The sequence below is a fragment of the Coloeus monedula genome (assembly GCF_965178545.1).
Source record: "Coloeus monedula genome assembly, chromosome: 32".
Taxonomy (NCBI): domain Eukaryota; kingdom Metazoa; phylum Chordata; class Aves; order Passeriformes; family Corvidae; genus Coloeus; species Coloeus monedula.
The window spans coordinates 2,030,713-2,100,643 of record NC_138812.1 but is presented as its reverse complement, the minus strand read 5'-3'; the positions used below and the strand labels follow the sequence as shown (position 1 = coordinate 2,100,643).

General features: G+C 55.7%; 1 protein-coding gene and 1 pseudogene across 2 annotated transcripts; both read left to right on the top strand.

Annotated features, from left to right (window-relative positions):
• The first annotated feature begins 34,025 nt into the window (after nucleotides 1-34,025).
• LOC309583702 (olfactory receptor 14J1-like) lies at nucleotides 34,026-34,996 on the top strand (annotated as a pseudogene). The gene has a single exon. The product of its transcript is annotated as an olfactory receptor 14J1-like (transcript).
• A 32,226-nt stretch (nucleotides 34,997-67,222) lies between these two features.
• LOC309583726 (olfactory receptor 14J1-like) lies at nucleotides 67,223-68,071 on the top strand (the record flags this gene model as incomplete). Its single annotated transcript, XM_082299507.1, has 1 exon — nucleotides 67,223-68,071. The coding sequence occupies one exon, from the start codon at nucleotides 67,223-67,225 to the stop codon at nucleotides 68,069-68,071; it is 849 nt and encodes a 282-aa protein (XP_082155633.1).
• Between the last annotated feature and the right edge of the window lie 1,860 nt (nucleotides 68,072-69,931).

The following is a 69,931-nucleotide window of genomic DNA, read 5'->3' as shown; positions in this document are numbered from 1 at the left end:
AGTCTTTTGTAACTCTAAATTAAGAGGTAACTGATCTTTTCAAAAAGACAACTCAGGTATTTGTAAATATGCTGAGGGCATTGATCCATCTTACTGACCTCAGCAGTCCTTTGTTAAAGATTTTGGGCTTTGTTTCCAACATTGTTATTTTAAATTGTGGTTGAAGCAATAGGAAATTGCTTGTGCCCTGCCAGCTCCGAGCAGGAGTGGCAATCTAAACTCTGTCCCACCCCAACTCATGGAGAAGATGCCCTTCCTTCTCACCCTGCAATGAGCTGCACATTCCCTTGGAAATTGTCAGGGGGTTCTTAAAGACACCAAGTCCCACTCAGGGCTTTTTGCTCTGCTTTGGTCGTGGAGAAGGGCGATTCTTCATCCATCAGCTCCAGACTGCACTGCCTCAGGAACACGGCCCACTCGCCAGGTTGGGCCCACTCGTGGCACTTCCAGAGGAGGAAGAAAGTGCAATGGCACAATTCCAGCCCAAAAGGAAGGAAGAGTGGGACAGACAGAACACCCTGTGCAGATCCAGGCGTTCAGCTGGGACTGTGCAGAGTTTGGGTTCTTGCCAGTGGGATGTGTGTCCCTGACTGCAATCTCTTGGCCTGCACCAGAGTCTCACTCACCTGCAAAAGCAGAAAGCTCCGTCGCTGTGCTCGCAAGGGGCTCATCTGATGCAAAGCTGTCAGAGCCCTGTGAGGGGAGAGCGGGCCCAGCCGTGCCCGGGGCTGAGCCCCAGCAGAGCCCTGGCAGAGCCCGGAGCAGCCTCAGCATCGGCAGAGCCCAGCTGTGAGGAGAGAAAGCAGAACCCGCCCGTCAGCTGAAGCCTCCTGTCCCCTTGTCCCAGCCGCCCGCAGTGCCCAGGCCGTGCTGGCCGTGCTCAGAGCTGGGCCCAAAGCTGCCCAGCATTGCTGCCTTTGGGAGCAGAGCAGCAGGGCAGGACATGTGCCCAGCCTGCAGCCAGCCATGGCACAGCCACCTCCTCAGCAGCTGCCCAGAGCCCAAAAGCAGCTTGGCAGCCACTGAAGAATTCCCTGCAGCCGCCCCAGCAAAGGGGGAACCTTTGGTGCCCGGCCAGGCCGTGCCATGCCCAGCTCTGGCAGCATCCCCCTGGCTCTGGACTCACCTGCACACTGGCCGTGGAGCGTGTCTTTGGAGAAGGTGCCACAATCAAAGGCCATCATCTTCAGCTGCCGCTGGCCAGCTCCAGGAAGAGGTTGTCGGCCTTGAGCTCAGCCTTGGTGGCTCCAGCAGCAGCAGCCCCACCTGCTACAGCTTCTCCAGGGGCTCCTTCTCCTTCCCCGGGGCCACACCAGGCTCTCAGCGTTCTGCCCAGGGCCCCAGCAGACAATCAATGAACCAGACAAGCAAAACCAGAGGGGATGGTGGCCACCAGGGCTTGCCAGAGCAGGCCTCCAGCTCAGCTGCAGCCCAAGAGCTGCATGTTCCCTTCTGATGCTCCCTGCTCAGAGCTACAGGCAGGACAAAAGAGTCTGCTTTGCTTTGCCACTGATTGCCAAGAGATGGGTGGGGCTGTTCCCTGCCAGGCCCCTGGATCACACTGTGCCCGTGGCTCTCTGCCATCCTCTAGGGCACATGAACACCCTGCAGCCAAGGGTCACGGAAGAGCTCTTCCAAGGACGGCCTGGCCAAGGGCTGCATGGACAAGCACCTCTTCAGAACATCCTGGCACTCTGGGCACAGAAAGCAGAAACCACCAGTCAGCTGCAGAAGGATCCCGCCCGCTTTGCCCCCTGTTCCCGTGCCCAGGCCATGCTGGCTGTGCCCAGAGCTGTGCCTAAACTTGCCCATGCATTCTGTGCTTTGGAGGGCAGCAGGAGAGCAGGACATGTGCCACCTGCTCAGAGCTGCCAGAGCGGGATGCTCCTGAGCCCGCTGCTGCCTCCCAGCACTGCTATTCCCCCCGTGCCGCAGAGATGAGGTAGCCACCTGGAGAGAGCCGTCGTGGGAACAGGATCCGCCCCCAGATGATCTCCTGGCCCCTCCTGAACGGGTGCTTCCCCACCACCAGGTGGTACAGCAGGAGGCCCAGGGACCAGATCGTCGCTGCCTCGCCGTGGTAGCGTTGGTGGTGGATCCACTCGGGTGGGCTGTACAACAGGGTTCCTGTGGAACACAGACCGAGTCCATCAGGGGATGCTGCTGCTCCCAGAGCCTCGCCCCAGCATCCCTGGGCACGCAGGGGCTGCACCAGTGGCACATGGGGTGACCCGCTGCCCTCCTGCCAGCACCTGTGACTTGTGTACAAACTTGGGGTTGGAAAAGAGGCCGCTGGTGTTGGAAAAGGGCAGTGGAAGCCCTGGGGAGGCCCAACCATGACATGCAAATGAAAAACCCACCCAGTGGTGGCGAAACCCCACTCTCCTCCCTGCCTCCAGCGCCCCAAGAAACATCAAGAAGCCAAGGCAAACCAGGGCAGCAGAATAGTCCAGGCCCTTCCTCACCTGCACACCAAACCGGCCGGTGCACGGGGTCTGACCCCCCTCTCTGCTACCCCCACGGGAGATTTTGTTGGGCTGGCTGCCCCCGCTCCAGCCCCAGCCCAGGGCAGAGTGGGTGCTGAAGGCTGGCAGCAGGGCTGGGAACTGCCCCCTCCCAGCCCCACCCCAAAGCAACTTGGCTTAAGAATTAATCCCATCCCGGCAACAATGAGGGGAAGCCCCGGTGCCACACCCAGGCTGGGCCATGAGATGCCCAGGAGCATCCCCTGGGAGGGCTCACCTGCAAACTGAGTGTAGGCTGTGTCCTGGAGGAAGGCGCCGCAGCCAAAGTCGATCAGTTTCACCAGCCCGGTGGCCAGGTCGAGCACGATGTTCTCGGGCTTGATGTCCCGGTGCAGGACCCCGCAGCTGGTGCAGTGCCGCACGGCCTCCAGCACCTGGCCGAACAGCCCCCGCGCCTCCTCCTCGGGCAGGAACCTCCGCTCCGCCAGCAAACCCGACAGGTCCTGACACCGCTCCGGACGCTCCAGCACCAGCAAGAAGCTGCTGGGCAGCTCAACCCACTCCAGGAGCCGGATGACACCACGGAACCCAGTGGACACCTTGTCCAGCAGCACGATCTCCAGGGGCGCACGGGCGCCGTCGGGCTGCGGGAGGAGCACGGTGCCGTCAGCGGGGCTGAGGCCGTGCCAGGGCTCTGGGACCCCTCACCCAGCCCGGGACGCTCTGCGCCCCCCGCTCAGCCCCCGCCCGCTCTCCCTCCGGGGCTCCCGGCGGCTCCCACCCCGCCGGGCCCCGGCTCCTCGCCGCCTGGCACGCCCTGGCTCTGCCGCTGGCCCCGCTCACTCACCAGCTCGCCCCAGTGCCGGACGCGGTCCCGCGGCACGCATTTGATGGCCACCTGCGAGCAAGGGGCAGCAGCGGGCTGAGCTCACCGCCCGCCCCGCTGCGCCCCGGCCTTCTCCTCCTCCGCCCTCCTCCTGCACCCTCCTTCTCCTCCTCCTCCGCCCTTCTCCTCCTGCACCCTCCTCCTCCTCCTGCACCCTCCTTCTCCTCCTGCACCCTCCTCCTCCTCCGCCGGCCCCGCCACTCACCGGGGCGCCGTCCGCGAGCCGCGTGCCCGAGAAGACGCTGCCGAAGCCGCCGCTGCCCAGCAGCGAACCCACCCGGTACCGCTCCTGCAGGGCCTCCTGCGCCTTCCCTGCGGGCGACACGCGGCCGTCAGCGCTCGGCCCGGGGCCAGACACGGCTCCCGACCGCCCCCCGACCGCCCCGGCCCGGGCATCCCCATCCGAACGGAACACCGGCGGCTCGGGGCCGGCGGCCGCGCTGCCGAGCGGCGGAGCTCGGGCCGGGGAAGCCGCAGCGGAGGCGGCGGGAGCGGCCGCGCCCCGTGTGTCCTCCGCGGGCCCCGGGAGGAGCCGGGGCCGGCGCCGAGGGCGGAGCCGAGGGCGGAGCCGGACTCCGCGTCGGGGCCGGGGCCGGGGCCGGGCTCGGGACAGGCGGAGCCAAAGGGTGGCGATGCCGCCCCAGCCCCGGGCACCGATGCCCGCCCGGCAGCGCCACAGCCACAGCGAGAGCCGGGCGGAGGCGAGACCGCGGCGGGACGCCCGGGGCCGGGGAGGGGGCGGCCCCGCCCGGGGCCTGGGGCGGGCCTGGGGCATGGCCCGGCCCGGCAGGGGGAGGGGGAGAGACCGGGAGAGGAGGGGGACACCGGGAAAGGGACACCGAGAGAGGAGGGGGACAGCGGGAACGGGAGGCGCGGGGAAGGTGCGGAACAGAGGGAGAGGAGGAGCAAGAGCAAGAAACGGAGAGAGTGTAGAGTCGCTTGTGATCGCTGCTGCCGCTGCTGCCGCTGCTGCCGCTGCAACTGAAGCGCCGGGGCCGTTTGTCCGAGTGTCCGCGTGTCCGAGTGTCCGCGTGTCCGAGTGTCCGCGTGTCCGTTCCCCGCTCGCCCCACGCTCCCCACGGCCGAGCCCCGCTCGCCCCGGGGGCAGCCCCTGAGTCTGTGCAAACACGGGAACTTTGCCGTGTCCAGCCCGGATCCAGAGTCCTGGCTCCTGCACGGTGGCAGAGGAATCCCCTCGGCTGCTGCTGTGCCTTGTCCCTGCTGAGGGTCAGACACTGCCGGGCCACATTCCCTGCCTGTAGAATTCGTGCCCCACCCAAGCTCTGCACTTTTGTCTCCAGCATTGCTTTCCAATAAAAACAGGGGAAGGCAAACTGTGTGCAGCTCACGGTACTTCAGAGTGTCTAAAACTTGCTAAGGCACAGATCTTAGAGGTGAGATCCATTTGGAATGCATGGGATGGAGAAGCAGTGCAACATGAAAAAGGGGAGCACAGAAATAGAGAGGAAAACACCTCGGATTGTTTCTTTCCATTTTCATTTCACTTCTGGAAAGCTGTTTCAGTTTTCTGGGAATCTTCTCTGCAGTCCTGTCTGCTCTTTTCAAGAATCTTTCTGGGAGAATGAGGTGCAGCTCCTGTCACAAGATGTGCCACCAACTGCAGCTTCTCTTGGCTTCCCACACTGTGAGTGCAGCACGAGTGCTGCAGCAAAGCAGGACAAATTTTGGGAGAAGTTTACAAATTGTCCTTTCTTTTCCCTGTGGGCTGAGCAGTTGTGCCATTGGTGAGGTTTTCATTGTGGCTGTTCTAACCTAAGAAATCAGGAGGTGGAACCAGGAATTGTTAGGCACTGCAACCCTGGCTGAACTCAGAGAAAGAATCCCCAGAGCCTGCAGCCAGAAATGGAGAGCTGTGTGATAATCATTCCCACATCTCCGTGGACATCTGGAAAGTGATCTAGAACATGAAAATGGGCTGACAGATGTACTTTGTTTCTGTGTTCAGTTTAGATCAGTCTACCTCTCTTGCACTGGTATAAATCAAGAGCACAATCAGTTCATGCAAGCTGGACCTCTCAGACACTGAAATAATCTGAAATGGAGAAATGCAGGGAATGATTTTGTGAACTTTGTCTGGAAGAAGGGTGATTTTTTCTAATAATTTCTAATCCATTTCCTCTGCTTTTATCCTTCCTAACAAGGCCATTTGCATCCCAGATCAAATGAGAACCCTGAGCTTGTGGAAGTGCCTGAAAGATGCCCTGTTCTTCTGCAGGGACACTCAGGCTGTAACAGGAGCCGAGCCCTTTCTTGGGAAGCCTCCTCCCAGCTGGAATTTGTGCCGTGCTGGGAGAGCAGGAGGGGGAGAGCGATGGGATGGGCGCTGTGTGGGAGGAGCAGGAGGTTTGGGCCGCAGGACGTTCCCTCTGCGCCGCTGCCCCGCAATTGGCGGCCGTGCCCAGGGCTCCAGGCTTCTGAGCATTTCAATCTCTGCTAATCATGATGCCTGTGACAAAAATACTGAGTTCACTGTCACGAAAGCACCGTGGGTAGCGCTGATCGAAAGAGGCAATTGCGGTTTTCTGATAAAATTCAGGTGGCAACCAGAAGAGGGGCAAGAGCAGCCGCGATCTCCAGTTCCCAAGGCAAAGGCAACAACAGCCCCGTGCTGTCAGCTCAGGGGGAGTAAAACCGTGCTGAGAGCAGCGCTGGAAGCCGATCCTTCCTTTTTTCTCTGAAGGCTGGCTCAGGGCAGCACAGCCGGGCCCTGAGGAATCGGGGCTGTTTGGGGGTGATGGTTGCTCTGCTCCAGAACTCCCCTGGAAAAAGCCCTTGGGAAGCCGAGGCGGGAGCGGGCGGGAAGGGCCGGCGCTGCTGCTGCTCGTGCCCGGCAGCCCCGGCCGGGCCGGGCCGGCGCCCGCTGCGCTGCGGCTCCTGCTGCTGCCAGAGCCGGGCGGGACTCGGGGACAGGGAACGGGCCCGGGGGACAGCAAAGGCTCGGGGGCTGCAGGGATGTTCGCGCTCGGGCCAGCGCCGGCACAGAGCTTCGGCCTCGGCATTAACCCCGAGGGAAACGCTGGGGAAAGGCTCCGGTTCAGCCTTTCTGTGCTCGTTGCTGTGAAGTGCCCGAAATAAAAGGAGAACAAGCAGGGCCTGACCCCTTCTCCTTGGGAGGAGCCCCGTGCCTGGGGCTGTGAGGGGCTGAGAGGGGCCGTGAGGGGCTGAGAGGGGCCGTGAGGAGCGTCAGCCCTGGCAGGAGGATGTCCTGCCATGTCCCTCCCTTCCTCCCTCCTTTTCTCTTGTTGCCTTTTTTTTTTTTTCTTTTCTCTTTCTCTCTCTTTTTCTCTTGTTGGAGAGGATGAAAGTTTGGTAAGAAAGTTTCACAGGTATGTAGGCTTGGCAGAAAGATCTCTGAATGTAGAAACTGAGGATGAGATAGAAATGAAAGCAAGTTTTGATATAGAGTAAAAGATGTTTTGCTGAACCAGTGATCACTGAATAGCTGAGAAGGCAAAGGTTGGAGATGAGTTGGAAGGAGATTTTTAGAAATAGGACAAAGGTATGTGACTACAAACAAAGACATGTTTTTCACCAAGTAAATGAGTCTCAAGAAGAGCATAAGTAAATAGAAAACAGGTTTTTACCAAAAAGAAAGATATGGCAGGCAAACAAGAAATGTTGATGTAGCAAGAAGAAGAGAGGTCTGAGAATTTTCCACTGTAAGCTTAAATTGTAACTTACTTATTCTTGTGATTGGATAATAATGACTATAATATGGTGATGGTAGTAGCTATGATAGGCTATAGGCAAATGTAAAGGTATTGTGTGTGGTGCTTATGGGTTGTTATGTATTAAGATACTCAGCAAAGAAAAGTATCTGATGCTTTGTAACTTGAGCAGCAAGCGGCTTCAGGTATGCCTACAGCTGGAGCTGGCAGCTGTAGGGCTGGCTCTGGATACCCACTCCCTGAGCTGCTGTAACTTCACCTAGGCAATAAACAGCTTTCAAGAGAGCTGCCTGAAGTCCAGACATCCTTTGTGAACCCTTCTCCTATAGGACAGATTTATTGTAGCACTGTGATTAAGCCTGCAAGCTGTAGCTAAAATTAGCCTTTAGGTTTAGAGGTATATACACTGAGTGCTTCCGAATAAAATCCTAGATTAACCCGCATTTTTGTTGGTGGTGTCCCTGATCTCTTCATGTGTCACAACGAGCAGCCAGCCTGAACAGGTCAGCTGGAGGACAGAATGACAAAGATGAAGATAATGAAGAAGTGAAGAGACTCCCTACACAGAATTACCTGAAAAGGACAGCCCTGCTCCATGAAAGAGTAGCGCTGTGAAGCAAGATATTGACTTCAGAGATGTGACATGTAGGACAGGCTGTTGGGGGGATATGAGAAATTTCTGGATGTTGAAGTGTATATAAACTGTTCCGGTTTGGCCAAATTTAGAAATATATCCTCTGAGAGAAGGCACAACCACTCCTCCCCCACCAGGTTCGGGAAAAAAATAAATTTTCCTTGAAGAAAAGTGAAGAAGATAAAACTATTTATTTAACAAACACACGGGAAAGGAAAACAATGTTAACTGGTAAAATCTTTCCCTGTAGAGGAAAAACCTGGGAAAGTGTTTGAGTCCTCCCTTTGGTCTCCTCGGAGCTGGGGCTTGGGCCGGGGCCAGGCCCTCTGTGCTCGGTGGAAAGTCCTCCTGATGTGCTCTGATGTTAAAGCAATCAAGCAGTCCAGTAGAAAAGGGAGAAAATCCAAAATTCCAGGGAAGGAAAAATTCAACTCTCAGTCTCTCTCCGGAGAACAAAGCAGCTGAACCACTGGCCAAAAAAAACTGTCCTGGGAGCAGCAAGCCGGGTGCTTCCTCCCTCCCCTGCCACAGTGGGGAAAACCAATTGCTGTCTGTGTGTGACCTTGAACAAGCAAAAACTGCTTTGAGAAAGTTTTGCTCAGTTTTTCCTTCCCCCTCTCAGGCTCAGTTTAGAGGCACAGAAAAGCACAAAAATTAATTTCTGGGCATAGGCAGCGATATGGGATACACATCATAAGGTCACCCCAAGACATTCCACCCCTTATCCCATATCATTGGCTCAATGCCCAAACTAAGATATTCTAACTCTACACACACACATCAACACATATACATATACATATATATATACAGCTATGTACGAACAGTGACAGTGGCCCTCAGCAAGCAGGGGTACCCAGGCATTCCACATTACAGATGGTTTTCACCCAACAATCAGATCTCCCTGTGGTACACAACGTGTTCTTCCATCTTTCTGCATTACCCACCATGTGCAACCAGGTCCCTGAGCAAAGACAACCCCACGGATGGGTTGGTCTGTACTCGAGGCAGAATTCATCCCCACAGTCTTTCCTAACAGACCTCTGACATGCACTACTGGGGCCTTATCTCCATCTGCTGTATGCAGGGATTCAGACTGGGCTGGACCAGCTCTATTGGTGGAACCTCAGGTTTTAACTAACCAGGTGGCCTTTGCCAGATTCTGTTCCCAGTTTTTGAAAGTTCCCCCACCCAGTGCCTTCAAGGTGGTTTTCAACAATCCATGGCACCGTTCCACTTTGCCTGCAGCTGGTGCATGGTAAGGGATGTGGTACACCCACTCAGTGCCATGTTCTCTAGCCCAGGTGTTTATAAGGCTGTTCTTAAAATGAGTCCCATTGTCAGACTCGATTCTCTCAGGGGTGCCATGCCTCCAAAGGACTTGCTTTTCCAGGCCCAGGATGGTGTTCTGGGCAGTAGCATGAGGCACAGGGTAGGTCTCCAGCCATCCTGTGGTGCCTTCTACCATTGTGAGCACACAGCGCTTGCCTTGGCGGGTTTGAGGCAGTGTGATGTAATCAATCTGCCAGGCCTCCCCATACTTGTATTTGGACCATCGCCCACCGTACCACAGAGGCTTCACCCGCCTGGCCTGCTTGATCGCAGCGCATGTCTCACAGTCATGGATCACCTGGGAGATACTGTCCATGGTCAGATCCACCCCTCGGTCTCGTGCCCACTTATAGGTGGCATCTCTGCCCTGATGGCCTGAGGCATCATGGGCCCATCGAGCTAGGAACAACTCTCCCTTGTGTTTCCAGTCCAAGTCTACCTGTGACACTTCTATCTTTGCAGCCTGATCTACCTGCTTGTTGTTTTGGTGTTCTTCATTAGCCCTCCTCTTGGGGACATGGGCATCTACATGGCAGACTTTCACAACCAGCTTTCTGACTCGGGCAGCGATGTTTTTCCACTCTTCAGCAGCCCAGATTGGTTTTCCCCTATGCTGCCAATTAGCTTTTTCCCACTTTTCTAACCATCCCCACAGAGCATTGGCTACCATCCATGAATCAGTGTAGAGGTAGAGCTTTGGCCACTTCTCTCTTTCAGCAATGTCCAGGGCTAGTTGAACAGCTTTGAGTTCAGCGAGTTGGCTTGATCCACCTTCTCCTTCAGTAGCTTCTGCAACCCATCGTGTGGGACTCCATATGGCTGCTTTCCACTTTCGTTTCATCCCTACGATGCGACAAGAGCCGTCGGTGAAAAGAGCGTAGCGTGTGTCTTCTGATGGCAGTTGGTTGTACGGTGGAGCTTCTTCAGCATGTATCACTTGTTCTTCTTCATCAGTGAGACCAAAGTTTTCACCTTCAGGCCAGTTTGTAATTATTTCCAAAATCCCAGGGCGATTCAGTTTTCCGATACGGGCACGCTGTGTGATGAGAGCGATCCATTTGCTCCATGTGGCATTGGTGGTGTGGTGGGTAGAGGGAACCTCTGCTTTGAACATCCACCCCAGCACTGGTAGTCGGGGTGCCAGGAGGAGTTGTGCCTCAGTGCCAATTACCTCTGAGACGGCTTGGATTCCTTCATAGGCTGCCAAGATTTCCTTCTCTGTTGGGGTGTAGTTGGCTTCAGACCCTCTGTAGCTTCAGCTCCAAAATCCCAGTGGTCGACCTCGAGTCTCACCAGACATCTTCTGCCAAAGGTTCCAGGACAGGCCATGGCTCCCGGCTGCAGAGTAGAGCACGTTCTTCACTTCGGGTCCTGTCCTAACTGGGCCAAGGGCTACGGCGTGAGCGATTTCCTGCTTGATTTGGGCTAAGGCTTGTTGCTGTTCAGGGCCCCAGTGGAAATCGTTCTTCTTGTGGGTAACCAGGTAGAGAGGACTCACGATCTGGCTGTACTCAGGAATATGCATCCTCCAAAAGCCTATGGTGCCTAGGAAAGCTTGTGTTTCCTTCTTGTTGGTTGGTGGAGACATTGCTGTGATCTTATTGATGACCTCAGTGGGAATCTGACACCGTCCATCTTGCCATTTCACTCCCAGGAACTGGATCTCTCGGGCAGGTCCCTTGACTTTGCTCTTCTTGATGGCGAAACCAGCTTCCAGGAGAATCCGGATAACTTTCTCTCCTTTCTCAAACACTTCTGTTGCCGTGTTCCCCCACACAATGATGTCATCAATGTACTGCAAATGTTCTGGAGCCTCACCCTTTTCTAGTGCAGTCTGGATCAGTCCATGACAGATGGTGGGACTGTGCTTCCACCCCTGGGGCAGTCGGTTCCAGGTGTACTGCACGCCCCTCCAGGTGAAAGCAAACTGGGGCCTGCACTCTGCTGCCAGAGGGATGGAGAAAAATGCATTGGCAATGTCAATAGTGGCGTAGCACTTCGCTGCTTTGGACTCCAGCTCGTACTGGAGCTCCAACATGTCTGGCACGGCAGCGCTCAGTGGTGGAGTCACTTCATTCAGGGCACGATAGTCCACAGTCAATCTCCATTCTCCTTCAGATTTGCGCACTGGCCAGATGGGGCTGTTGAAGGGTGAGTGGGTCTTGCTGACCACCCCTTGGCTCTCCAGCTCACGGATCATCTTGTGGATGGGAATCACAGCATCTCGAGTTGTCCGGTACTGTCGGCGATGCACTGTCGAGGTGGCAATTGGTCCTCTTTGTTCTTCCACCTTCAGAAGGCCGACTGCAGACGGGTTCTCTGATAGCCCAGGCAAAGTGTTCAATTGCTTAATGCCCTCTGTCCCCACGGCAGCTATTCCAAAAGCCCACCTGAATCCCTTTGGGTCTCTAAAATACCCTTTCTGGAGGAAGTCTATGACCAAAATGCACGGGGCCTCTGGGCCAGTCACAATGAGATGTCTCTTCCACTCATTTCCAGTCAGGCTCACCTCAGCTTCCACCAAGGTCAAATTTTGTGATCCACCTATTACACCAGAAATAGAAACAGATTCTACCCCCACATGCTGCGATGGGATTATTGTACACTGTGCACCAGTGTCAACCAAGGCATCATACTTTTGTGGTTCTGATGTACCAGGCCAACGAATCCACACAGTCCAAAAAACACGGTTTTCCCTGACCTCTATCTGGTTAGAGGCAGGGCCCCTCTATGCCTGGTTATCCTTCTTTCCCTGGGCCTGTATCTTAGAGGTTCCTTCATGGGAATTGGACATGCCATCGTCTTTTCCATCATTTCCGGCAGTTTGGCTACAGGCAACTGGAGCTACTTCCTTTTTGGTAGATCCTCCTTTCTGAGACTTGCGCTCCTTCAATTCACTCACTCGTGCTGCCAGAGCAGAAGTGGGTTGTCCACCCCACTTCCTCATGTTTTCCCCACTGTCACACAGGAAATTCCACAGCTCACTTCGTGGGATGTACCTTCTCTCTGGGGAACGTCCGCAGAGAAGGGACTCTTTAATCTCCTGGTGATTCCTTTCCATCTTATCTTCCATTTTCTGCATATGTGTTTCCACAGCTGCGATTCTTGCATGTGTTGGGCCATGCACAGAGTCTGCATATGCTCGGAGCTTCACTGCCATATCCTGCACGGTCTCATTTGCACCGTAGTCCGGTTTCATTATTGCTAAAGCAGAAGCGTATTCTGGTGGCCCAAGCTGTATGAGTTTTCGCCACATGTATGGAATAACTCTGGCCCGGTCTGGACTTCTCAATCCTGGGTCATTTGTGAAGACAACCTCTACCACCCCTAGTTCTCTCAGGCGCTGGATCCCTTGTTCTATGGTCTTCCACTGGGTTTGCTGCATGTAGAGATCATCTCCGCACATATATCTTTCAGTTACGCCTGTCCAAAGACTGGTAGAGTCAGCCCCCCTTTTCATCACTTGGTCGATCACTGGATCATGTGACAGGGATCCCAAATGCCTCACTTCAGCACCGTCCAGCATCACATCATCACCTGCAGCATCCCAAATACGGACCATCCAACTGATTATGGATTCATCGGACCGTTGGGTGTAATCCTTTCTTAGGCTGTGAAGGTCCTTTATGGACATGGACTCAGTAATGGTTTCTGTGCCTGAGTCCATTGGTGGTTTTGAGGTTCCTTCCCCTGCATCTTTTGAGGTCCCTTCCCCTGCATCATCATCATCTTTCACTGGGCGATCAGTTTTGGTTGTGTGCTTTTTCCTTGTGACAGGAGCCACTGTCATTGGCTTTGACTCTCCATCTAGTTTGGGCTTGCTGTCTGGTTTATCTGCAGCCTGAGTGACTGGGTGTCATAGGTTAGCAAGCATAGTCCCGGAAGGGACGTCCTTGCTAAGGGGTGCTTACAGTTTCCTCTGGGAACTGACAGAACCTATCAGCGGCCAGTTTGAATATGGACAATTCTCTAAGCCACTTAAAGTTGTGAACACCTCTGTGATCCACATTTAAGAATAGGCAAACTCCCCCTCCAAGCTCTCTCTTGTTTCCGGCGCTGGGACAGGTGGCTGCGGGCCCCGTGTGGGGGCCAGCGGGCCCAGCCAGGCCCTGCTTGGGCCAGGCTGGGCCGGGCCACGGCCATCCTGAAGCCATGGACCTGTTCCAGCTGTGGAACCCCCCCCACTGCCTTGCCGTGGGCAGCCTGAGCGGCTCGGCTCTCCCCCCTCTCCACTGCGATAAGAAAAATTCAACATTCCAGCTGCAAAGCTGCAAGGCCGAGGTGAGATTAACCCTTTTATTGCTGTGAAGAGCTGAAAACCTGAGGGAAGAGAGAGAGGAGATGCTTAAAGCTGAAATTCTGTTGTGAAGCTATGATATATAAGAGTATCCTGTTGTAATTTCATGAAGATATGGGGGGTGGAGTGTTCAGCTCATAAGCAAAAGCACCTGCGCCGAGATAGGCAGATGCTGACGCAGCTGTAATTTCATGAGAAGTTTGCACAGGGAGAGATGGACCAGATGAGGACTTTTGCTCCAAACGGGAAAGGAGAAAACCTCAGTTCCTAGAAATGCTCCCAGAGACAGTCCTAACGATGAAGATGAGGAAGACCCTTTGCTCCCAGGGAAGGAGAAGGGCCTCTGTTTTTTGTTTCTGAATGGCTCAACCTTAAAATTGTACCCCAAAAACTTCAAGAGTGGACCCTTGAAAGCAGTTGCAGGAAAAGCTGCAAGTCAGGGGAAGGGACTCACATGCGAGCAGAGAGACTCCTCTTCCTAAATGGACTGAACAATATTTGGAAGTGGGTGGCTGGCTCGTTGTGATAATGTTTTCATAGCACGAGCAAGAAGAGACTTCTCTTTGTAAATGGACTGAACAAGGTTATTATGGAAGTGGTAACAGACTGAACATCTCAAGGGTTGTCTTTTTACATTGTCAGTGGGAGAAGGGAGGAAGGTGGGGGGAGGAGGAGAGTTCTGAAGGTATGGTGTAATTTTTTTTCCCTCTTTTAGGTCTGTTAATAAACTTCTTTATATTCTTTCAAGTTTGGGGCCTGCTTTGCGTTTCCCCTAATTCTTATGTCACAGCAGATAAACAGTAATGAGTATTTTGGACCAAACCACTACACTAAATTGGTGTTTCCGCCCGGTTACAAACCCAACCAGCGACACCAGGGCTCTGCCAAACGTGGCTCCTCTGATGGGAGATGGAGTTGGAGCAGAGGACAAAGCTCTTGCCACAGTCGGGGCACTCACAGGGCTTCCCTTAGCGGTGCCTCCGTTGGTGTTGGGTCAAGTGAGAGCTCCTAGAGAAGCTCTTCCCACACTGGGGACACTCGTAGGGCCTCTCCCCAGTGTGGATGCGCTGGTGGGTGATGAGGTGGGAGTTTTGTTTGAAGCCCTCCCTGCAGTCGGGGCAGCGGAAGGGCCTCTCATCCGTGTGAATCCGCTGGTGCAGGAGGAGATGGGAGCTGGTGTGAAACCTCTTCCCACACTGGGGACACTCATAGGGCCTCTCCCCTGTGTGGATGCGCAGGTGGCGGATCAGGTCAGAGTTGTACCTGAAGCTCTTCCCACATTCCCCACACTTGTGGGGCTTCTCCCCATTGTGAAGCTGCTCATGAGCCACCAGCTCTGACCTCTGGCTGCATCTCCGGTCGCCTTCCCCGCACAGGGTGGGTCCTTCCTCCTCAGAGCACCCTGGGCTGCGTTTGCAGCCCCTCCTCCTGCGGGATCTCCGGGGCTTTTCCTCCCCGTTGGATTCCTGCGCCGTGGAGCCGCTCAAAACGGCCTCTTCCACCAGGTTCTGCCACGGGGATTTGTCCTCCCTGGGCTCCGTCCTCAGCTCCTTGTCTGGGGAGGAAGGACAAGGAGAGGATGGGATTTGCCTCCGTGCCACAGGGAAGGGCAAGGAGATCCCCCCAGTCCGTCCCCGGCAGGACGGCATCGGCAGCGGGGTTGTCCTGCAGCCGGGGGCGATGCTGAGCTGGGAGATGGAGCAGGAGAGAGGGGAAAGGGGCACTGACTTCCTCCTCACCTGCCTGGGGCTCCCGGGGCATCTTCCTCTTCCTCACAGCCTCCTCCTCCATCTGGCCAAGGGTTGGGAGTGGGAAATCCTGGTTTGGGGAGAAACTAGGGATGAGCACTTTGACTTTACAGGTCCTTCTGCCAAGCCCATCTCTAGAAGTCACTGGGCACAGTGTGTCCATAAAAATCTGCTCTGAAAAAGCCTCTCAGGAGTTCCCTGTCTCTGGTCTCTCCCCTTTGGTGTTTGCGGGTTCCCCCCTGTCCCAGCTGCTGGGGTCCCTCTTTTATTGGGGTCCCCCTCTCTACTTGGTCTCCACCCTCCCCAGGCTGCTGGGAGTCCAGGAATCCAAAAGCTCCCCTCTTTGGTCTTCCCACTTAGGGACGCTGGGGGTTATGGGGTCCCCAGGTCCCTTCTCCCCTTATTCTCTGCTTCGGGGTGCAGGGGGTCCAAGGAGTCCCCCCTGCCCCTCTCCAGGCTGTTGAGGGTCCCGCGAATGGCGGCGCTCCCCCCTCTCTGGGCTCCCCACTTTGGGGCCCTGGGGGTCACAGGGGTTCGCTCCTCCAGACTGCCGGGGCTCCCCTGCTCCCGGTACTGCCCCTCTCTGCTCGTCCCACTCTGGGGCTCCCGAGGTTCCCCCTCCGGCTCTCCCAAGGGGTCCCGCAGCCCCCTGGCTCCGGGCTGGAGGTGGCCGTGCCTGACCCGGGCAGACCCAACCCCCACCACGGGGCGTACCCCACATCCCCCTGCCCGCTGCCAGGGCTCTGCTGGCACCGCCACCGGGACCCCCAGAAACACCTCCTGGGGACCCCCAATATCCTCACAAGGGGCATTTTCTGCTCAGCTTTGGAGTTCTTCATTCTCCAAACATCCCCCCAAAAAACCCAACCCAGGGAACCCCCCGGGATATCTGGGCCGAGCTCCCCCTCCCCGGGCACCTGCGGGATGGGGGGCGATGATCCCACGGGTGGGGGGCTGTGAATTCAGGGAGCGCTCAACCTCATGTGGGGAGTGACTGGGTCTGAACTGGGGGCAACTGGGTTCAACTGGAACCACACTGGAAGATAATGGGAGCAGCTGTGCCCATGCTGGGGTCATACTGGGATCCTACTGGAACTGACTGGGATGATACTGGGAGTATCTGAGAGGGACTGTGATCATACTGGAATCAGACTGCGAGGGACTGGAAAGGTGCTGGACATGACTGGAACCATACTGGAGGTGACTGGGAGCAACAGAGACCATGCTGGGAGCAAATGGGATCGTATTTGGAGGAACTTGGAGTGACTGGATTCATACTGGGAGCAACTGGGCCCACACTGGGAGTGACAGGGAGGCACTCTGGGCATGACTGGAATAATACTGGGAGTTATCTGGGAGTGACTGGGTGCAGCTGGGATCATACTGGGAATGACTGGAAGCAACTCGGAATCATACTGGCATTGAGAGGGAGCAGTTGGGATCACATTTGGGGACACTGGGACCATACAGGAAGTGACTGGAACCATACTGGCAGTGACTATGGGTCCTACTGGGATCATCCTGGGAGCCACTGGGATTACAGTGGGTGTGAATGGAACCTGACTGGGGGTTACTGGGAGCTGCTGGGCCCATGCTGGGAGGAAAATGTGGACACATTGGGAGCAACTGGGATCAACTGGAAGGTACTGGAACCATGCTGAGGGGACTGAGACTACAACTGGCATCATACTGGGAGCAACTGGGACCACACTTTGGGAAACTGACAGAAATTGGGATCATGCTGGAAGACCCTGGAAGTAACTGGGAAAGACTGGGATCATTCTGCGGTAACTGGAACCTTACTGGAGCAACTGGGAGTGCCTGGGTATGACTACAAGCATGCTGAGGGCAACTGGGATATACTGGGAATGTCTGTAACCATACTGGGGGTGACTGGAACCACACTGGGAACAGCTGGGATCATGCTGGGGGGAAATGAGACCACGCTGGGGGCACCTGGGAGCAACTGGATCTATGCTGGGGGCAACTGGGCGTGACTGGGACTATTCAAGGGGCAACTGGGATCATACTGGGAGGAACTGGGAACAACTGGAACTATGCTGGGGGCAACTGGGATCATACCGGAATCACAGTGGGTCCATGCTGGTTGAGACTGGCATCATACTGAGGGTGACTGGAATCATACTGGGATTGACTGGGAGTGGCTGTGAGCAACTGGAATCGTGCTGAAAGCAGCTGGGAAGAAGTGGGAAGGAGTGGGAGCATGCTGGGGGTGACTGGGATATACTGGGAGAGACAGGGAGTCACGAGGATCATACTGGAGGCTACTGGGCTCATGCTGGCATTGACGGGGAGCAACTGGGATCACACTGGGGGCCACTGGCATCATACTGGGGGTGACTGGGATCATCCTGGGATTATAGTGGGTGTCAATGGGGGTTACTGGGAGCGACCAGGCCCATGCTGAGAGCCTACTGGGGATGCACTGGGAGGAACTGGGAATGATAGGATGCATGCTGGTGACAACTGGGATGTACTGGCAGTGACTGGGATAAATCTGGGGGCAACTGATCCATGCTGAGGTAACTGGGAGTGCCTGGGAATGACCACAAGAATATTCAGGGCAACTGGGATATACTGGGAGTGCCTGAGACCATGTGGGTGGTCACTGGGACCACACTGGGTGTGACTGGGAATGTGCTGGGGAGAACTGGGACCATGCTGGGGGAAACTGGGGGCAATTGTGAGTGACTGGGGCCCTGCTGGGAGAGACTGGCATCATACTGGGAGTGACTGGGACTATCCTGGGGCAACTGCGAGAACTGAGAACACACTGGACAAAAGTGGGAGGAACTGGGAGCAACTGAGACTGTGCTGGGGGCAAATTGCATCATAATGGGGAGTGACTGGGAGTGACTGGGTTCATACTGGGTGCAACAGGGAATCTGCAGGGAGTGAGGGGAAGTGACCAGGATCATACTGGGACTGACTGGGCTCATACTGGGACTGAGGAGGAAACTGGAACCACTCGGGGAGGGAACTGCGCTCATACTGGGAGCAGCCATTTCCCAGCCCCGGGACCCCCGAGCCCCTTTCCCGGCCCCGGGACCCCCGAGCCCCTTTCCCAGCCCCGGGACCCCCGAGCCCCTTTCCCAGCCCCGGGACCCCCGAGCCCCTTTCCCGGCCGTGCCGCCCCTGCAGCCCCCAGACCCCCCCGCCGGGGTCCCGCCAATCCCAGGGGTCCCCCCTCTCGGGCTCCCCGCTTTGGCCTTCTGGGGCTCTCCTCTCTCCGGGGTCCCGCTTAGGGAAGCCGCGGCTCTCCCGGGGCTCCCCAAAACCGGTGTCCCCCCGCCCCCGCCGGCCCCGCGCCGTCCCCACGGGGCCCCGGCAGAGCTCGGAGGGCCCGGCCCGGGAAGCCCAACCCCCACCGCGGGGGGACCCGCATCCCCCCGCCCCCGCCGGGGCTCTGCCGCCACCGCCACCCCCAAAAACATCTCCCGGGACCCCCCGATATCCGCCCCCGCCGGGGCATCTGCGGCTCGCCTTTGGAGTCCCGCAAGCTCCAAACATCGCGCCGCCCGCCCCGACAGACAGCATGAAACAGCGAGCCCCAAATCGATTCCCTGCGAGCTCCAAATATCCCTCCCCCCTCCAAAAACACCGCCCGGCATGTTTGGGCCGAGCTCCCCCTCCCCGGGCACCTGCGGGATGCGGGGCGGGCGATGCTCCCGGCCCGAGCGGCTGCGGATCCAGAGAGCGCTGCCCGCACCTGGAGCCTCCTCCGCCTGCTCCGGCTCCTCCTTCTTCCCCCCGTGCCTCCTCTTCCTCCTCCTCTGGCCCGCCTCCTCCTCCTCCTGCCCTTCCTCCGTGCCTGCGGCCGCGGCCCGGGAGCTCTCGGGGCAGCGGGGCCGGGCCGGGCCACGATGGGAAAGGGCTGGGTCACCCCAGAGCGAGCTGGGGCAGCGGAGCTTTGGGGCAACAGCGGCAAAGGGGTGCGAGAGGGGGGATCCGGGCAGCTGGGACAGCGGCAAAGGGCTTCCAGTGGGGTCCCCCAGTTAAGCCCAGCACCCCAAAGCCCGTCCCAGCCCTCCCCGTTCCCTCCCCAGCCCCGGCTGAGTGCGGGGCTCAGCCCAGGAGCCGTCGCCGTTCGGGGCTCCCCCGAGTGCAGCAAACGGGAGAGTGCCCCCCGGGTGAAATGTTGGGGTTCGCTCTACCATCGGCGCTTTAAGATGCCCCGGTAAAGTCGGTGCCCACTGTAACTCCCGTTAAAAGGGCAACACCACTCCCGTTGATTCCGGCAGCGGAGCCCCGGGGGGGTTTGGGGGTCCCGGCAGGGTTTGGGGATCCCGGGAGGGTTTGAGGCTCCTGGGAGGGTTTGGGGGTCCCGGCAGGTTTTGGGGGTCCCGGGAGGGTTTGTGGGTCCCGGCAGGGTTTGGGGGTCCCGGCAGGGTTTGGGGGTCCCGGGAGGGTTTGTGGGTCCCGGCAGGGTTTGGGGGTACCTGGGTGGTGCCGATGATGGCGATGGGGACCCCGTGCTGGGTGTGAACATTCGCGAGGGGCTCCTGGGGGGGTTTTGTGGGTCCCGGGGGTTTTTGGCGTCCCGGTGGTTTTTGGGGTTCCCGAGGGGAGTTTTCAGGGGTCTCAAAGTGGGGGTTTGGGCGATCACAAGGGGAATATTTGGGTGTCCCAAGGCTGTTTTGGGTTCCCTGCCGGTGATGGAGATGGGGACCCCGTGCCAGGTATAAACTTTCTCAAGAGGGTCCGGGGGGTGTTGGGAGGTCCCGTGGGAATTTTGGTGTCCTGAGAGGGTTTTGGGGGGTCTGTATGGGGCTTTGCGGTCCTGGGGAGTTTTTGGAGAGTCCCGGGGATATTTTCGGGGTCCCAGGAGAGGTTGGGGTTCCCCGGGGGGTGTTGGGGATTCCCGGGAGGTTTTGGGGTACCTGGGCGATGCCAGTGACAGAGCTGGGGACCCCGTGCCGGGTATGAACCTTCTCGCTGCGCACGGGCAGCGTCAGCGTGTTCAGGGAGATCCTGGGGGGCCCGGGGGGTTCACCCCAAATCCCAGGGGACCCCAAGTGCTGAGGGACCCCTGAACTCCCCTCACCGCTGGATCTGCTGCAGGCAGGGGGGCACCAGCACTCGGCCCCCACCCCCCACTCTGACGGGGGGGCTGCAGAAGAAATCTGGGGGGCACAGACGGGTGAATGGGAACACCTGGGACCATGGTGGGATCATAGTGGGATCATCCTGGGAGTGACTGGGATCATACTGAGTGTAACTGAAAGTGACTGGGATCATACTGGGGGTGACTGGGAGCCCCAGGGCCCATGCTGGGAGTGACCTGGGCCCCACCCCGGGTGGAACTGGTGGAACTGGCCCAGCCGGGGCTCAGGGTTGTTCTCCCCCAGGGCTGCTGCCACCCCCGGCCCCAGAGAGCCGAGGGACAGGGGACAGCCGAGGGACAGGGGACAGCCCGGGAACACGGCCTGGCGCAGGGACACTGTGCTCCAGCACTCTGGGCTGTTGTGCCCGGGGCGTTGCCCTTGGGCTCCCAGGACAGGCAGAGGGGGCAGAATCCCCTCCAGGAGCTGCTGTTGGCTCGAAGCTTTGGTGTTGGACATTCTCAACCACTCAGTGATTTCATAGTCTCCTCTATGATGTCAGACCACTGCCCAGTGATATCACAGCCTTATCTGCGATGTCACAGCTCACTCTATGATGTCACATAGCAACCCTGTGATGTCATAGCCACTCTGTGATGTCACACCACCTGTGATGTCACAGTCCTCTCTGTGATATCACACAGCTGCTCTGTGATGTCACAGCTGACTCTATGATGTCATACAGCCACCCTGTGATGTCACAGCCTGTTCTGGGATGTCACACCAGCACCCTGTGATGTCACAACCTGCTTTGTGATGTCACAAGTGCTCTGTGATGTCAGTCTGCTAGATGATATCTGACCTCTGCCCTGTGATGTCATAGCCCAATCTGTGATGCCACAGCACCACTCTGTGATGCCACAGCACCACTCTGTGATGTCACAAAGGTGCTCCATGATGTCACAGTAGACTCTATGATGTCATACAGCCACCCTGTGATGTCACAACCCACTCTGTGATGTCGCAGCCAACTCTGTGATGTCACACAGCCCCTTTCTGACATCACAGCTGCTCTGGGGGTCTGTGACACAGGCACAGAGGTGTTCCCAAAACTTCAGTGAAACAAAACCTCCTCAGCACCAGCGCAGCACGAAGCAGCAGCATTCTTTATTGGGCCGGATGCATGAGGGGAGAGCCCCTCCCAAAGCCGTGGGTGCCGAGTTCAGGAATGTTCCTGTTTGCAGACTGTGCTTCACAGACACATTCCCAGATTGTCCCACCAGAAACACACACACGATCATCATTGCCCCAAAATCATTGCAGATTTCCCCCACCCCTTTGCACATCCCTTCTTCTGCCCTGGGGGTCTCCTTGGGGGTCCCTGGTGGTCGCTGACCCCAAAGCCAGCCCTGACTGCCCGGTGAACTGGTGAAAGTTGGCACACCTGGGCTGGTTGCTGCCCACAGAATCAGCCTTGGGCGGGTCCATGGCCAGTGGCTTTTGGAGAAGAAGCATTGTATGAACCCACCAGGTGCAAACGGTTTTTCATCTGGCAAATCTCCCCCCCTTGGAGGGCTGTGAAGCTTCTCTTCCCTTCAAGCCTTCAGAAGCCTCACTCTGCTCCTTTACTCACATCCCACGAGTTCCTCAGCTGCTTTCACAACCATGTTCTTTACACAGCTCAAAGCAAGTGTCATAAGCACAAGTAGTGCCGTGATCCCAGTTAGACTTTGCAAAAGTGAGGCCAACCATCAGTCAGGGAAAATCCAAGTCCTTTAAATATTTTATCCAAACAGTTACAGTCTAACCTTCCACTTAATTCCCTGCTGGATGCAGCAACCGATTTTATCCTCTCTACCTGATCATCCAATCCAGCATCACATTTGGAATGTGCACACAACAAGTGTTGCTGTTTGTCCTGGGTTGCAGTGTATTCTATTACCATCCCCATCAGCCGTTGAAATCAGGTGGGGCAGTGTTTCCTTGCCTCCTCCCCCCAGACTATCTTGCTGTTAATGGCCCATCATTGTCCTGCCGCATGACTCATAGATAACTCCCTCTGGACTATCATCTGTTAATGGGCCCAATCAACACCTGGCCTCATGACTTATTACCCCATTGTGAGATGCTCCACCCAGAGGGAGGAACCAAGCATCCCAGCGTGGATATAAGCTGAGGCTGAACACCAGAGAGGGAACCTTTCCACTGGATTTTCAGAGGACAGGAGCTACACAGTCACCACTGGACCTTCTGAGGAGGAGCAGACCCTTCTTTTTTTCTACAGGATTGCCACTTCAGGAGGACTGCAGCCACCATTCTACCAGACCACCACCACCACCCTGACTAACAGGGTGCCAGGTTGTATCTTAACTCTGTCAGTTTAACCCAGTGTTATCTGCTTTTATTGTTTTTTTGTTTTTCTTTCCCCCTCCTTTTATTTCCCTATTAAATTGTTATTCTGACTTGGTGTCTCCCACTAGTTTGTTTTCAAACTAGTACACTGTTTCAGTTCAAGAATCCACACACTCCCTGTCCATGTAGCAGCAATAGGGCTAAAGCCAATCTGCTCTGGAAGGTCATTTTAGCTGGGGCTGGCAATTGTTCCTTTATTTCAGCAAACCCCAAAGGAGCTGCATTCACTGAAGTTTCCATTTGCAGAGCCCAATGGTGTGGGGCTGGTCTGTTCCTAAAGGCAGATCTTTGCGGAGCAGGGATGGATTCTAAAATCCATCCCGCTGGAGTTCCCGCACTGGGATGTTTCCCAGTTCCATCCCCTTTAACCTTTCCCCACAGTCGGGTTCCCAGTGGTGACTCCTTGCACGAGGGACGGAACGTTCATATCCCCAGTGTCCATGGTGCTCCTGATTCTCCCAGGGCAAACGTGTGCTCCAAATTCCATCCCTTCCCACCCATCCTGGGGCTCCTAAGGATCTGACCGTGTCCTGCTGACACTCTGTGCCTCTGCAAGGCTCCTTGTTTGTTGGCTCAGCCCAGGTGTCCCTGAGAAAGGCAGAATCATTTCTACAAACACAGCCCAGCCTCAGAGCCTGGGCCACAGCCAGGAGCCGCTGGACCTCAGCATTCCAAACAGCTCAAGTGTCTGTCCCAGGGCAATCCCACTTTTCCTTGGTCCTGGGATCCTTTGGCCTTGACCTTGTTAAATCTGGATATTTTATACCCACCTCTAAGGGGTCCTGTGGGAGGCCTGGGCTCCCTGCCCAGCCCAGACACCCCTGAACTGGCTGCAAACATTCCCAGTGTCCTGTCTGAGGGCCATTCCATACTGCTGGAATTTGACAGCCCCAGGGGGTATCAGTGCAATCTGTCAGCTGATCAATATTTCCTGAGGTAATTTCCAGATCCGCTTTGGAAATGTTACAATTCTCAGCACTATTGTTCTGATGTGTCCATGGTAAGGAATATTCTCCTTCCATCCCTGTCCAGGTGCCCTGGGTGCTCTTTCCTTCCCACACGTGTTCCCAGATTTTTGTCAAATTGCTGACTGAAGCTCCCCATGGCACTGGATTTTCTGCAGAGGTTGGTGTTGGCACACAAGCTGTTACAGGGGTTACATTCTGTCATCTGCCAACATCTTGCAGTGACTTTGAAAACCGCATTTCCCTTCCCAGAAGTCAGGAACATCGTTTCTATTATTATTATAGATACACAATTATTGATCATCTCCATCTAGATCCAATAAATAGTATCCCCTTAGAAAATCAGATTCAATACCTAAAACAATAGGATTTATGTAAAACCCCAAACTCCATGGTGTCAGTCAGTCTTGTTTCTGCTGTGTTTAATGTGGGCTCGCTGGTTTTACCCACATGTGATGAACCCCAAGTTGGATTCCTTCTACCTTGAGTGCAGGGTAGGTTACCAGGAGGACTTGAGATGGTCCCTTCCACTTTGGCTGGATTGTTCCAAAATTCCAGGTTCTGATGCACACCGCATCTCCTGGTTGGAAAGGATGTACAGGCGAGTCCAGCCCCAATGATCTGTTGAGAACCATGCACCTTTTAAGGCTTACAAGAGTTAGTCCCAGTGCTATTAAATATTCATTTCTGCAAAACTTCTGAGCCTTCCCTTGTCTTGTTGGTGCCACATGGGAAAGCTTCTGGCCATCCAGAAAAAGGATCCACCAATGCCAAAATGTGCCAGTGCCCTTCTGCCTGGGCACTTCTGCAAAATCAGTTGGCCAAAATCACCTGGTGATTCCCATTTAACCAGCCCTGCAGGCAGCCTTCTTCCTTCAAAACCAATCCCATCTTTCTCAACAACTGATCTATCATTTTTTGCCATTTTGGTGCTTACTAGATGCCTTTGTAAACTGGCCACCAGATTCTCCACTTCCTCCTGTGTTTGCTGATGTTTTAGTTCCGTTCTACATTAATTGTGGAGCTACAATTACCTGCCCACACGGGGTTACCAATCACCTGCTGGGATTTTCCGTAGCTGCTGCTGCTGCTGGGGCTGACTGCCTGTCCTGATCACTGGAATCTGGTTGTTGTTGCAGAACATTCCAGTTTTTGCTAGGTATTAGTGCAAGGAGAGCTTTTGCAGCACCCTCTTGAGCTGCTTGGTCAGCCAATGGATTCCCTGGATTACCTGGGGAGTCTCCAAACCCATGGGCTTTACAAGGGCATCAGGGCCACTTCTTTTGGCTTTGGCACACTCTGCAGTAGGTGACTGATTTCTTTTTGTGCTCACTGGAGACCTCTGCGCCCTTTCCTTCCATGTGGCTCCCTGGGCGTGTATTATTGCAAACCCAGAGTTCAAATCAGTCCATATGGTCACCCTTTGTCCTTCAGGGATTTCTAGGCAAGGTCATTCATTCTGCTTTTTGTGCTGCTCTGTTCAAAGCTAAAGCCTGGCCTTCTAGGACCTGGCTCGAGGTTCCCACTGCACACCCAGCTGCCCGTTTCCCATCCGCACCACGCTGCTCCCACCAGGGTGCAGGGCCAGTGCTGGCTCCTGCATGGGATTGCTCTCGAGGTCCCAGAGTCTGCCAGAACACACTTGTTCCATGCATCCCAGGCAGTCATGGCACAAAGACTCCAAGCCTTCTCTTAGAAGGGACTCGAACACTTCCCTGTTCCCACCTTGGGGACCTTGAACCAAACCCTGCAAAGCTTTTGCTGCACCTTACAGGCAGGTCAACAGTTTACACCAGGAAAGGGAAAGGAAATGGGAAAGGAAAAGGAAACGGAAAAGGAAAAGGTGCCTTGATCTGAGCAGGGCTCTTTCTCTGATGTCCTTTGGAGCAGGGATCAAAGGCTCTCCCCAGAATCCTTCCGTGCTGCCTGCAGGTGCTGCCATCCCTCAGATGTGTTGGAATTCCAGAGGATGAGGCCACGGGGTGTCCCAATGGTGCCTTGGTTCCATGGCCCCGCAGTGTAACCATGGTGTCCTTGGCTCTGCAGTGGCACAATGGACCCTTCATTCCATGAGGCCCCACAGTGTGGCAATGGTCCCTTGAGTCCAGGAGGCCCCACAAGGTCCCAATGGTCCCTTGGTTCCATGGCCCCGCACTCTCACAATGCTCTCCTTGGCTGCACAAGGTCCCGCAGTGGCACAAGGGTTTCATTTTCTCCTGGATTTCTTTTAGCTTGCTTTCTTTCTTCATTCTTTCCTCTTTTTTCTTTCTTTTTCCTACTTTTTTGTTACTTTCTTCTTTCTTCTTTTATTTTTTCTTGTGTCTTTCTTTTTTTCCTTTTCTCTTTCTTTTTTGCTTCTTTCCTCTTTTTTCTAAAGTTTTTTTGTTTCACATTACTTAGTCTTCCTTTCTTCTTTTTTTCTTCACTTTTTAAATTTTCTTCTTGATTTCTTTTTGTTTTCTTTCCTTCTTTTTTCTTTCCTTCATTTTTTTACCTTTTTTCTTTTTCTTTTTTTTTCTTGTTGCTTTTTGTTTTTCATCTTTCTTTCTTTTTTTTCTTTCTTTGGTTCTCTTGTACTTTTATTTTTTCTCGTGTCTTTCTGTCATTTTCTTTCTTCCTTGTTTTGTTCTTTCTTCTTTTTTCTGACTTTTCTTAACATTTATTTTCTTGTTGGTTTCATGTTTTCAGTCTTCCTTTTTTTTCTTCCTTTCCTTCTTTCATTTTTATTACCTTTTTGCTTTTTTCTTTCTTTCTTCATTTTTCAATATTTTTCTTGATTTTTTTATTGCTTCTTGCTGCTTTCTTCTTCATTTCTTTTTTTTTTTTCATTATTCTTCCTGGTCTCACATTATTGAGTCTTTCTTTCTTTTATCTATTACTTTCCTTTGCTTTTTAAATTTTCGTGTTGATTTCTTTTAGCTTGCTTTCTTCATTCTTCACTCTTTTATCTTTTTTTCTTTCTTTTAAATTTTTTTTATTACTTTGTGTCTTTCCTCTTTCTCTTTTTGCTTTCTTTCTGTTCTTTTGTTTTTTTTCTTGTGTCTTTCTGTTCTTTTTTTCTTTCTTCCTTGCTTCTTTCTTCTTTTTTTTCTTTTTCTTTTATTTTCCTGTTGGCTTCAGGTTATGTACTCTTGCTTTCTCTGTTTATTTCTTTGTTTCTTTCTTCTTTTCTTTTTTTCTTCACTTTTTTCATTTTCTTGTTAGTTTTCTTTTCTTTCTCTTCCTTCCTTCCTTCCTTCCTTCCTTCCTTCCTTCCTTCCTTCCTTCCTTTCTTCCTTTCTTCCTTTCTTCCTTTCTTCCTTTCTTCCTTTCTTCCTTTCTTCCTTTCTTCCTTTCTTCCTTTCTTCCTTTCTTCCTTTCTTCCTTTCTTCCTTTCTTCCTTTCTTCCTTTCTTCCTTTCTTCCTTTCTTCCTTTCTTCCTTTCTTCCATTTTTATTATTTTTTGCTTTCTTGCTTCATTTTTTAATGATTTTTAATTCTTTTTTAATAATTTTTTCTTGTTGGTTTCCTGTCATTTAGTCTTGCTTTCTTTCTTTTTCTTTTCTTTTTTCACCACTTTCATTTTCTTTTTATATCTGTCTTTTGATTTTCTTCCTTTCTTCTTTTCTTTCTTTCATTTTTATTATATTTTTCTTGCTTCCTTTCTTAATTTTTAATGTTTTTTCTTTCTTTTTTTACTTTTTTATTATTTCTTGTTGATTTCTTTTTTCTTTCTTTTTTTTCTTCTATTTTACTTTCCTTCCTTCCTTCCTTCCTTCCTTCCTTCCTTCCTTCCTTCCTTCCTTCCTTCCTTCCTTCCTTCCTTCCTCCCTTCCTCCCTTCCTCCCTTCCTCCCTTCCTCCCTTCCTCCCTTCCTCCCTTCCTCCCTTCCTCCCTTCCTCCCTTCCTCCCTTCCTCCCTTCCTCCCTTCCTCCCTTCCTCCCTTCCTCCCTTCCTCCCTTCCTCCCTTCCTCCCTTCCTCCCTTCCTCCCTCCCTCCCTCCCTCCCTCCCTCCCTCCCTCCCTCCCTCCCTCCCTCCCTTCCGAATTCCTCCCTTCCGAATTCCTCCCTTCCGAATTCCTCCCTTCCGAATTCCTCCCTTCCGAATTCCTTCCTTCCTTCCTTCCGAATTCCTTCTGAGTTCCTTCCTTCCTTCCAAATTCCTTCCTTCCTTCCTTCCCACACAAGCCACTTCTCACCACATTAAACAGGTGCAAAGCAGCAGGATTCCCTCCTAACTGGGGTCCTCTCACCCACCCAAAATGTGGGGACTTCACCTCAGCCCCCCAAATTGCAGGGGGTTTACGGCACCTTCCCCAAATTCACTGCAACTTCCCAGAAGCCACCTAGAGGCCCCAAAATTGTCAAAAAGCAGCAGGAGTCTCCCCAAAAGCAGCTCCTGGTTTTCCTCCCTGGAGTGCCCCACTCCAAGTGCCCAAACCACCCCATCCCTCCCAAACTTCAGCCCACCCCAATGATGCCACCCCCATCCCATCCCATCCCATCCCATCCCCATCCCACCCCATCCCATGCCATCCCATCCCACCCCTCCTGGACACCAATTCCCCTTCTGTGCTTCCTGACTCCCCACAGCCGGGCCTTGGGGCTGACGGATCGAGCCATTTGGGGCTGCCATCAACACATTGGGGCTGGCATTGAGTTGATTGCAGGCACCCGCTCAATCCCTCCATCCCAAATGGGAGCTTGGAACCTCTCCTCAGGCCTTGCTGTGTCCATGGGCTCACCTCAAGTCCCAAAATGAGAGCCAGGGCCCCACCGGCCATTCAGAACCTCTCAACATTGCCAGAAACAGCAGCATCCTTCCCAAAATGGGCTCCCCACATCCCTGACAATAGGTCCCCCTTCCAAGCACCAGAGACCCCCTCTCACAACCCCTCCCGAAGCACTGGGGGCACCCCAAAACTGCCTCAGGAACGGGACATACCCTGACATCCCTTCAGGAATGTGGGACACCCCAGAACCCACTGAGGAACGGGGTCCCCCCGGCCTCATCATGCGCAGCCTTCAGCTGTCTCAGGCAGAGCCCATCCCACCCTCAGCAGCCCCAGCCCAGCCCAGCCCAGCCCTCCTGGGCAGGAAGCCCCAATGGCCGAGCCGGCCTGGGACACTTGCAGGGATGCGGGGGCAGCCGCAGCTTCTGGGGCCAGCCTGGGCCAGGCCCTGAGCGCCCTGCCAGGGAACCATTGCTGCCCCACATCCCGTCTCAGCCTGCCCTCGGGCAGCGGGAAGCCGTTCCCTGGGGCCCGGCCCCGCAGGCCCTTGGCAAGAGTCTCTCTCAGCCAGCAATTGCTGCTCCTCCCTGCTGCGGGGCCCAAGCTGCAAGTTGATTTTCTGCCGCTGGCCCCGGCCCAGCCCCGAGCCAGGGCCAGGACCTTGCCCTGGAGCTCTGCGGGCGCTGCCTTTGTGCGGCCGCAGCGCAGCGGCCGCAGCTCGGAGCTGCCCTTTGTGTCCCCGCCGGCAGCTGCCAGAGCTGGCGGGGCCGGGCCAGGGCCGGGCCAGCCCCGGCCTTCCCGGCTCTGGGACACAGCGGCGGCAGCCCCAGCCTTCCAGCCCTGCACACGCTCCCACACAAGCCTCCAGAGCCGCGGCCACGCAACGCAACTGACCGGCCGCTGACCCCCCAGCCTGGCCTGATGGCCATTCCTCTGCCCACACCTCGGCCAAGCTCCCCTTGGCCACCTCCTGAGCCACAGTGCCACACACAAGTGGCACATACAGCTACACAGCTCTGCCCACAGCTGGCAGGGAACGTTCCTTCAACAGAAAAACCACCAAGAAAAAGAGAACTGCCCCCAGCAGAGCTGTTCCCTCCTGCAGTAGTTACACCTGCACACCCACAGCGCCTGAGACTGCAAGCAATGAGCATTCCCTGGGCACATGTGCAGCCCAAGCAGCTCGAGGACAGCCTTGCAGCAGGACTGCTCTCAGCTGAGCCAAAAAGGCCCCTCTGGCAGCTGCAGGGCCATTGCAAAGGGCAAGGGCCAGAGCCTGGGCCCACGGCGGAGGAAAGGGCTCTCAATTCCCCTGCCCTGCCACCTCAACCCTGTTCCCAGGCTGCTTCCCACACAGGATTCCTCTGCAGGACTGCGGAAAGCTGAGAGGCAGCTCTGGCTTCTCCACTTTTCCTGTGCTAAAGCTGCCTGGCAGAAGAAATGGAGGGACAGCTGTGGTGGCACAATCCCTCCCGGCCCAGGGCCCAGCGCTGGGAAGGTCTTTCCGTGCCGAGGCTTTGCTGCGGCCAAGGAAAGCTCCTGGCTCAGGGTCACCTTTCCTGCTGGGCCAGAGCCCCCGAGTGGCCCAGCAGCAGCAGAGAATTCCAGCACAGCCCCGGCACGGGCAGGGCGGCCCTGGGCGGGCTGCGGGAGCCGGCAGCGCCTGAGCTCAGAGCAGCTGAGCCCGGGGGCTCTTGGCCAAGGCCGAGGCCCAGCGAGCATTTCTCAGCTCGCAGGGCGGCCTGGAAAGGTGCTGGGGGGGATCATTCACCCCCCAGGGCGGTCCCAGTGGCTCCCAGGATTTCCATGTCCGTGCTCCCAGCGCTGCTCCCAGCCCTGATCCGTGGGGATGGCAATGTCCCGCTCCCTTCCCGGGGCAGGCTCACACCTGAGCCAGGTGTGCAGGGCAGGACCTTGCCCTGAGCCCAAGCCCTGTCCCCCCTGCAGGATCTGCTTCCCATCGGCCTCTTCCTCCTGCGGCCCCAAGCCCAGCTCGGTGCTGAACGAAGGGCGCTGGGCCGGGGTCATCCCCCGGCGGGGGCTGCGCACCCCCTCTGCCCCCTCCCCAAATTCCCTCCCGGGGCAGCAGGGGCTGCCTCAGGAGCCCTGGGGCTCCTGGGGCTCCGTGCTTTCCTTCCTAAAGAAGAGAACCATCCTTCCCATCCAGGCTCCCATGGCCAAAACTGAGATTCTACCTCCCAAATTCTGTCTATCCAAGGATTGCTCCCAGACAAAAGCTGCCATGAGAGACAGGTCTGGCTGCCCTCGCCCATGGTGGCCACCTCTCATCTTCTTTCCAAACTCTTGGACTTTGTGCTTTTCTTTCATGTGGAATAAACCCATCCTTCTCAACAAGGTGTCCATGGCCAAAATTGGGATTCCACCTCCCAAATTCCCAATATCCAAGGGCTGCTCCCAGACAAACCTGCCAGGACAGACAGATGTGGCTGGCCTTGGCCTCTGGTGGCTGTGTCTCATCTGCCCCTGAAACCCTGGGGCTCGGTGCTGCCCTTCCTCTGGAGACCACTGTGACCCTGCGTGGCCTCGTGGAACCCAGGGGCCGTTGTGACCCTGCAGGGCTGGTGGCACCAAGGGGACCATTGTGACCCTGTGGCGTTCCATGGAACCAAGAGGCCACTGTGGCACTGCTGGCCCCAAAGAACCAAGGGGCCTTTGTGACAGGGCAGCTGGGGAGGCCCAGAGTGGACACCAGGAGAAAGGAATTTCCCTCCCAGGCAGGGCTGGGGTGCAACACGTCCCCCAGAAGGAGTCTGGAGCAGCCCAAGGCTTTGTGTGCCCAGGCAGAGGCAGGCAGGACGCAGAGCTGCCAGCAAAGGAAGGGGCCAGCCAGGTGGGGCAGCCGGGGGGATGAGGACAGCCTGCAGGGACAGAGGCGCAGGGCAGGGACACCGTGGGACAGCCTGGGCTGCAGAGGGCAGAGGGATGGGCAGCAGCTGCAAGGCCCTGACAGAGCCAACTTGTGCAGCCCTTTGGCCACGGCTGCTGGCCCTGGCCCTGAGGCCAGGAGGGGACAAGTGACCCCTGCAGCCCTGGGGCCTCAGGGCCTCCTTGTCCCTGCCCAGCAGCCTGGCAGGGGCTGCCCCATGGTGCTGCCCTGGGCACTGCACATGCCCACATCCCAGTGCCCCGGCAAGAGCCCTGAGCACTGAGGGAGGGACAGGATCTGCCTTGCCAGGGGCTGGGGCTCAGGCCTTGGCCCTTTGCACTCATGGAACACAGCCAGCTTTGCTCAGCACCAGAGACACCTTTCCCTTGCTTGTCCCCCCCTGCCATCGCTGCCTCCAGAGTTCTGCTCTCACTGGAACCTGGGGACACTTTCACGTGAGTCGTGTCCCTCACTGGGACCCATTAAAAGTTAAAGAAACTTTGGACTTCGAATCTGACTTTGAGTTCTTGGGAAGTTTTTTGAAGACACTCTGAGGGACTGAGTCTGATGTGAACAACACCAAAGCCCCGAGAGGGTCATTAAAATCCTTGTGCTGCTGCTGTGCTGCTGAGCTGGGCTGGGCTCCTGGCACAGAGGGAACTCTCAAGCTCCTGGCAACCAAGGAGAGCTTCAAAGAGGCAGCTCTGCTGAGGAGCAGCTCCTCTGCCAGCCCAGCAGGGCTGAGGGCACTGCCTGCAGGTACCTGGCAGGAGTGAGCAGAGAGCTGGCTAAAGCAGCTGGGAGGGCAGCTCTGAACTCATTCCTGGAGAAACCTTCCCAGCGTGGGACACAGTGAGTCTCTGGCTGCAGGGATCCTCTAGAGCTGGCCCATGGCACGGCTGCCATGGCTGTGAGGATGGCTCTGCTGCCGTTCCTGCCTTGGGGGAGGATGTGCTGCAGAGCGGGGCTGCCCTGGGCACCGTCAGAGGGACAGGGCAGGACGGCTCCTGCTGCCAGGGCCGGCTGCAGGCTGTGAAGGTGGGCAGCAGCCAGGGGTGCCCAGGGCTGTCCTGCAGAGCAGCTCCTGCAGCCCTGAGGGCTCTTTGCCAGGCCAGGGCATCTGCCACCTGCCAGGGGCAGCTCTCAGCCTGCCTGGCAGCTCCCCATGGGCGGTGCAGGGGAGCTGTGGCTGCAAGGAGTGACTCCTGCAGGGCAGGTCCTGCTGCTGTGGAGAGGCTGCTGTGGGGGCCAGGGCTGCTCAGAGCTCCAGCTCATGCCTAGCTCATTCCTGAGGGGATTTTCATGAGCACATTCAGGGCAGGAGATTCCTGCTTGAGTCTCTGCTTTCCTCAGTTTGTGCTCCCACTTTTCCCAGGCTCAGCTTGGTGGGAATGGAAACTCAGCTGTGCAGGTGGAGCAGGGGCTGAGGCTCTTAAACCATCCCACTGAGGATTCCTGGGAGCCTCAGCAAGTGCCTGCACCTCCGCGGCCTCCAGATCCAGCCAGCATCACCTTTCCATGGTGCCCAGGCCCGGGGGAGCTGCTCTTTAATCCCCGCAGCCCCGAGCGGCTGCCGGGCAGGGCTGGCCCAGGGGCTGGGCCGGGCTCCGGCAGCAGCGGCAGGGACGGAGCCCGGGCCGCAGGAGCAGCTCCCGGCTGGGACAGCTCCAGCAGCAGAGCCGTGGGCAGGGAGGGAGGGAGGCAGCGCTGAGGGCAGCCCTGCTGAGGGGAGCTGTGGCAGCTGCCGGGCCTGCCCTGCAGTGCAGACACCGCCCTGAGCAGCGCAGCCCCGGTGTCCCCTCGCAGCCAGCACAGCCCTCAGCCCGGGGGCTCGGGGCCCTCAGCCCGGGGGCTCGGGGCCCTCGGTGCCCTCCTGGGCCGGCAGAGCAGCACCAGAGATGAAGGGCATCTCTGCGGCCGCGGGCCCGTTCCTGCTGCCCGGGGCCTGAGGGCGACTGTCCTGCCCTGGTGCTGCCCGGGAGGGGCTGGGCAGCGCTGCGCAGGGAAAGGCTTTTCCTCAGGGCCCGGCTCTCTCTCCTTGCCCTGCTCAGCTGCTCCTGGCGCTGCTCAGGGGCTCTCTGGGAATGGCAGCTCCAGCTGCAGGCTCAGGCCCAGCCCTGGGGCTCCTCCTGTGCAGGCTGAGCACAGCAATGGGGTGTCCCAGCTCCCTGTGCCCCGGGAGCTCTGGGCACGCCGGGCTGGGAGGCTGGCAATGAGCCGGCTCTCCTCCAGCAGGGCCATGGACAGGACCCTCGCTGTGCCCTCGGGATGCCATCCCAGCTGTGAGCTGCCTTCCAGGGGACACTGGGGCCGGGAGTGTCCTTGGCCAGCAGTGGGGCTGAGACTCTGAGAAAGGCTGAGCCACTTTGCTCTGCTGTGGGTCCCTCTGCTCTCAGCTGTGCCAGGCTGATTTTCAGGGGAACACAGTGACTGCCCTCGATCTCAGGAGGGGCAGCTGGGGACAGATGGAGGGACAGAGCAGCTCCCCTCACCCTTCTCTGAGTTACAGCCAATGCTCTTGCCTTGCACAGCTCTCTCTGCTCTCCCTGGGCACGGCAGGAAACCCTCTCAAAGTGCCTTTGGCCGTCACCGTTCCTTAGCCCTGGCACAGGAGATGCTGCCCAGCTCCTCTGCCTCAGGAGCACTTTGGGCTGATGGAGTCCAGCCCCAGGACCGGCCCCTGTCCCCATTCCCATGTCCCCGCTGAAGCAGAGCAGAGCTGACTCCTCGCTGTCCATGGGCACAGCCCCTGCTCGTCACAGCAACGGGGCCAGATCCCAGCAGAGCTCCAGGCACGGGGCTGAGGGAAGGGCTCTGAGAAAAGGAAAACTGGGGGGCAGGGCCAGGAGAAAGGGCTTGGACATTGCTCAGCAAAGTCTCCCCTGACTCCTCACTGTCTCCTCCTTCAACAGCACTCCATGGCCAGAGGCTCAAAATGTGCAACAGCAGCTCCATCAGCCCCTTCCTCCTGCTGGCATTGGCAGACACGCGGCAGCTGCAGCTCCTGCACTTCTGCCTCTTCCTGGGCATCTCCCTGGCTGCCCTCCTGGGCAGCGGCCTCATCATCAGCGCCGGAGCCTGCGGCCAGCACCTGCACAGCCCCATGTTCTTCTTCCTGCTCAGCCTGGCCCTCACCGACCTGGGCTCCATCTGCACCACTGTCCCCAAGGCCATGCACAATTCCCTCTGGGGCACCAGCCACATCTCCTACTCAGCATGTGCTGCTCACGTGTTTTTCTTTCTCTTCTTCCTCTCAGCAGAGGATTTCCTCCTCACCATCATGTGCTACGAGCGCTACGTGTCCATCTGCAAAGCCCTGCACTACGGGACCCTCCTGGGCAGCAGAGCTTGTGCCCACATGGCAGCAGCTGCCTGGGCCAGTGCCTTTCTCTACGCTCTCCTGCACATGGCCAATACATTTTCCCTGCCCCTGGGCCAGGGCAATGCCCTGGGCCAGTTCTTCTGTGAAATCCCACACATCCTCAAGCTCTCCTGCTCACACTGCCACCTCAGGGAACTTGGGCTCATCACTGTCAGTGCCTGTTTGGTGTTTGGCTGTTTTGTGTTCATTGTTTTCTCCTATGTGCAGTTCTTCAGGGCCGTGCTGAGGATCCCCTCTGAGCAGGGCCGGCACAAAGCCTTTTCCACGTGCCTCCCTCACCTGGCCGTGCTCTCTCTGTTCCTCAGCACTGTTATGTTTGCCCACCTGAAGCCCCCCTCCATCTCCTCCCATCCCTGGATGTGGCACTGTCAGTTCTGTACTCGGTGGTGCCTCCAGCCCTGAACCCCCTCATCTACAGCCTGAGGAACCAGGAGCTCAGGGATGCCCTGAGGAAAGTGAGGACTGGATACTTTTCACAAGTTAAAATCTTTCTATTTCCTTCTGCCATGCGGGGAAAATTATGACTAGGATGCTTCTCAGAAGCATCTCTCTTTTCTGCTCCAGAACCTTCAGAATGTAACTCTTTACAATCTCGGCCTCTTTTTCCTCTTTGTCCATATTTTCATTGGTGCTTTTTCTTATTCTTTTTCTGGTGTTATTCTGCTTTTTATAAAGTACTGTAGTACTACTCCTTGCATTTCTGCATGAACATCTACCTTTCTTTTGAAACACAAAGACTTTCAGGAGGCTTCTTCTCTGTGCTTTTGAATCAAAACAAGGGGCTGTCCTGACCTTTGTGTCCAAGGTTTGTTCCTCAGCCCTTCTCTGGCTCTGCAGGGGCAGTGCCTGTGGGCAGAGCTGGAGGGAAGAGACTCCCAGCACAGCAGCATGGCCAGGGACAATGGCCCAGCCTCTTCCCACCTCTGCTCTTCCCAGCTCCACACTCCCTTTCCCAGCCCTTCTGAGGGTGCAAGGCCGGAGTGCTCGGGCAGCTCGGTCACTGTCCTGCTGCGTGTCCGTGCTGTGAGCACAGGCAGGGACAGGCCACGGGCACTGCTGGGACACAGCCGGGCTCCAGCACAGCAGCTCCATCAGCAAAGGGCATCTCCTGGGGCCAGGGCAGGAAGGCTTCGCTCTCCTCCAGAGCTGCTGCCAGGAATGTGCCCCAGGAATGCCCTGGCAAAGCAAACCCCAGTGCCCAGGGGCAGGGGGGAGTGTGCAGGGGGGGCAGGCAGCAGTGTCCTGGCACTGCCAGAGCTCCTGGGATGGACCTGAGGGAGCAGCAGAGCAGGGCCTGGGCTGTGCCTTTGTTCCGGGCACAGCCTGGGAAGGTGCCCAGGGCAAGTGTCCCACACCAGCCCCTGCCACCAGCAATCCCAGCACTGGCCTCTGCCCTCCCCTGCAGGAGGTTGTTTGTCCCTGCACGGAGGGACACCAAGTGACCAGGCCAGCAGTCCGTGTTTGCTGTGTCCTGAGGAGCCTTCAGCAGTGCATCGAGTGGGTGTGGGGAGATGAACCCGAGTGAGCACAAACACCATCAGCAGCACTCGGGGCTGGCACAATTCCAGGGGCACAAACAGTGCCCTGAGGCCACTTCACTGCCAGAGTAATGTCCTCTGGGAAAGCACCTGAATTCTTTGCTGGGCTGTGCTGAGAACTGCATGGAGACAAACGTCCAGGGCAGGGAGCCTCCAGGGAAAGTGCTCAGGACAGCCAAGGGCTGCACAGAGAGACACCGGAGTGGTGGGTCTGTGGGGAGAAATCACAGCTGCCTCCCTTGGGAATCGCCCCCAGGACCTGGACAGGCCTGTGCTGTGTTCTGGGCACTGACCTGGAACCGAGGGATGTGGAAAAGGCCTTTGGTGTCAGGGACATTGGGAAGGCTGCGCAGGCACTGGCATTTGTCCCTCAGGGATTCCATGAGGGTCCTGCCAAGATGAGCTCTGCTCCTCCTTGGAGCCCTTCATGGGCACAGAGGGCTGAGAGACCTTTCCAGGACAGGCTCAGGCCAAGGAGCCCTTGAGTCTCTCAGCCCCCCGTCGGTGCCTGCTGGAATTCAATCCCCCTCCCCATCCCGCAGCAGCCCCGCATTTCCCTCCTCCAGCCTTGCTCTCCAGCACAGCCACGGGGGCTCTTCGGGCTCTTGGCTTTTCCTGCAGCCACCGAGGCCAGCTGAGCTCTGCCTTCCCCACACTCAGCCCTGCCCAGCGCAGGCAATGCCCAGAAATTCCCTGTGTGTCCCTGGCCTTGCTGTCAGCCCCGGCAGCGGCTCCGTGGCCCCTCTGTGCCCCGCTGCCCCAGCCATGGTGCCCCAGCCCCTGTGCAGGCCCAGCCCAGGACAGGAGCGCTGCGGGTGGGAACGGCCCCTGGGCCCTGCTGCCCACAGCAGCCTTGGGGCTCTGCGCTGTTGAGCTTTGGACGGGGTACCCTTCCTTCCCGGACCAGGGTGAGAGAGCAGAGGAGGCTGCTGTTCTGCTGAGTTCTGTATTTCATAGTCTCACAGCTTTCTTGAAGGCAGAGTTCAAAGGGGGTTACATGATAAAGGCAAGCAGCAACAGCAACAACAGGCAAAACAGCTTCTTCTTCTTCTTCTATATGCTCTATATGCTCTATATGTTCTATATGCTCTATATGCTCTAGACTCTACATTTTTTCTTGCAGAAGTGTGGATTAGATTTGTTAATTGACCAATAAGATTAACACACGATTCCAGTTTTCCTTTTCTTAACCGATCCTGGTCTAATTCTAACAGTCGTAAGCCTCACACCAGTGTTACACAGGTATTACACAGATTTGTGGATGCAGTTTCTATCAGCTCTTACTGTTTACGTGAACGCTCTATGTAAAAAAATGTGAACAGTGTCATTCTATCCATATTTTGTCTAAAGTAAAGAATTCTGTGAAAAGGTAACACTGCTGCAGTAAGAACTGTGTTTAAGGTCTCTGCTGCAGCTTTTCAATGTTTAAGGCACTTAGCATATATTTCTACTAAAGGTTAAAAAATCTGTATTTCTATTTCACTTTGGTGTGACTTCATGTATCTCAGCTTGTCCAAAGGTTTTAATTCAACCCCTGTGCTTTGGCTTCCCTCTGGGCCTGAGTCCAGAGGAGCTTTCACTTCAACAAAACAGAACACTTACAAGAAAAGTAAATGGAGTGGGAACTCATGAGAGATTGAATTTTCTCTGATTCAACTCAAGGATTGATGCCATAGACTTCTGAGTGGAAGAATAATTAATTCATTCTCCTTAAGACAATAAATCAAGAGAATAAATTAGACTTTTGTATCAGGTATGAGTGAAGAGATTGCATCCAACACAAGTTTTTCCTGTAGGATTTTTATTTTATTTTTTTATTTTCTCAGGAGATTGTATCAAGGCAGAAGAATTAAATTCAAGATATTTGTAGCAAAGAGACCTCTACTGAACTCATTGTTCCAAATAAACATATCCCTTACCCCATATTTCCATGACTGGAAATTTTTCTAATTCTGGACTCTAGTATATTGTACTGTATGTGTATTCAGAATACTTTGCAACAGTTAAATTTGCTTAAATTTCATTTCAGACATTTACTTAATTTTAAGAATTTGCCTCATTTCAGCCATCTTTTAAAAAGTATTTTCACACTTTCATTCTTTTTGTCTGTTACCTTTTCTGTGAGGAGGATCATCATTGGGGTTTTCTCTTGGTACCTCACTAATGCACTCTGAGAGCCATGTTCTGTGTTATTAATGTAGTAGTGATCCGGGGTTCATGGATGGCTACTGCAGGAAACTTGATGGCCAGTAGTGAAAACAGCAAAAATAATGATGAGAGGAGCCACAGACATTCTGCTGTCTGAGAACTGTGAACTGCCAAAATCAAAAAGGTCAGTGCTCTTCTGGTTCAGAATGCCCTTCAGTTGGAGCTGGAACATACTTTGGGCTAAGAGCCTGAGCACAAGAGGCTGTAGCACCTATTTTGTTCAGCAGTTCCCTATTGCCCTACTCCATACTCCACTGCATTCCAGCATGTGATTTGCTGAGCTGTAGACTGTCCCTGAGTGGTGTGATTGCCTGGAATGCTTGAAAATTTGGCTTCACATTCCTCCGTTTCTTTTCAGCATTTTCTCTGTTGCCCTCGTTGCCTCACACCAGCCCCTGTTTTACTTCTAGATGGAGAACAAGGTTACAAAATACAACTTCTCTTCCTATGTACTTAGAGGGGCTCTCACCTGTAATAATAAATGAAATAGGTTTCATTCCTTTTGATTCCTCCTGGTATGATGCAAAGAAAGGAAAGGTAGCTGGAACTATGGCTTTTTGGGGTGGCTGTTATACCAGAGCCCTGGGTCTGTATTAGGGATATTCGTGTTGGCCAGACTGTCTCAGCAGAAAGAGGGAGGAGTGCAATATTAATGTCAGGAGCTCATCCCTGTCCGTGATTTATTAAAAGAAGCCTAGCTTCATGTCTTAGGCCCTGAATGAAATACCTGCAGTTTGGCTGCCTGAGTTTGTATCTATGGATCCCACTTCTGTGCAATGTCTGAAGGCCAGGGAACTGCCTTTGTTACCTCTCCTACTGGCACTGCTACAGGAGAAGGAAAGAAATCCAACTAATTTTGAATCATCTAACGTGTCCCTTTTGGATACAGAATTCACTGAGAGCCATAAATACAGTGCGTGGCTTTAATAAAGCACAAACGTGAATTTTAAACCACACCTGGCATTGATGTTGCTTGGACTGAATGTGTGCACAGCCCAATGTTTCTCCTCATTGTCCCTGTTATGAATTTCTGCCATTTTTCCTCTTCATTCCTGTCTGAACAAAAGCAGACTTTGTGCCACTGAGTTGAGAACGTTATAAATAAGGTATGTAATTCGTGCTATTATGTATAAAATTGGAGTGTAATCAGACCCTACAGAGACCGAGTTTCAAAATCCCTTCACCAGCCTGGCTGAGAGAAAAATTTCACAACACTAAAAGAAGTTCTCTCACAATAAGTGAGGATTCCACCCAGGTGGGGTTAGATCTTATCACCGGGACATTTGCACCATAACGACTTGATTGCCACCTTCTGATATCTACATCTCATCTGATAAGGAATCGGACATCCCGGGAACTAAAAATAACTGTTCCAGGAAGCAGAGATGGCCCATTCATCAGCAGAAATGGCCCACTCATCACCCAGGATGGACAATTCCTGGGATCCAGGAAAGGCTTTGTGCAGCCCAACTCCGGGACAAGAAAACTTCATGAATATGCTAAAATGACGAGAAGAATAGAATTAATTCGGACTCTGCCCAAAAAATGTATAAGAAGGGACCAACCAAAGCAGCATCCGTGAACTTGGGAGGTCTGGTGCGACAGAGATCAGATCTATGCGTGTTCACCCAGCTCCGACCCCAGGCTCGGAGCTGCTTTTCTCCATCGTGGCTTTTAAAACCGATATTTCGGTCACATAATAAATGTCATTTCTTTATAAATTTTGATTGGGCAATTTTGTTTATCTTAAGAACATCCTTCTCAGGCATCAGGAAACTGCCCCATCTCTTTGTTCACCATCTCGAGTGCTTTTCTCACTCAGAGAGGATGGTAACACCACAGGGATTTGTGTACTGACTCTGAGCAGCAAGCTTTGGCCCTGGTGAAGCTGAAGGACCATAAGGCAAGGCAGGAATTTGTTAAGAAGTTCTCACTAATCCCTGGATTTGAAGGAATGATGGAATAAATGGCAAACCTTTTGCTTCAGGCACTGGAGCAGATGATTTTTCTAACAAATAATATTGTTTTGAGTGTTACTGAGCTCATTCACCTTGTGAGGGATTTTTTCTTTAAAAAAACATTGATTTCTTTGTACCTTAACTGCACAGCTTTTGAACAGCTGGGTGCTTTTGTGTTCCTTCTCCCGTTTATGATGTCAGTGTGCTTTTTACTGCATATCCAAGAACAGCTTTTAATTTTTCTCATTTTTAGCTTCACTTCCTAGTTTTTACAGTTAAGTGCATTTTTTATGTTGTAGGTCACCTGTCACATTTCCCTCGGGCAGTATCTGTACACTGCAAGTGATTCAGCCTCTCTCTTTCTGTTCCATCTCATGCTAATGGCTGGGAGATGTTATCTGGGTTAGCCAGGCTAAGGAACATCCTGTTCTTGCCTGATTTTCTTGAGCTGAGAACCTTCTGGCTATCTCACTGCTCCTTGGAGTATTATGTTGCTCTGGGTTCTGCAGATAGTTATCTGAGGTGTGAACTGGCCAGATGAGTTGCTGCCCTTTGTAAATGGCTCTGTTTAAATTTCTGTGCTATCTTGGACACCGCTTAAGGTGTTGGGTCCTTCTTGCTTCAGGTGCTGTAAAATGGGAAGATGAGAAATTCTTTCCCATCACTGATGAAAGTCCTGGCCAATCTCAGTATCAGGGGAGATCTGTAATATGATGAATTTCCTTTGCTGCAGTATCTGTGCCAGGCTTTTCTCCCTTGTGTTTGATAGTTTATAACATACACAGATACATGTTTTACTTAGGGAAAATCTGGGAGCATGGTGTGTTCATAGCTACTCGGTAACATATTTTCAGTATATATAACACGTGAATGGAAAAGGGGAAGTGCAGCACAATGAGTGTGTTTTGGGTATCTCCTGCAGATGTTGAATCTGTCCATAAGAAGAGATTTCTAAGAAAGTTTTATTAATGAACGTTGCATCATTGCTTTTTTTATGCTTGCAGCTGCTCAGAGGGAAGGAAAGTCCCACGTCTCTCTTACACTTGTTGAAACACAGCATGATTTGTTGGTGTATATAAATTTAAGCTAGCTATTTCTCATTTGACTTCATTTTGCTTTGTGCCAAGGTCCTCTGGAGTAACTGAAACAAAAGTAAAATGCCTGTTCTGATGGAATGATTGAATAAAATGTAAAAGGTTAGCAACAGTCAAATTAGATCCCCTTGCTGCTCATTGCCAGGAAGAGCTGGTTCATTAAACCAAAGCAGGATGGAAGTGATGAGCAATGTGCTTGCTTAAAGGATTCCTCTCTTGAGAGGGTGATGGTGTCACCTGGATCCTTGAGATCATCATCTGCTGCTTGCTGACTGCCTCTGAGGAACAAGCCTCAATGTCATCTTACCTGTCTGTGACCCATCGGCCTCGGGAAACAGCTGCTTTCTCTCATGCTGCACTGGTTTGGAAAGGAAGGAAGAGGCAGGAAAATTGTGACTTTCACCTGTGTGAGTGCTTTGGTGGCAACAAGATTGTGTCTTTCTATGTAAGAAAGTGTGTGTGTGTCTCTCTTAAAAAGCCTGGTGCTTGTTATCTTTGCTAAGCAATTGCAAAGAACCAATAAAATAGACAGTGTTGTGGTGGATATTAACTTTTAATGAGTTTACAGAATAGAGCCTCTCATAATCGGAATTCCTTAGCTCTACAGAGATAATGAAAATAAGAATGCAGTGAAGTTGCTATATACGCTAGGAGATGATTTCCAAACACTGAAACCCAAAGGATTTAAAATTTATTCTGCTAAGAAATTGCTTGGGACATGCAACTCTTGGACAGGAACTATATTTCATGCTAAGTAGACATCATCTGGTTATGTTGAAATGTAAAGACTCAATTGGGGTCTTGCAGAAAGCAGTGGTAGAAGTACTGTTGGCTTTGCTAAACGCAGACCTGGGCCAGTGGGAACTATCCTGGTGCTGGCAGACAACAAGGTCTGCACGGAGGCGGGGGTGGGGGAAATCACGGGTAGGGCTTGGCCCCAGTATTTTCAGAACTATAAAGGACTTGGAATGGCCTGGGAAATTCTGTTCCGGGTAGAGCTGATGATGGGATGGGTCAGCATTTAGGAAATGCTGATTAAATGAAGGGCACGCAGGGAGTTGAAGACATTGTGTTAAGGTGAGGAACAAGACCGGGACACCGCGCTGGGGCCCCGCGCACTTTTCCAGCCCGGCCGCCCCCACGGGCCGGGCCCCGCGGCTCCCGCTGCCGCCCCCCAGCACGGGGCTGTGTCCCAGACCCCACGGTCCAGCCCGAGCTTTGGGGGCGGCAGCGGAGCTGCTGGACGGAGCTTCCAGCCCCGCCAGCCGCAGCTCCGATCCCTTGGGCCGTGACGCTGGGGACGGGTGTCCGTCGGCGCTCGGGGTCTGTCAGCTTTTGCAATGCAGAGGGAGAAACTGAGTCCCAAGGGGTGTCGCTTTCCATCAATCGCTATTTCTCCTCTCTTTTCCATGACGGATTTCACAGCGCTTCCTTTCGCCCCAGAGACTTGGAAAACAAAATTCCCGGCTGCCCCGGCATCCCTGCAGCTCTCCACAGCTCCAGCCTCGTCCCTCCTCTCCGTTTCCTTCTCTCCAGTCTCTCCCGCCTGGCCCTGCCGGCTCGGAGGAAGGAGATTCCCCCGGCACCCCCTGCCTCCTCCTCCTGTCCCGTGGGGCGCAGTTGGTGCTTCTGGAGCCGCCTGCCCGCGCAGCCGGACCCGCCCTGCGGCCGCTCAGCGCTGCAGCCGAGGGAATGAATTGCAGGCACCGCTGCGCTGGGCTGGCCCTGGCCGGGTGCCCGGGGCCACCAAAGCCGCTCTGGCACTCTGCTCACAGCTGCAGCACACAGAGCACTGAAGGAAAGGCTCGTGGGCTGGGATCGGGGCAGGGAGAGTACACTCATTGCTCACTGCCAGGGCCACAACAGACCCAAGCTGGGGAAATTAATGGAATTTATTTCCAAACCAATCACACCAGGACAAGGAGAACTAAAACAAATCCTAAAGAAACACCTTCCCCAACCCTCCCTCCTTCCCGGGCTCCCAGTCTCCGCCCGCAGTCCCTCCTCTGCCCTCCCTGCACGGCAATCGTGTCACCAGCCATGAACTTGGCTTTTGCCTCATCCCGGGATCTCTTCCCGGACAGGAAGAACTTTCCCCAGCACAGATTCAGGCTGTGGCAGCCTTTGAGGCTCAGGGTGTTTCTCCTGCAGCTCCTTGCAGGTCTCCTCTCCCCGTGCCGGCTCTCCTGCGCCACAGAACTCTGCCGGCTGCAGCTTTGCAAACGTCAGCTCCAGGTCTGGATGTTCCTGCACGATTTGCTCGAGGTCCTTGGGGGCTGCATCCGATCCACTGTTGTTGTGTTCCCCCTCGGCACGGAGCCCATGGATCTGATGGCCCCTGGCCAGGGCCTGGCACAGGAGGTGGAACCTGGGTGCTGCTGCAGCGGCGCCGGGGGAGCCCCAGGACTCGCTGTGGCCGCTGTGGCAGCCGCAGCACAGCCCGTTCCCAGCGAGGAGCCCAGGGCTCCGTGGGGCTCTGCAGGACCTCGGCCCTGGGGCTCGTCTGCATCAGCCCGGGCAGCTGGGCTGGACTTGGCTTCCTTTGTGTCTCTGGCTGCCCTGGTACAGCAGCTGCCCAGCGCCCAGGGGACAGCAATGGGAGCGGGGCAGGTCGGGGTGAGCTTCAGTGTCTGTGCCCGGCAGAAATGCCAAAGCCTTCCCTAAGGAGCAGCGAGTGCTGCCAGAGCACAGGATGCTGCTGCTGCTGCTGCTGCTGAGCACGGGACGGCCCCAGGGCTGATGCCAGACAAAGCCGGGATGGGAGCCACAAACAACGGGAGGAGGGGGGGAGGGGCAGGAGAGGACGAGGAAGAGCGAGGGGGGAGGGCGGATGGAGGAGCAGGAGCGGCAGGAAGAGGAGAGATAAAAGGGGAGGAGCGGGAGGAAGAGGAGAGATAAAAGGGGAGGAGCGGGAGGAAGAGGCAGGACAGAGGAGGCAGGAAGAGGAGCCTCCACGTGCATCCATCGCTCTCTGTGTCCGCAGCTCTCGGCTCCCCCCATCCCGCAGGTGACCGGGTAGGGACAGCTCGCCCCAAATATCTTGGGCAGTCACTGGGGTTATTTTTGGGAGAGGGGATTTTTGGAGCTTGGAGGACTCCAGCACCGAGCCCCAAATATCTTTGTTGGTTCCTGGGGGAAGGGGGTTTGGTGGGGCGGGGGGGGAGGCGGATGTTTGGATCTTGCAGGGCTCCAAATGTGAGTCGGAAATGCCCCTTGGGGGATATTGGGGAGCCCCTGGCACGCGGGGTTTTTGGGGTCCCGGTGGCGGCTGCCGGGAGAAATGGGATGGGGCGGGATGGGGCCCGGGAAGGGTGGGATGTGGATTGGGGGGTGGGATGAAGTGTGGCGGAGGGGGATGGGCGGGATGGGGCCTGGGCTGAGGCAGCCGAAGGTTGGGGATGATGAGGCCGGGGGGACCCCACTCCTGAGGGGCGTGCGGGGTATCCGGCAGCTCGGAGGGAGTTTTGGGGCACCCCTAATCCTGAGGGGGTGGTGCCGGCAGCGGGGGACACGTGGCTCCGGCAGCTCTGGCCCCAGCTGAGCCCCCCCCGCCGCCAGCGCCCCCCGGAGCGGAATTTGGGGAGGGGGAGGTGGGGGCGGCCAGGCCGGGCCCCCCCGCGCTGTCCCGGCGGGGGCCGAGTGCGGGCGGGAGCCCCGCGGGGCCCGGCCCTGCCCGGGCACGGCTGATGCCGCCCGCCCGCGCTCCGCACTGGTCCGGACTGGTGCTCCCAGTGCCGTGCGGGGCGGGGCCGCTCTGGGGACCCCCCAGGGCACAGCGCGGCTGCTTTGGGGCTGTGGGCAGCGCCCGGCGCTGGGCATGGGGCGGGTGGGGGCAGCTGGGGCCGCACTGGTGGTGCTGGGAGCCCCCCGGCCGCGGGCGAGGAGCTCTGGGGTGAGGGGCGGGGGGGGGAAAGGGAGACCCGTTTTAAAGAGGGGGAGAGCAGTGAAAAGGGGATCGGACTCCCCAGACTGAGTGGGAGAGGGAACTGAGAGCCCCAAACCAGGTACGTGGGACACGGAGGCTTTGGGGGAGGATGAGAAAGGAGAGGGGGATATCGGAGAGAGGGAGGAAAAAGGGAGTGGGACCCTTCCCCTTCGTGGGGTCCGTTGGTGGATGAGGATTGGGGGATGATGGGAAAAGGGTGGAGGAGGGGAAAGATGGGGGGTGGGACCTCCAGAGGAGTGGGAGGGGTTCTGGAGAAGCCCAAAGTTGCCATCATTGCAGGGGACTGATCTCCTGTGGGAAGAGCTTTGGCCGGAGCACGGAGCTGATCTCCCAGCACAGGATCCAAGTGGGGGAGAAGTCCTGTGTCTGCCCAAGCTTTGCCCAGAGGTGCCATCTCAGAGGAGAGAGACCCTACAGGGGCCAGGAGGGCAGGAAAAGCTTTCATAGGAGCTCCAGCCTCCCCAGACACCAGGGGATCCACACTGGGGAGCCCCTATGGATGCCCAGACTCTGGGAAGGGCTTCACCGTGAGCCCCAAGCCCCTGGAACACCCGTAGGAGCCACCTGGAGGAGGGTCCCTACAAGTTCTCGGCTGCAGGAAGAGCCCCAAGGAGCCCAGGTCCCTCCAGAACCACCACCTGAAGCAGAAGGTGGTGACAACTCTCCATCCCAGGGCCCTGGGAACACTCTGGGGTCTCCGGGCTGACCTCTCCCAACAAGAACTCACAGCAGCCCTCGTCCTGCCCCTAAAATCCCTTGGGATCTCCCATCAGTCTCTGCATTCCCCGCTCCCCTCTCCATCCTGACATGAGACCAGAGGGGTGGAAGTCTCCACCCAGGGTGACCACAACACCCAAGTTTTTATCTCCACCCACCAATTTTGCATCTTTTCCCTTGGCCAGGTTACCCCAGGGCGTGGGAGCAGCCCAGAGCCCTGCACTGCCCATCCCGACCTGTCCTGGCTCCATTCCCATTCCTCCCGTGGGATGTGAGGGGCTTGGGGAACAGGGGAGGAGGGATGGAAGACAAGAAGGGGGGAAGAAGCAGGAGAAAGGATGGAGAGAGGAGGAGCAGGAGGTGGGATTAGGGAGAAGGAGGAGGACAGATGAAGGAAGACGAGAAGAAGGTGGAGGAAGAGGAGGGAGCTCGTGGGTCCAGCGGTCCCAGAATTTGCAGGCCCCTCACCCCAAGGAGCATCGACCCCCCCATCCCACAGGTGATGGGGAGGGGGAGCTTGGCCCAAATATCCTGGGGAGTCCCTGGGCCAGTGTTTGTGGGGGGGATGTTTGGATCTTGCAGGAGTCCAGAGCTGAGCTGTAGGTGCCCCTTGAGGGGATACTGGGGGGTCCCCAGGCGGTGTTTTTGGGGGGTCCCTGTGCTGGCTGCTGGCAGAGCCTCAGTGGGGGGTGGTGGGATGTCAGGTCCACCCCATGCTGGTGGGTCAGGCACGGCCACCTCCAGCCCGGAGCCAGGGGGCTGCGGGACCCCTTGGGAGAGCCGGAGGGGGAACCTCGGGAGCCCCAGAGTGGGACGAGCAGAGAGGGGCAGTACCGGGAGCAGGGGAGCCCCGGCAGTCTGGAGGAGCGAACCCCTGTGACCCCCAGGGCCCCAAAGTGGGGAGCCCAGAGAGGGGGGAGCGCCGCCATTCGCGGGACCCTCAACAGCCTGGAGAGGGGCAGGGGGGACTCCTTGGACCCCCTGCACCCCGAAGCAGAGAATAAGGGGAGAAGGGACCTGGGGACCCCATAACCCCCAGCATCCCTAAGTGGGGAGACCAAAGAGGGGAGCTTTTGGATTCCTGGGACTCCCAGCAGCCTGGGGAGGGTGGAGACCAAGGAGAGAGGGGGACCCCAATAAAAGAGGGACCCCAGCAGCTGGGACAGGGGGGAACCCGCAAACACCAAAGGGGAGAGACCAGAGACAGGGAACTGCTGAGAGGCTTTTTCAGAGCAGATTTTTATGGACACACAGTGCCCAGTGACTTCTAGAGATGGACTTGGGCAGAGGGACCTTCAAACTCAATGTGCTCATCTCTTGTTTTCCTCCAAACCAGGATTTCCCATTCCCAACCCTTGGCCAGATGGAGGAGGAGGCTGTGAGGAAGAGGAAGATGCCCCGGGAGCCCCAGGCAGGTGAGGAGGAAGTCAGTGCCCCTTTCCCCTCTCTCCTGCTCCATCTCCCAGCCCAGCATCGCCCCCGGCTGCAGGACAACCCCGCTGCCGACGCCGTCCTGCCGGGGACGGACTGGGGGGATCTCCTTGCCCTTCCCTGTGGCACGGAGGCAAATCCCATCCTCTCCTTGTCCTTCCTCCCCAGACAAGGAGCTGAGCATGGAGCCCAGGGAGGACAAATCCCCGCGGCAGAACCTGGTGGAAGAGGCCGTTTTGAGCGGCTCCACGGCGCAGGAATCCAACGGGGAGGAAAAGCCCCGGAGATCCCGCAGGAGGAGGGGCTGCAAACGCAGCCCAGGGTGCTCTGAGGAGGAAAGACCCACCCTGTGCTGGGAAGGCGGCCGGAGATGCAGCCAGAGGTCAGAGCTGGTGGTTCATGAGCAGCTTCACGATGGGGAGAAGCCCCACAAGTGTGGGGAATGTGGGAAGAGCTTCAGGTGGAGCTCCCACCTGATCATCCACCAGATGATCCACACCGGGGAGAGGCCCTACGAGTGTGGGGAGTGTGGGAAGAGGTTTCACACCAGCTCCAATCTCCTCCAGCACCAGCGGATTCACACGGATGCGAGGCCCTTCCGCTGCCCTGACTGCAGGGAGGGCTTTAGGTACAACTCTAACCTCATCAAGCACCGGCGCATCCACACCGGGGAGAGGCCCTACGAGTGTCCCCAGTGTGGGAAGAGGTTTCGGAGCAGCTCCCATCTCCTCCTGCACCAGCGGATTCACACGGATGAGAGGCCCTTCCGCTGCCCCAAATGCAGGAAGGGCTTCAAGCAAAACTCCCACCTCGTCAGGCACCAGCGCATCCACACCGGGGAGAGGCCCTACGAGTGTCCCCAGTGTGGGAAGAGGTTTCACACCAGCTCCAGTCTTCTCTTGCACCAGCGGATTCACACGGATGACAGACCCTTCTGCTGCCCCGACTGCAAGAAGGGCTTCAAGCAAAACTCCACCCTCATCGCCCACCGGCGCATCCACACCGGGGAGAGGCCCTACGAGTGTCCTGAGTGTGGGAAGAGCTTCTCACAGAGCTCTACCTTGACCCAACACCAACAGAGGCACCGCTAAGGGAAGCCCTGCGAGTGCCCCGACTGTGGCAAGAGCTTTGTCCTCTGCTCCAACTCCATCTCCCATCAGAGGAGCCACGTTTGGCAGAGCCCTGGTGACCCACATTCCCTGTGATCCAGGTTGGGAAGAGCCCTGGCTGGTGCTCTCCACGTTCTCCTGGATCCCCATTGGCACCTGGGTGAACACAGGGGCAGGAACATCCATCGGGACTCAGATCAACATTGGAGATTCATTGGGAAGAGCTGATTTTTTACCTTTACACCCTAAATTTTCATCTGCTCTGTCCAATTGTTTTCTCTGGTGGTATCAAGCAACCCTGGATGATCTTGGAGATCTTCTGCAGACTAAGTAACTTCTGTGTTAATCCTACTGAAACAACCAAAATTGGGGTAAAAATAAAGAAATTAAACAAAGAGATCTAAAGTTCCACCATTTTACCAGAATTTGGGGGTGAATTTGGGGTTCAGGGGAATATTCGGGAGGATCTGAGTGTTGTGAAGCCATGAAGCCAGGCAGATAGGGGCCACAATCTCGTAGTTCTGGGGGCAGAACATGTTCACCTGAGCCCATCTGTTCTCCAGGAATTCCAGTTGTCTGTTCCAGTCCCTGGCCTGGGTCTCCCCCTTTGGGTTGTGACCTCCAAAGTGCCCAAATCACTGCTGAAGTGCCTGAGCTGCTCTGGGCTGTGGATGTTCCTGTCCCCCAGCCTGTCCTGGTCAGTGCCATGGGGGGTGGAAGGGTGTCTGGGGGCTCCTTGGGGGACTGGGAGGGGCTTTTGTGTCTCTTGAGGGCATTGGTGGTGCTTGGAGGGGCCTTTTGGGGTGGTCTCTGAGAGAGTTTTGGTGATCTTGGCTGGGCTGTGTGGCTTGGAGAGAATTTTGTGGTTCTTGGGGTCATTTATGATGCAGGGAGTGGTTGGGGGAGTTCCTGGCCAGGAGCTGTGGGGTGGTTTGAGGGGTCTGGGAGTGGCTGTGGGGCTGGGAGGGGGTTTTAGGGCAGTTGTGCTCTCTCCCCCAGACCCCCAAAGCTGCCACCAGACCCCACCCCCAAGATGCTGCCATGGGTCGGGGGCTCCATGTTGGGGTTCATCTTCCTGGTGCTGCGGGAGAAGGTGGGGGAGCGTCCCCAGGGGCCGTGTGTGTCCCCCCAGAGCGTGTGTGACCTCCCCCATGCCGGTGTCACCCCCTTTTCCCTGCCCACAATGTTCCTGAGCCAGCCCCTGCTGCCCCAGGAGGGAATTTGGGGAGGGGGCAGAGGGGGTGCGCAGCCCCCGCCGGGGGATGACCCCGGCCCAGCGCCCTTCGTTCAGCACCGAGCTGGGCTTGGGGCCGCAGGAGGAAGAGGCCGATGGGAAGCAGATCCTGCAGGGGGGACAAGGCTTGGGCTCAGGGCAAGGTCCTGCCCTGCACACCTGGCTCAGGTGTGAGCCTGCCCCGGGAAGGGAGCGGGACATTGCCATCCCCACGGATCAGGGCTGGGAGCAGCGCTGGGAGCACGGACATGGAAATCCTGGGAGCCACTGGGACCGCCCTGGGGGTGAATGATCCCCCCCAGCACCTTTCCAGGCCGCCCTGCGAGCTGAGAAATGCTCGCTGGGCCTCGGCCTTGGCCAAGAGCCCCCGGGCTCAGCTGCTCTGAGCTCAGGCGCTGCCGGCTCCCGCAGCCCGCCCAGGGCCGCCCTGCCCGTGCCGGGGCTGTGCTGGAATTCTCTGCTGCTGCTGGGCCACTCGGGGGCTCTGGCCCAGCAGGAAAGGTGACCCTGAGCCAGGAGCTTTCCTTGGCCGCAGCAAAGCCTCGGCACGGAAAGACCTTCCCAGCGCTGGGCCCTGGGCCGGGAGGGATTGTGCCACCACAGCTGTCCCTCCATTTCTTCTGCCAGGCAGCTTTAGCACAGGAAAAGTGGAGAAGCCAGAGCTGCCTCTCAGCTTTCCGCAGTCCTGCAGAGGAATCCTGTGTGGGAAGCAGCCTGGGAACAGGGTTGAGGTGCCAGGGCAGGGGAATTGAGAGCCCTTTCCTCCGCCGTGGGCCCAGGCTCTGGCCCTTGCCCTTTGCAATGGCCCTGCAGCTGCCAGAGGGGCCTTTTTGGCTCAGCTGAGAGCAGTCCTGCTGCAAGGCTGTCCTCAAGCTGCTTGGGCTGCACATGTGCCCAGGGAATGCTCATTGCTTGCAGTCTCAGGCGCTGTGGGTGTGCAGGTGTAACTACTGCAGGAGGGAACAGCTCTGCTGGGGGCAGTTCTCTTTGTCTTGGTGGTTTTTCTGTTGAAGGAACGTTCCCTGCCAGCTGTGGGCAGAGCTGTGTAGCTGTATGTGCCACTTGTGTGTGGCACTGTGGCTCAGGAGGTGGCCAAGGGGAGCTTGGCCGAGGTGTGGGCAGAGGAATGGCCATCAGGCCAGGCTGGGGGGTCAGCGGCCGGTCAGTTGCGTTGCGTGGCCGCGGCTCTGGAGGCTTGTGTGGGAGCGTGTGCAGGGCTGGAAGGCTGGGGCTGCCGCCGCTGTGTCCCAGAGCCGGGAAGGCCGGGGCTGGCCCGGCCCTGGCCCGGCCCCGCCAGCTCTGGCAGCTGCCGGCGGGGACACAAAGGGCAGCTCCGAGCTGCGGCCGCTGCGCTGCGGCCGCACAAAGGCAGCGCCCGCAGAGCTCCAGGGCAAGGTCCTGGCCCTGGCTCGGGGCTGGGCCGGGGCCAGCGGCAGAAAATCAACTTGCAGCTTGGGCCCCGCAGCAGGGAGGAGCAGCAATTGCTGGCTGAGAGAGACTCTTGCCAAGGGCCTGCGGGGCCGGGCCCCAGGGAACGGCTTCCCGCTGCCCGAGGGCAGGCTGAGATGGGATGTGGGGCAGCAATGGTTCCCTGGCAGGGCGCTCAGGGCCTGGCCCAGGCTGGCCCCAGAAGCTGCGGCTGCCCCCGCATCCCTGCAAGTGTCCCAGGCCGGCTCGGCCATTGGGGCTTCCTGCCCAGGAGGGCTGGGCTGGGCTGGGCTGGGGCTGCTGAGGGCGGGATGGGCTCTGCCTGAGACAGCTGAAGGCTGCGCATGATGAGGCCGGGGGGACCCCGTTCCTCAGTGGGTTCTGGGGTATCCCACATTCCTGAAGGGATGTCAGAGTATGTCCCGTTCCTGAGGCAGTTTTGGGGTCCCCCCAATGCTTCGGGAGAGGTTCTGAGAGGGGGGCTCTGGTGCTTGGAAGGGGGACCTATGGTCAGGGATGCAGGGAGCCCATTTTGGGAAGGATGCTGCTGTTTGTGGCAATGTTGAGAGGTTCTGAATGGGCTGTGGGGCCCTGGCTCTCATTTTGGGACTTGAGGTGAGCCCATGGGCACAGCAAGGGCTGAGGAGAGGTTCCAAGCTCCCATTTGGGATGGAGGGATTGAGCGGGTGCCTGCAATCAACTCAATGCCAGCCCCAATGTGTCGATGGCAGCCCCAAATGGCTCGATCCGTCAGCCCCAAGGCCCGGCTGTGGGGAGTCAGGAAGCACAGAAGGGGAATTGGTGTCCAGGAGGGGTGGGATGGGATGGGATGGGATGGGATGGGATGGGATGGGATGGGATGGGATGGGATGGGATGGGATGGGATGGGATGGGGTGGGATGGGGATGGGATGGGGTGGGATGGGGATGGGATGGGATGGGGTGGGATGGGGATGGGATGGGATGGGATGGGATGGGATGGGATGGGATGGGATGGGATGGGATGGGATGGGATGGGATGGGATGGGATGGGATGGGGGTGGCATTGTGGGGGTGGGATGAAGTTTGGGATTGATGGGGTGGTTTGGGCACTTGGAATGGGGCATTTCAGGAAGGGAAAGAAGGAGCTGCTTTTGGGGAGGCTCCTGCTGCTTTTTGACAATTTTGGGGCCTCTAGGTGGCTTCTGGGAGGTTGCAGTGAATTTGGGGAAGGTGCCGAAACCCCCTGCAATTTGGGGGGTTGAGGTGAAGTCCCCACATTTTGGGAGGGTGAGGGGATCCCAATTGGGAGGGGGTCCTGCTGCTTTGCACCCCTTAAGTGGGGTGAGAATTGGGCAAGGAAGGAAGGAAGGAAGGAACAAGGAAAGGAAGGAAGAAAAGAAAAATAGAAGAAAGAAAAAAAGAAAGAAGGAAAGAGAGCAACAAGAAATAATAAAAAAGAAGAAAAAAGAAAAAAATTAAAAATGAAGGAAGGAAGCAAGAAAGATATAATAAAAATGAATAAAAAGAAAAGAAGAAAGGAAGAAGATCAAAAGACATATAAAAAAGGAAATGAAAGTGATTAAAAATGAAAAGAATTAGAAAGAAAGCAAGACTAAATAACATGAAACCAACAAGAAAAAATTATTTAAAAAGAAAAGAAAAATCATTAAAAAAATGAAGCAAGGAAGCAAAAAGATAATAAAAATGAAAGAAAGGAAGAAAAGAGGAAAGAAAGAAAGTGAAAGAAAAGAAAAATTAACAAGAAAATGAAAAAAGTGAAGAAATTAGAAAAGAAGAAAGAAACAAAGAAATAAACAAAGAAAGCAAGAGTACATAACATGAAACCAACAGAAAAATGAAAGGAAAAGAAAAAAAAAGAAGAAAGAAAGAAGCAAGGAAGAAAGAAAAAAAGAACAGAAAGACACAAGAAAAAACCAAAAGAAGAACAGAAAGAAAGCCAAAAGAGAATGAAGGAAAACACAAAGCAAGAAAAAAAATTTAAAAGAAAGAAAAAAAGATAAAAGAGTGAAGTATGAAGAAAGCAAGCTAAAAGAAATCAACACGAAAATTTAAAAAGCAAAGGAAAGTAAAAGATAAAGGAAAGACTCAATAATGTGAGACCAAGAAGAAAAATGAAAAAATAAAATGAAGAAAGCAGCAAGAAACAATTAAAGAACCAAGAGAAATATTGAAAAATGAAGAAATAAAGAAAAAAGCAAGAAGGTAATAAAAATGAAAGAAGGAAAGGAAGAAAAAAAGAAAGACTGAAAACATGAAACCAACAAGAAAATAAATGTTAAGAAAAGTCAAAAAAAGAAGAAAGAAACAAGGAAGAAAGAAAATGACAGAAAGAAAGACATGAGAAAAAATAAAAGAACAAGAGAACCAAAGAAAGCAGAAAAAGAAAGAAAGATGAAAAACAGAAAGCAACAAAGACAAGAAAAAGAAAAAAGGTAAAAAAATGAAGGAAAGAAAAAAGAAGGAAAGAAAACGAAAAGAAATCCACAAGAAAATTTAAAAAGTTAAGAAAAAGAGAAGAAGAAAGAAAGACTAAGTAATGTGAAACAAAAAAACTTTAAAAAAAAAAGAGGAAAGAACCAAAAAAGAAGGAGAAAAGAAAAAAAAAGAAAGAAAGACACAAGAAAAAATAAAAGAAAGAAGAAAGAAAGAAAGAAAGAAGAAAGCAATGAAAAAATAGGAAAAAGGAAGAAAAAAGAGGAAAGAATGAAGAAAGAAAGCAAGCTAAAAGAAATCCAGGAGAAAATGAAACCCTTGTGCCACTGCGGGACCTTGTGCAGCCAAGGAGAGCATTGTGAGAGTGCGGGGCCATGGAACCAAGGGACCATTGGGACCTTGTGGGGCCTCCTGGACTCAAGGGACCATTGCCACACTGTGGGGCCTCATGGAATGAAGGGTCCATTGTGCCACTGCAGAGCCAAGGACACCATGGTTACACTGCGGGGCCATGGAACCAAGGCACCATTGGGACACCCCGTGGCCTCATCCTCTGGAATTCCAACACATCTGAGGGATGGCAGCACCTGCAGGCAGCACGGAAGGATTCTGGGGAGAGCCTTTGATCCCTGCTCCAAAGGAAATCAGAGAAAGAGCCCTGCTCAGATCAAGGCACCTTTTCCTTTTCCTTTTCCTTTTCCTTTTCCTTTTCCTTTTCCTTTTCCTTTTCCTTTTCCTTTCCCTTTCCCTTTCCCTTTTCCTTTTCCTTTCAAGGTGTAAACTGTTGACCTGCCTGTAAGGTGCAGCAAAAGCTTTGCAGGGTTTGGTTCAAGGTCCCCAAGGCTGGAACAGGGAAGTGTTGGAGTCCCTTCTAAGAGAAGGCTTGGAGTCTTTGTGCCATGACTGCCTGGGATGCATGGAACAAGTGTGTTCTGGCAGACTCTGGGACCTCGAGAGCAATCCCATGCAGGAGCCAGCACTGGCCCTGCACCCTGGTGGGAGCAGCGTGGTGCGGATGGGAAACGGGCAGCTGGGTGTGCAGTGGGAACCTCGAGCCAGGTCCTAGAAGGCCAGGCTTTAGCTTTGAACAGAGCAGCACAAAAAGCAGAATGAATGACCTTGCCTAGAAATCCCTGAAGGACAAAGGGTGACCATATGGACTGATTTGAACTCTGGGTTTGCAATAATACACACCCAGGGAGCCACATGGAAGGAAAGGGCACAGAGGTCTCCAGTGAGCACAAAAAGAAATCAGTCCCCTACTGCAGAGTGTGCCAAAGCCAAAAGAAGTGGCCCTGCTGCCCTTGTAAAGCCCATGGGTTTGGAGACTCCCCAGGTAATCCAGGGAATCCATTGGCTGACCAAGCAGCTCAAGAGGGGGCTGCAAAAGCTCTCCTTGCACTAATACCTAGCAAAAACTGGAATGTTCTGCAACAACAACCAGATTCCAGTGATCAGGACAGGCAGTCAGCCCCAGCAGCAGCAGCAGCTACGGAAAATCCCAGCAGGTGATTGGTAACCCCGTGTGGGCAGGTAATTGTAGCTCCACAATTAATGTAGAACGGAACTAAAACATCAGGAACCACATGAGGAAATGGAGAATCTGGTGGCCAGTTTACAAAGGCATCTAGTAAGCACCAAAATGGCAAAAAATGATAGATCAGTTGTTGAGAAAGATGGGATTGGTTTTGAAGGAAGAAGGCTGCCTGCAGGGCTGGTTAAATGGGAATCACCAGGTGATTTTGGCCAACTGATTTTGCAGAAGTGCCCAGGCAGAAGGGGACTGACACATTTTGGCATTTGGTGGATCCTTTTTCTGGATGGCCAGAAGCTTTCCCATGTGGCACCAACAAGCCAAGGGAAGGCTCAGAAGTTTTGCAGAAATGAATATTTAATAGCACTGGGACTAACTCTTGTAAGCCTTAAAAGGTGCATGGTTCTCAACAGATCATTGGGGCTGGACTCGCCTGTACATCCTTTCCAACCAGGAGATGCGGTGTGCACCAGAACCTGGAATTTTGGAACAATCCAGCCAAAGTGGAAGGGACCATCTCAAGTCCTCCTGGTAACCTACCCTGCACTCAAGGTAGAAGGAATCCAACTCGGGGTTCATCACATGTGGGTAAAACCCGCGAGCACACATTAAACACAGCAGAAACAAGACTGACTGACACCGTGGGGTTTGGGGTTTTACATAAATCCTATTGTTTTAGGTATTGAATATGATTTTCTAAGGGGATACTATTTATTGGATCTGGATAAAGATGATCAATAATTGTGTATTTATAATAATAATAGAAACAATGTTCCTGACTTCTGGGAAGGGAAATGCGGTTTTCAAAGTCAGTTCAAGGTGTTGGCAGATGACAGAATGTAACCCCTGTAACAGCTTGTTTGCCAACACCAACCTCTGCAGAAAATCCAGTGCCATGGGGAGCTTCAGTCAACAATTTGACAAAAATCTGGGAACACGTGTGGGAAGGAAATAGCACCCAGGGCACCTGGACAGGGATGGAAGGAGAATATTCCTTACCATGGACACATCAGAACAATAGTGCTGAGAATTGTAACATCTCCAAAACAGATCTGGAAATTACATCAGGAAATATTGATCAGCTGACAGATTGCACTGATACCCCCTGGGGCTGTCAAATTCCAGCAGTATGGAATGGCCCTCAGACAGGACACTGGGAATGTTTCCAGCCAGTTCAGGGGTGTCTGGGCTGGGCAGGGAGCCCAGGCCTCCCACAGGACCCCTTAGAGGTGGGTATAAAATATCCTGATTTAACAAGGTCAAGGCCAAAGGATGCCAGGACCAAGGAAAAGTGGGATTGCCCTGGGACAGACACTTGAGCTGTTTGGAATGCTGAGGTCCAGCGGCTCCTGGCTGTGGCCCAGGCTCTGAGGCTGGGCTGTGTTTGTAGAAATGATTCTGCCTTTCTCAGGGACACGTGGGCTGAGCCAACAAACAAGGAGCCTTGGAGAGGCACAGAGTGTCAGCAGGACACGGTCAGATCCTTAGGAGCCCCAGGATGGGTGGGAAGGGATGGAATTTGGAGCACACGTTTGCCCTGGGAGAATCAGGAGCACCACGGACACTGGGGGTATGAACGTTCCGTCCCTTGTGCAAGGAGTCACCACCGGGAACCCGACTGTGGGGAAAGGTTAAAGGGGATGGAACTGGGAAACATCCCAGTGCGGGAACTCCAGCGGGATGGATTTTAGAATCCATCTCTGCTCCGCAAAGATCTGCCTTTAGGAACAGACCAGCCCCACACCATTGGGCTCTGCAAATGGAAACTTCAGTGAATGCAGCTCCTTTGGGGTTTGCTGAAATAAAGGAACAATTGCCAGCCCCAGCTAAAATGACCTTCCAGAGCAGATTGGCTTTAGCCCTATTGCTGCTACATGGACAGGGAGTGTGTGGATTCTTGAACTGAAACAGCAACACTTGTTGTGTGCACATTCCAAATGTGATGCTGGGTTGGATGATCAGGTAGAGAGGATAAAATCAGTTGCTGCATCCAGCAGGGAATTAAGGGGAGGGTTAGAGAGTAACTGTTTGGATAAAATATTTAGAGGACTTGGATTTTCCCTGACTGATGGTTGGCCTCACTTTTGCAAAGTCTAACTGGGATCACAGCACTACTTGTGCTTATGACACTTGCTTTGAGCTGTGTAAAGAACATGGCTGTGAAAGCAGCTGAGAAACTCGTGGGATGTGAGTAAAGGAGCAGAGTGAGGCTTCTGAAGGCTTGAAGGGAAGAGAAGCTTCACAGCCCTCCAAGGGGGGGAAATTTGCCAGATGAAAAACCGTTTGCACCTGGTGGGTTCATACAATGCTTCTTCTCCAAAAGCCACTGGCCATGGACCCGCCCAAGGCTGATTCTGTGGGCAGCAACCAGCCCAGGTGTGCCAACTTTCACCAGTTCACCGGGCAGTCAGGGCTGGCTTTGGGGTCAGCGACCACCAGGGACCCCCAAGGAGACCCCCAGGGCAGAAGAAGGGATATGCAAAGGGGTGGGGGAAATCTGCAATGATTTTGGGGCAATGATGATCGTGTGTGTGTTTCTGGTGGGACAATCTGGGAATGTGTCTGTGAAGCACAGTCTGCAAACAGGAACATTCCTGAACTCGGCACCCACGGCTTTGGGAGGGGCTCTCCCCTCGTGCATCCGGCCCAATAAAGAATGCTGCTGCTTCGTGCTGCGCTGGTGCTGAGGAGGTTTTGTTTCACTGAAGTTTTGGGAACACCTCTGTGCCTGTGTCACAGACCCCCAGAGCAGCTGTGATGTCAGGAAGGGGCTGTGTGACATCACAGAGTGGGATGTGACATCACAGGGTGGCTGTATGACATCATAGAGTCTACTGTGACATCATGGAACAGCTACGTGACATCACAGAGTGGTGCTGTGGCATCACAGATTGGGCTATGACATCACAGGGCAGAGGTCAGATATCATCTAGCAGACTGACATCACAGAGCACTTGTGACATCACAAAGCAGGTTGTGACATCACAGGGTGCTGGTGTGACATCACAGAGTGGTCGTGTGACATCCCAGAACAGGCTGTGACATCACAGGGTGGCTGTATGACATCATAGAGTCAGCTGTGACATCACAGAGCAGCTGTGTGATATCACAGAGAGGACTGTGACATCACAGGTGGTGTGACATCACAGAGTGGCTATGACATCACAGGGTTGCTATGTGACATCATAGAGTGAGCTGTGACATCGCAGATAAGGCTGTGATATCACTGGGCAGAGGTCTGACATCATAGAGGAGACTATGAAATCACTGAGTGGTTGAGAATGTCCAACACCAAAGCTTCGAGCCAACAACAGCTCCTGGAGGGGATTCTGCCCCCTCTGCCTGTCCTGGGAGCCCAAGGGCAACGCCCCGGGCACAACAGCCCAGAGTGCTGGAGCACAGTGTCCCTGCGCCAGGCCGTGTTCCCTGGCTGTCCCCTGTCCCTCGGCTGTCCCCTGTCCCTCGGCTCTCTGGGGCCGGGGGTGGCAGCAGCCCTGGGAGAGAACAACCCTGAGCCCCGGCTGGGCCAGTTCCCCCAGTTCCACCCGGGGTGGGGCCCAGGTCACTCCCAGCATGGGCCCTGGGGCTCCCAGTCACTCCCAGTATGATCCCAGTCACTTTCAGTTACACTCAGTATGATCCCAGTCACTCCCAGGATGATCCCACTATGATCCCACCATGGTCCCAGGTGTTCCCATTCACCCGTCTGTGCCCCCCAGATTTCTTCTGCAGCCCCCCCGTCAGAGTGGGGGGTGGGGGCCGAGTGCTGGTGCCCCCCTGCCTGCAGCAGATCCAGCGGTGAGGGGAGTTCAGGGGTCCCTCAGCATTTGGGGTCCCCTGGGATTTGGGGTGAACCCCCCGGGTCCCCCAGGATCTCCCTGAACACGCTGATGCTGCCCGTGCGCAGCGAGAAGGTTCATACCCGGCACGGGGTCCCCAGCTCTGTCACCGGCATCGCCCAGGTACCCCAAAACCTCCCGGGAATCCCCAACACCCTCCCGGGGAACCCCAACCTCTCCTGGGACCCCGAAAATATCCCCGGGACCCTCCAAAAACTTCCCAGGACCGCAAAGCCCCATACAGACCCCCCAAAACCCTCTCAGGACACCAAAATTCCCACGGGACCTCCCAACACCCCCCGGACCCTCTTGAGAAAGTTTATACCTGGCACGGGGTCCCCATCTCCATCACTGGCAGGGAACCCAAAACAGCCTTGGGACACCCAAATATTCCCCTTGTGATCGCCCAAACCCCCACTTTGAGACCCCTGAAAACTCCCCTCGGGAACCCCCAAAAACCCCTGTGACCCCAAAAACCCCCGGGACCCACAAAACCCCCCCAGGAGCCCCTCGCGAATGTTCAGACCCAGCACGGGGTCCCCATCGCCATCATCGGCACCACCCAGGTACCCCCAAACCCTGCCGGGACCCCCAAACCCTCCCGGGATCCCCAAACCCTGCCGGGACCCCCAACTCCCCCCGGGGCTCCGCTGCCGGAATCAACGGGAGTGGTGTTGCCCTTTTAACGGGAGTTACAGTGGGCACCGACTTTACCGGGGCATCTTAAAGCGCCGATGGTAGAGCGAACCCCAACATTTCACCCGGGGGGCACTCTCCCGTTTGCTGCACTCGGGGGAGCCCCGAACGGCGACGGCTCCTGGGCTGAGCCCCGCACTCAGCCGGGGCTGGGGAGGGAACGGGGAGGGCTGGGACGGGCTTTGGGGGTGCTGGGCTTAACTGGGGGACCCCACTGGAAGCCCTTTGCCGCTGTCCCACCTGCCCGGATCCCCTCTCTCGCACCCCTTTGCCGCTGTTGCCCCAAAGCTCCGCTGCCCCAGCTCGCTCTGGGGTGACCCAGCCCTTTCCCATCGTGGCCCGGCCCGGCCCCGCTGCCCCGAGAGCTCCCGGGCCGCGGCTGCAGGCACGGAGGAAGGGCAGGAGGAGGAGGAGGCGGGCCAGAGGAGGAGGAAGAGGAGGCACGGGGGGAAGAAGGAGGAGCCGGAGCAGGCGGAGGAGGCTCCAGGTGCGGGCAGCGCTCTCTGGATCCGCAGCCGCTCGGGCCGGGAGCATCGCCCGCCCCGCATCCCGCAGGTGCCCGGGGAGGGGGAGCTCGGCCCAAACATGCCGGGCGGTGTTTTTGGAGGGGGGAGGGATATTTGGAGCTCGCAGGGAATCGATTTGGGGCTCGCTGTTTCATGCTGTCTGTCGGGGCGGGCGGCGCGATGTTTGGAGCTTGCGGGGCTCCAAAGGCGAGCCGCAGATGCCCCGGCGGGGGCGGATATCGGGGGATCCCGGGAGGTGTTTTTGGGGGTGGCGGTGGCGGCAGAGCCCCGGCGGGGGCGGGGGGATGCGGGTCCCCCCGCGGTGGGGGTTGGGCTTCCCGGGCCGGGCCCTCCGAGCTCTGCCGGGGCCCCGTGGGGACGGCGCGGGGCCGGCGGGGGCGGGGGGACACCGGTTTTGGGGAGCCCCGGGAGAGCCGCGGCTTCCCTAAGCGGGACCCCGGAGAGAGGAGAGCCCCAGAAGGCCAAAGCGGGGAGCCCGAGAGGGGGGACCCCTGGGATTGGCGGGACCCCGGCGGGGGGGTCTGGGGGCTGCAGGGGCGGCACGGCCGGGAAAGGGGCTCGGGGGTGCCGGGGCCGGGAAAGGGGCTCGGGGGTCCCGGGGCCGGGAAAGGGGCTCGGGGGTGCCGGGGCTGGAAAGGGGCTCGGGGGTCCCGGGGCTGGAAAGGGGCTCGGGGGTCCCGGGGCCGGGAAAGGGGCTCGGGGGTGCCGGGGCTGGAAAGGGGCTCGGGGGTCCCGGGGCCGGAAAGGGCTGCTCCCAGTATGAGCCCAGTTCCCTCCCCGAGTGGTTCTAGTTTCCTCCTCAGTCCCAGTATGAGCCCAGTTCCCTCCCCGAGTGGTTCTAGTTTCCTCATCAGTCCCAGTATGAGCCCAGTCAGTCCCAGTATGATCCTGGTCACTTCCCCTCAGTCCCTGCAGAATCCCTGTTACTCCCAGTATGAACCCAGTCACTCCCAGTCACTCCCCATTATGATGCAATTTGCCCCCAGCACAGTCTCAGTTGCTCCCAGTTCCTCCCACTTTTGCATATTGTATTCCCAGTTCTCCCAGTTGCCCCAGCATAGTCCCAGTCACTCCCAGTATGATACCAGTCTTGCCCAGCAGAGCCCCAGTCACTCATGATTGCCCCCAGTTGCCCCCAGCATGGTCCCAGTTTTCCCCAGCACATTCCCAGTCACTCCCAGTGTGGTCCCAGTCACCACCCGCATGGTCTCAGACACTCCCAGTATATCCCAGTTGCCCTGACCATTCTCGTGGTCATTCCCAGGCACTCCCAGTTAGCTCAGCATGGATCAGTTGCCCCCAGATTTATCCCAGTCACTGCCAGTACATCCCAGTTGTCACCAGCATGCATCCTATCATTCCCAGTTCCTCCCAGTGCATCCCCAGTAGGATCTCAGCATGGGCCTGGTCGCTCCCAGTAACCCCCACTGACACCCACGCTAATCCCAGGATGATCCCAGTCACTCCCAGTATGATGCCAGTGGTCCCCAGGGTGTTCCCAGTTGCTCTCTGTCAATGCCAGCATGAGCCCAGTAGCCTCCAGTATGATCCCCGTGACTCCCAGTATATCCCAGTATATCCCAGTCACCCCTAGCATGCTCCCAGTCACTCCCACTTCTACCCAGTTGCTTTCAGCATGATTCCAGTTGCTCACAGCCACTCCCAGTCAATCCCAGTATGATTCCAGTTACCCCCAGTATGCCCCCAGTCAGTTTCAGGTACTCCCAGTATTATTCCAGTCATGCCCAGAGTGCCTCCCTGTCACTCCCAGTGTGGGCCCAGTTGCTCCCAGTATGAATCCAGTCACTCCAAGTTCCTCCAAATACGATCCCATTTGCTCCCAGCATGGTCTCTGTTGCTCCCAGTCACCTCCAGTATGGTTCCAGTCATGTCCAGCATCTTTCCAATCCCTCCCAGTCTGATTCCAGTATGATCACAGTCCCTCTCAGATACTCCCAGTATCATCCCAGTCAGTTCCAGTAGGATCCCAGTATGACCCCAGCATGGGCACAGCTGCTCCCATTATCTTCCAGTGTGGTTCCAGTTGAACCCAGTTGCCCCCAGTTCAGACCCAGTCACTCCCCACATGAGGTTGAGCGCTCCCTGAATTCACAGCCCCCACCCGTGGGATCATCGCCCCCCATCCCGCAGGTGCCCGGGGAGGGGGAGCTCGGCCCAGATATCCCGGGGGGGTTCCCTGGGTTGGGTTTTTTGGGGGGATGTTTGGAGAATGAAGAACTCCAAAGCTGAGCAGAAAATGCCCCTTGTGAGGATATTGGGGGTCCCCAGGAGGTGTTTCTGGGGGTCCCGGTGGCGGTGCCAGCAGAGCCCTGGCAGCGGGCAGGGGGATGTGGGGTACGCCCCGTGGTGGGGGTTGGGTCTGCCCGGGTCAGGCACGGCCACCTCCAGCCCGGAGCCAGGGGGCTGCGGGACCCCTTGGGAGAGCCGGAGGGGGAACCTCGGGAGCCCAGAGTGGGACGAGCAGAGAGGGGCAGTACCGGGAGCAGGGGAGCCCCGGCAGTCTGGAGGAGCGAACCCCTGTGACCCCCAGGGCCCCAAAGTGGGGAGCCCAGAGAGGGGGGAGCGCCGCCATTCGCGGGACCCTCAACAGCCTGGAGAGGGGCAGGGGGGACTCCTTGGACCCCCTGCACCCCAAAGCAGAGAATAAGGGGAGAAGGGACCTGGGGACCCCATAACCCCCAGCATCCCTAAAGTGGGAAGACCAAAGGGGGGAGCTTTTGGATTCCTGGACTCCCAGCAGCCTGGGGAGGGTGGAGACCAAGGAGAGAGGGGGACCCCAATAAAAGAGGAACCCCCAGCAGCTGGGACAGGGGGAACCCCCGGACACCAAAGGGGAGAGACCAGAGACAGGGAACTCCTGAGAGGCTTTTTCAGAGCAGATTTTTATGGACACACAGTGCCCAGTGACTTCTAGAGATGGACTTGGGCAGAGGGACCTTAAACTCAATGTGCTCATCCCTTGTTTCTCCCCAAACCAGGATTTCCCATTCCCAGCCCTTGGCCAGATGAAGGAGGAGGCTGTGAGGAAGAGGAAAATGCCCCGGGAGCCCCAGGCAGGTGAGGAGGAAGTCAGTGCCCCTTTCCCCTCTCTCCTGCTCCATCTCCCAGCCCAGCATCGCCCCCGGCTGCAGGACAACCCCGCTGCCGACGCCGTCCTGCCGGGGACGGACTGGGGGGATCTCCTTGCCCTTCCCTGTGGCACGGAGGCAAATCCCATCCTCTCCTTGTCCTTCCTCCCCAGACAAGGAGCTGAGCACGGAGCCCAGGGAGGACAAATCCCCGCGGCAGAACCTGGTGGAAGAGGCCGTTTTGAGCGGCTCCACGGCCCTGGAATCCAACGGGGAGGAAAAGCCCCGGAGATCCCGCAGGAGGAGGGGCTGCAAACGCAGCCCAGGGTGCTCTGAGGAGGAAAGACCCACCCTGTGCCGGGAAGGCGGCCGGAGATGCAGCCAGAGGTCAGAGCTGGTGGTTCATGAGCAGCTTCACAATGGGGAGAAGCCCCACAAGTGTGGGGAATGTGGGAAGAGCTTCAGGTGGAGCTCCCACCTGATCATCCACCAGCGCATCCACACCGGGGAGAGGCCCTACGAGTGTGGGGAGTGTGGGAAGGGGTTTCAGACCAGCTCCACTCTCCTCCAGCACCAGCGGATTCACACGGATGAGAGGCCCTTCCGCTGCCCTGACTGCAGGGAGGGCTTCAAACAAAACTCCCACCTCGTCACCCACCAGCGCATCCACACCGGGGAGAGGCCCTACGAGTGTCCCCAGTGCGGGAAGAGCTTCTCCAGGAGCTCTCACTTGACCCAACACCAACGGAGGCACCGCTAAGGGAAGCCCTGCGAGTGCCCCGACTGTGGCAAGAGCTTTGTCCTCTGCTCCAACTCCATCTCCCATCAGAGGAGCCACGTTTGGCAGAGCCCTGGTGACCCACATTCCCTGTGATCCAGGTTGGGAAGAGCCCTGGCTGGTGCTCTCCACGTTCTCCTGGATCCCCATTGGCACCTGGGTGAACACAGGGGCAGGAACATCCATCGGGACTCAGATCAACATTGGAAATTCACTGGGAACAGCTGATTTTTTACCTTTACACCCTAAAATTTTCGTCTGCTCTGTCCAATTGTTTCTTCTGGTGGCTGCGGAGACAAACAATGGACTCTACACGATTCGGTGTGAATCAGGCAGAAGCCATTTTATTGATGACCTACTGTCCCTCATATACAGTTCTTGCTTTCCCTACACGCGATCGTGCATAATTATTATGGGTTAAGGGCTATTTTCACACGCTGCTTTATGCTTTGTGATTGGCTCTTGTCTGTGTGTCACATTGTCTGTCGTGTATGTCACAACTGTCCTTCAGTTTGCCTTTTCTTATCCTTTTCTTCCTTTGCTTGTTCCTCATTCACATCCTCCCCAGTGCTGCTTGTTCCTTTCTCACAACCTCCCCATGGACTCTTCCCCTGTGTAGGTGCTCAAGTCCTTCTGTCTTACGTGCTCTGGTTCCTCTGTTTTATGGCTGGTTCACATTATGTCCATTTTCTAGTAAAAACATGATTTCCACAGTCGAGGCATCAATGGGTCCCACTGAGCTCCATGCCCACCACAGGCTCCTCATGGACTCCTTGGAGGAGAGAATTGGGGGCCAGGATTGCACAAAGCTCTCAGAGACTCCCAGGCAAAAGCCAAAGCCAAAGTCCTTTGAAAACCCTGCAGTCCCTGGGAGCATTGAGGAGCCCCCAGGGCCATTCCTGACCAAGGCTCCGCAGGGACTCCTTCCAGCAGATCCCTGAGGCCACTGGGATGTGGGGGGATGCTGAGGGCAGGACAAGGGGCTGACAGTGCCCAGCCTTGCTGGGGCTGTGCCAGGAGGCCCCAGGGCCTCAGGACAAGGTGTCTCCTCCCAGCCCTTGGTGGCACAGATGCTGCTGTGCCCCAGGGCACCAAGAATTGGCTTCTCTTTGTCCCCCTGTCATCCCTGCCTCCAGTTCTCTGCTCTGACTGCAGCCTGGGGACACTTTCTCAGTCGTGTCCCTCACTGGGACCCATGAAAACTTCCAGAAACTTTGAAGTTCAATTCTGGCTGGAATTCTTGGGAGGTTTGTGCCAGTCGCTGTCAGGGCCTGATGTTCAGGGCCTCAGCACCAAGGCCCGAGAGGGTCATTGCAGTCCTTGTGCTGTGTGTGTGCTGCTGAGCTGGGCCGGGCTCCTGGCACAGAGGCAGCTCCTGGCAAGCGGCAGCGCTGCAGAGAGACAGCTCTGGCCAGGAGCAGCTCCTGGGCACAGCCCAGCAGGGCTGGGGCACTGCCTGCAGCCAGCCCGGGCACAGCACAGAGGCACACAGGGCTGAAACTCAGCCGGGGCTGGGAAGGGGCTGGGAAGTGACTGCGGGAGAATCACTCCCAGCCCCTGGCACAGGAAGCCTCTGGCTGCAGGACACGGCAGCTGCAGCTCCTGGAGGGATCTCCTAAAGCTGCAGCATCCCCCTGCCTACGGATTCTGTGAGTACAACTCAGAGCATCTCGAGTGCAGGGGAGGTGAAATGCTCATGAGCCTCTGACGGGCTGAGGGTTTCTGATCACTCCCAGAATATTTCCAATACAAGGATTTTGATAGAAATGAGGAAATTTCCTGAGACTTTGTTTTCAGTTTCCTGCCATTGGAGAATGGTGGGGAGGGTGGATAAATATTAAAGGTGTGATGAATTTTGTCAGGTCCCTGGGACATCCAAACTGTTCCTTTCAGTGATCAGCAGGTGCACAGGAGATGCCTCCTGTGCTTTCAGCCACTCCCGTGCCCATGGACAGCACCAGCATCACCTTGGCTGGACCCCTCAGGCTCAGTCTGAGCTGTCCTTTCTCCAAGCTGCAAACAGAACCTGCCCCAGCCAGTGCCCTGCACACAGGCAGGTTTCTGTAGGGCCAAGGAGAGTGCACAGAGATTTGGGGTCTGTGAGTGCTGGCAGGGAGAGATCAGGCAGAGGGAAAAGCTCCAGGAGGAAAATCCCCAGGAAGCAGAGGGGAGATCAGGGAAGGAGAGAAAACAAAGCCAGCAATGTGTCAGGGAGAGTTTAGAGATCCCCACAGGATCCCCTCCAGTGCAGCCCCTCCCTCTGAAGAAGCCCCCTCCCTCCTGTGCCCCCCAGCCAAGGCTCTGCCCTCAGGGCCGGGGCTCCAAGGCGTGAAGCCCCTCCTGGGCAGGCAGAGCTGCAGCAGAGCCGTGGGGCAGCTCTGCAGCCCCGGGCCCAGTTCCCTCTGCAGAGCACAGGGCTGGGAGCAGCTGCCCGGCCCTGGGGGCTCTGGTAGGGGGCACAGCTGGCTCAGGGTGACGCTGGCCCCAGAGCCCGGCTGTGGGCAGGGCTGTCAGTGCAGCCAGGGCAGCAGCTCAATCTCCCTTCATCCAGTGCCCGCTCTGGGACTCTTGGCTCTCTCCCCGAGGTTTCCTTCCAAGCTGGGAGTTTCCTCCAGGATGCAAATGTGTCCTGGAGCATCTTTGTGTTATCTGAAAGGCCCAGAGAGAGGAGAAAAGCAGAGATGCTACAAGTGTGAAAATGCTGTCGGGTTGGTGAAATGAGCCAGGGGTGTCCTCGGCTACGAATGTGGTGCTGAGACCTTGAGAGAGGGACGGACATTTGGGGGTCTGTGGTGGATCCATCTGCTCCCAGCAGCACCTGGTGATCTTTAAGGGAAACATGGGAGGGTGAACATTCTACATTTGAGAGAAGTGAAACTGAGAAACTCTGAGCAGGTCAGAATGACAGAGCACCTCCCCTGAGTCTCCACTCATCATCTTGCCTTGCAAAAGTTGCTCTGTTCTCCCTGAAGGCAGCAGAAATGCTGAGGATTTCTGATACCCAAGAATACCAAGAGAGATATGGGGGGAGTTAGAAAAAAAAACCTCAGAACTCTTAAACACAAAAGGGTGTCTGTGTGTGTTCCAGGGGAGGGTGGATGGGAAATGGCTTTGGTTGTGGTTACAGATCTCCTCTAACTCTTCACTGTGTTTTTCTCCATGGTAGAACCCAATGCCCGGACACAGCCAATGTCCAACAGCAGCTCCATCAGCCCCTTCCTCCTGCTGGCATTGGCAGACACGCGGCAGCTGCAGCTCCTGCACTTCTGCCTCTTCCTGGGCATCTCCCTGGCTGCCCTCCTGGGCAGCGGCCTCATCATCAGCGCCGGAGCCTGCGGCCAGCACCTGCACAGCCCCATGTTCTTCTTCCTGCTCAGCCTGGCCCTCACCGACCTGGGCTCCATCTGCACCACTGTCCCCAAGGCCATGCACAATTCCCTCTGGGGCACCAGCCACATCTCCTACTCAGCATGTGCTGCTCACGTGTTTTTCTTTCTCTTCTTCCTCTCAGCAGAGGATTTCCTCCTCACCATCATGTGCTACGAGCGCTACGTGTCCATCTGCAAAGCCCTGCACTACGGGACCCTCCTGGGCAGCAGAGCTTGTGCCCACATGGCAGCAGCTGCCTGGGCCAGTGCCTTTCTCTACGCTCTCCTGCACACGGCCAATACATTTTCCCTGCCCCTGGGCCAGGGCAATGCCCTGGGCCAGTTCTTCTGTGAAATCCCACACATCCTCAAGCTCTCCTGCTCACACTGCCACCTCAGGGAACTTGGGCTCATCACTGTCAGTGGCTGTTTGGTGTTTGGCTGTTTTGTGTTCATTGTTTTCTCCTATGTGCAGATCTTCAGGGCTGTGCTGAGGATCCCCTCTGAGCAGGGCCGGCACAAAGCCTTTTCCACGTGCCTCCCTCACCTGGCCGTGCTCTCTCTGTTCCTCAGCACTGTTATGTTTTCCTACCTGAAGCCCCCCTCCATCTCCTCCCATCCCTGGATGTGGCACTGTCAGTTCTGTACTCGGTGGTGCCTCCAGCCCTGAACCCCCTCATCTACAGCCTGAGGAACCAGGAGCTCAGGGATGCCCTGAGGAAAGTGAGGACTGGATACTTTTCACAAGTTAAAATCTTTCTATTTCCTTCTGCCATGCGGGGAAAATGATGACTAGGATGCTTCTCAGAAGTAATAATCTCTCTCTTTCCTGCTCCAGAACCTTCAGAATGTAACTTTACAATCTGGGCCTTTTTTTTCCTCTTTGTCCATATTTTCATTGGTGCTTTTTCTTATTCTTTTTCTGGTGTTATTCTGCTTTTTATAAAGTACTGTAGTACTACTCCTTGCATTTCTACATGAACATCTACCTTTCTTTTGAAACACAAAGACTTTCAGGAGGCCTCTTCCCTGTGCATTTGAATATAAACAAGGGGCTGTCCTGACCTTTGTGTCCAAGGTTTGTTCCTCAGCCCTTCTCTGGCTCTGCAGGGGCAGTGCCTGTGGGCAGAGCTGGAGGGAAGAGACTCCCAGCACAGCAGCACGGCCAGGGACAATGGCCCAGCCTCTTCCCACCTCTGCTCTTCCCAGCTCCACACTCCTTTCCCAGCCCTTCTGAGGGTGCAAGGCCGGAGTGCTCGGGCAGCTCGGTCACTGTCCTGCTGCGTGTCCGTGCTGTGAGCACAGGCAGGGACAGGCCACGGGCACTGCTGGGACACAGCCGGGCTCCAGCACAGCAGCTCCATCAGCAAAGGGCATCTCCTGGGGGCAGGGCAGGAAGGCTTCGCTCTCCTCCAGAGCTGCTGTCAGGAATGTGCCCCAGGAATGCCCTGGCAAAGCAAACCCCAGTGCCCAGGGGCAGGGGGGAGTGTGCAGGGGGGGCAGGCAGCAGTGTCCTGGCACTGCCAGAGCTCCTGGGATGGACCTGAGGGAGCAGCAGAGCAGGGCCTGGGCTGTGCCTTTGTTCCGGGCACAGCCTGGGAAGGTGCCCAGGGCAAGTGTCCCACACCAGCCCCTGCCACCAGCAATCCCAGCACTGGCCTCTGCCCTCCCCTGCAGGAGGTTGTTTGTCCCTGCACGGAGGGACACCAAGTGACCAGGCCAGCAGTCCATGTTTGCTGTGTCCTGAGGAGCCTTCAGCAGTGCATCGAGTGGGTGTGGGGAGATGAACCCGAGTGAGCACAAACACCATCAGCAGCACTCGGGGCTGGCACAATTCCAGGGGCACAAACTGTGCCCTGAGGCCACTTCACTGCCAGAGTAATGTCCTCTGGGAAAGCACCTGTTATAAACATATATTATAGTATTGGCTTCTCGCAAAGTATTAAAGTAGATATTATATAATGTTAGAAATGCTTTTTGCTGTGTGGATGTAGTTTTCTCTCGTTTTAGCAAGAATGTTAGCAAGTGTGAGCAAGTAAGATAACCTCCAAGGGAGCAGAGGATGAGGCCCAAGGAGCTGCTAATCAACACTTTGTCCAGAGAACAAAAGGGCCCAAAGGCTGCTCCGCCCAGAGAACGGGCAGCCAGGAGGGTCCGAGAGCTGCTATCACCGCTCTGCCCCGGGGGCAAAGAGGCCCAAAGCTGCAATCAGCCCTGACTGTCTGGAGAATTAAGAGATCCACCCCACCATCGACTCTTACCTAGCGGGCCCAACCCCAAGAAATCAAAAGAAATAAAACCACAAGGCAGAAGACTACGCATGCTCTAAAAAGGCGGACCCAAGGAGTGGCCATGCAGATCAATTCCTGGAAAAGTTTTAATATGAATAGAGAACAGACAGTAAAAATGGTATAAAAGAGACTCACCTCGGGCATCAGGTGTGCTCTTGGCAGAGCGCCAAGGCACCCGGCCGTTATCCCTTTGCTTTATTTTACGTGTCTCTTATTGTCTTTATATTAAACTCTTTAAA